Source organism: Labeo rohita, chromosome 10 (genome assembly GCF_022985175.1).
Source record: "Labeo rohita strain BAU-BD-2019 chromosome 10, IGBB_LRoh.1.0, whole genome shotgun sequence".
Taxonomy (NCBI): Eukaryota; Metazoa; Chordata; class Actinopteri; order Cypriniformes; family Cyprinidae; genus Labeo; species Labeo rohita.
Genome location: NC_066878.1, coordinates 17,040,840 through 17,096,643, shown reverse-complemented (window position 1 = coordinate 17,096,643; position 55,804 = coordinate 17,040,840). Strand labels below are relative to the sequence as shown.

The 55,804-nt window shown below is 39.7% G+C and overlaps 2 protein-coding genes across 3 annotated transcripts; one reads left to right on the top strand and one right to left on the bottom strand.

Annotated features, from left to right (window-relative positions):
- The first annotated feature begins 965 nt into the window (after window positions 1-965).
- On the top strand, window positions 966-10,844 carry ppwd1 (peptidylprolyl isomerase domain and WD repeat containing 1). Its single transcript, XM_051120277.1, is given in 12 exon segments — window positions 966-1,130; window positions 1,446-1,548; window positions 1,798-1,901; window positions 2,088-2,208; window positions 3,572-4,019; window positions 4,128-4,318; window positions 6,810-6,999; window positions 8,389-8,570; window positions 8,658-8,739; window positions 8,832-8,990; window positions 8,992-9,015; window positions 10,641-10,844. Coding segments are annotated over 12 exon segments (1,869 nt in total). The 5' UTR covers window positions 966-1,009; the 3' UTR covers window positions 10,785-10,844.
- A 2,173-nt stretch (window positions 10,845-13,017) lies between these two features.
- Window positions 13,018-21,498, bottom strand: trim23 (tripartite motif containing 23). Of its 2 annotated transcripts, XM_051120279.1 has the most exons (11): window positions 21,351-21,498; window positions 20,246-20,408; window positions 20,013-20,134; window positions 19,371-19,649; window positions 17,600-17,782; window positions 17,297-17,512; window positions 17,085-17,219; window positions 16,122-16,251; window positions 15,925-16,035; window positions 15,700-15,824; window positions 13,018-13,619 (listed from the first exon to the last, which is right to left on the bottom strand). In XM_051120279.1, the coding sequence occupies exons 1-11, from the start codon at window positions 21,444-21,446 to the stop codon at window positions 13,440-13,442; spliced, it is 1,740 nt and encodes a 579-aa protein (XP_050976236.1). In that variant the 5' UTR covers window positions 21,447-21,498; the 3' UTR covers window positions 13,018-13,439. The 2 variants fall into 2 exon arrangements, with proteins under 2 accessions (XP_050976236.1, XP_050976237.1); XM_051120280.1 differs by lacking the exons at window positions 20,013-20,134; window positions 20,246-20,408; window positions 21,351-21,498 and having other exon boundaries at window positions 19,371-19,454; window positions 19,523-19,633.
- Between the last annotated feature and the right edge of the window lie 34,306 nt (window positions 21,499-55,804).

Genomic DNA, 55,804 nt, shown 5'->3' with positions numbered 1-55,804 from the left:
AAAATCTGAATCACCTTCACTGGTTAGTAAAGAAGTATTTTCAAAAACTTTTTGTAATATATCATCAAATATATCATAAGAAATTACAAAAACCTGCATGTTGTCTCAAGGCAACATTGTACTGTAATGGAATCACATATGGCCACACCAGGCATACAGCATAGCATACGTGTATATGATATTTGTAAGAAAAAAGTTTGAATTATCTAAATGTATTTGCATTTTTGCATGATATTGCAATGCATTTATAAGAATTGTAATTCATATACAATATTTGCACATATTCTGTTGAGAGGAAGTGCTTCCTCAGCTTTCACAAGCAGTGAGGAGTCATTAGTGAGGAAGGAGATTTGACATGCATGTGCTTGTGTGTGTATGTGCATGCTTGTAAGGATAAGTTATATATTAGCATAAGGTTATGATAATTTAATTTTTTTTTTTTTTTTTTTGAAACAACTCTAATTATAATGTTTTGATATAATAACAGATATGATAGTTTGGTTATACTTGTGATCCACGATGGTACAGTGTTGCCTGAAAGCAACATGTGGGTATGAAATCTTACTTTTTGTTAAATATGAGATGTGCAAAACATCAAAAGTGTGATAAATCTGTTTGTTCAAATGTTTGATTAAAGAAATTGATGTTTTAAATAAATTTATTATTTTTTTCTGCATGAAAATATCAAATGTTTCATTTTGTCCGTTGTGGTACAATGTTGCCTTGTGGCAACAAACTTTTAAAAAAAATAATAAAAATGTTTATTGACATTGTTATAGTGTCCAATTTCAAGCAGGAAAAACATCACAAATATTTTTTTCCTCATTGATATCATATTGCGTACCATAGAGGGTTAACTTTGGATGTACAGTTACCTCACAATGAACTGTGTGCGGTGCTCAAGTCTGGTCTATTCATCTCCCATCCTGTAGTCGGCAGTGTGTGGCGGGAGAGCCGTTGGCTACGTTAAAACCACCATCGAAGAAGAAATATAAACTTTAGTTTGAAAATGGCGTCCGACGTGAGCCGTGATGGTTCTGAAAATAAACGCAAACTAGACGAAGATGAGGATGAAGGCGGATGGGTCGGGCCGCTGCCCAGTGAAGCCACACAAACGAAAAAGAAGAAAGGTACGTTAGCTTGATTTATGTTGCAAAAACCCGGAAGAGACTGCTATTGTGTGTCTAAACCTAATGAGCTGCCTAACTGGAATCCTAGACAGCGTTTGTGGGCATGATAGTTGCTAGTAATATGCCTAGTTTGTTAGTTAGTAAAGTTCTGAGACAAAACCTCTACTAGATGTTTTTGTTTGTTTGTTTGTTTGTTTGTTTTTGTTTTGTTTTGTTTCTGTTAGCAGCATGCATGTCTTCATAGCAACTAAATGACAATTTTACTGTTTGGTTCAGACTATGTGTTTTATTAATGGATCATGTGTTCTGCTGCAGTTCTTGAATTTGAAAGATTCTACCTGGACAATTTACCCTCTGCCTCCATGTATGAAAGAAGTTACATGCACAGGGATGTTATAACACACATTGTTTGCAGCAAGTAAGTTCACTACTTGCCACCTCTGGATCTTTGACTAGATTAATAATATATATGAGTATTAATTATATTGTTATATAGTAGTTTTGTAAGCTTGCAAAGGCATAAAACGCATTTATACAATTTAACAAACCTGCCAGGCCAAGTGACCCCTGTCTTGCACTGGATTCCTTATTGTTGAACTCTGAAGCTTGTATGTGTATTAACAAAAGGGCCTTTATGTGACCTGATTGTAATTTTCTACCATCCCAGAACAGATTTTATCATAACAGCGAGTCAAGATGGGCATGTGAAATTCTGGAAGAAGAAGGAGGATGAAGGAGTAGAGTTTGTCAAGCACTTTCGCAGCCATTTGGGTAGGTGTCCTGTTATCTGGTGAGGAAAACACTAACAACCGTTTAGCGACCCATCTAGAACACCCTACCAACAACTTTTTATCAACTTACAACAAGGCTAACATTGTGGAAGTGAGTTTTACCTTCAGAAAATATCTAAAAGTAGTATTTGTAAATAATCTGTCTATATTTGTCCCTCGTGTGTAGGTGTGATTGAGTGTATCTCCGTTAGTGCGGAGGGAGCGCTTTTCTGCTCTGTGGGCGATGATCAGGCCATGAAAGTTTTTGATGTCGTCAACTTTGACATGATCAACATGCTCAAACTTGGGTAAAAACTTGCTCTTCTGTGTGTAAATTTGGTGTATGTTGTTTTTTTCACATTGCCGTTCAAAAGTTTGGGATCAGTAGAATTTTTAATGTTTTTTCTGCTCATCAAGGCTGCATTTATTTGAATAAAAATATAGAAAAAAAACAGTAATATTGTAAAATTTTATAGTGATTTTAAAAAGTGTTTTTTTTTATTTTAGTATACTAAAAAAAAAAAAAAAAAAATATTCCTGTGATGCAAAGCTGAATTTTCAACATCATTACTTCAGTATTGAGTGTCACATGATCCTTCAGAAATCATTCTAATATGCTGATTTATTATCGGTGTTGGAAACAAGTATGCTGCTTATTTATTTATTTTTTATTTTTTGGAATCTGTGATTTTTTTTTTTTTTTGGAAAATGAATAAAACATTAAAAAGAATAGCATTTGTTTGAAATAGAAATCTTTTGTACCAACATACACTGTTGTTCAAAGGATCAGTGTTTTTTTTTTTTTTTTTTCTTTTTCTTTCTTTGAAAGAAATTAATACTTTTATTCAGCAAGGAGGTGTTGAACTGATAAAAAGTGATAGTAAAAACTTACATTGTTAGAAAAGATGTCTGTTTTGAATAAATGCTGTTCTTTTTAACTTTTTGTTCGTCAAAGAATTGTGAAAAAAGCATGACAGGTTCCAAAAAAATATTAAGCAGAACAACTCTTTCCAACATTAATAAAATAGTAATAAATCAGTATATTAGAATGATTTCTGAAGGATCATGTGACACTGAAGACTGGAGTAATGGCTGATGAAAGTTCATCTTTGCATCGCAGAAATAAATTATATTTAGAAATATATTAAAATAGACATCTGTTATTTTAAATTGCAATATTGCTTTTTTTCTGTATTTTTTTTCTGTAACTTTGAGCAGAAGAGACTTCTTTAAAAAAAAAAATTAAAAATCTTACTGAACCCAACTTTTTGAACGGCAGTGTATATGTATATTTGTTTTTTTGTTTGTTTTTTTTTGTTTTGTTTTGTTTTTTATTAGTAAAATATATTTAATGATCATAGACACTACACTACACTATTTAGTTCTATATAAAATAATCCAAGTAATAAACCAAATACCTTAATACAGTTCTAAGCAAAACATTGCAAAGGTATTGAAAATGCAATGGCTGTTTGTCATCTGGTGGGAGAAATTTTTGTATTTCCCACTAAATTCTAAAGATCAAGACCATTTTGCCTTTTATAATCATGTCCATTTTTGTGTGTGTGTTCATATAGCAAGTAACACAAAAATGACCAGGTTTTGTATTGTTGTACTGCAAATTGGCCAAAGACCATCTGACGGTTAAGCAAGTTTCTTTTTTTTTTCCAGCTTCCATCCAGGCCAGTGTGAATGGATCTATAATCCAGGAGACGCCATCTCCACTGTAGCCTGTTCTGAGAAATCAACTGGGAAGATTTTTGTGTACGATGGACGTGGAAGTAATCAGCCACTGCACACATTTGAAAAGATGCACACCACGCCACTGTCTCAGATCCGCCTCAATCCCAAATATCGCGTAATAGTGTCGGCTGATAAAGCAGGAATGTTGGAATACTGGACGGGGCTCCCGAGCGAATTCAAATTTCCACGGCAGGTGGAGTGGGAGTTCAAGACAGACACGGACTTGTATGAGTTTGCCAAATGCAAAACGTATCCCACCAGCCTGGCGTTCTCCCAAGATGGCAAGAGAATGGCCACTATCGCCACTGATCGCAAAGTCAGGATTTTCCGTTTCCTGACTGGGAAGCTGATGAGGGTGTTTGACGAATCATTAACTGTACGTTAGCATTTTATTATTTATAATAATAATATATTTAAGATTTCAAAGGTTTACAAATACATAAGGAAGAGTTTCAAGTAATTTGTAGTTTCTGTGCAATGGCAGATGTTCACGGAGCTTCAGCAGATGAGGCAGCAGTTGCCTGATATGGAGTTTGGACGCAGAATGGCGGTGGAGCGAGAGCTGGAGAAGGTGGACGGCATCCGACTGACCAACATCATCTTCGATGAGACCGGACACTTTGTGCTTTACGGCACCATGCTGGGAATTAAAGTCATAAATGTGGAAACTAACAGGTATAGAATACATAGCACACATTGAAATACACCTCTACTGTGATTTGTCATTTTGAATTTATTTTTTGGGGGGAGCATAATGTAAAATCTGTCAAGGTGGCACAACTGTTCCATAGTGAAAAAGCCTCTTTTAAAGGGGTCATTGGATGCAAAGTTCACTTTTACATGCTGTTTGAACATTAATGTGTGTTGGCAGTGTATGTACAAATCTACCCTATAATGATCAAAATCCATGCAGTGGTTTTTAATTAATCTGTAAAAATAATATCCCCTCTTTCAAATCGAGACATTCTCAGATGCCTGTCGGTGTGGCGTCGCACCAACAGAGGCCGCTCCCATGATAGTTGATTGACATGAGCGTCTTACCTCAGATCAGCTGTAACAGTCCAACCTCCACTGTTTCGATGCTGGAGCAGGGATGTAAGTTAGACAAGAATATCTCCGAGTGAGCGATTGAGATGTTGTGTTGCTGGATGTAATAATGAACATAGTGGTCGTCATTTACTCCGACATCTGAGCCGCTGAAGATGCAGTGGATTAAGTTTGTTTGTAAAGCAAATGCGCCTCCCAATCTATGTTAGCACGAATCATTCGTGATCCAGCTTCACTTACAGCAGAAGTAAGTATAAGGGTTTTTTTTATGAATCTCTGCAATCACCTTTCCTAATAACGTGCTAGTTAACAAGTTTAGCGGTTAAAGTAAACAGGCTCGTCACTCCACAGAGAGAAGAGAGGGGCGGGGCGAGCAGAGCTCATTAATATTTAAAGCAGCCTCGACCAGAACAGGATGATTTTTGCAGAGCTCATTTTGATAATGTAAAAAGGGTGTGGTTTTACACAACCATTGAGAATTTTTAACCGAAGCATGTTATAGACTTTTCATTAAGACCCTAAAGGATCATACCAACTTGTGGAAAATGGGCATCCGATGACCCCTTTAAAAGAAGGATTATTAATTAGTAAAATGAAATATCATAATGAGGACCTCTGCTGACCCTCATGACTCTGTCAAGGTCAACAGGTCAATCTCTTAAAATAACAGATGACTTGAATAACATTGCAAAATCAGTTTAGGTTGTGAGTTGTCATGTGGTATAACTTATCAAAAACTGAATATTTGAATTAGGGCTGTCAGTTTGACGTGGTAACACTGTTATTTAACGCAGTTAACATGCTGGCCCTGCCCCCAGACCTGTACATCGTCAGATCAGTCAACAGTTGAAAAATATGATTCAGGGCAACCACTCCATAAATGCAATACTCCTGAAATTCAAGATATTGGTGTAAAAAATTGCCCCTGTATGTGTTTTGTCTCATATTTATATACATCACATATAACACAATATCACACGGGCAGCAAGAGCAATATGACAATATGACGAGTGCTGATTATGTCCTGATCTATCACAAGCTTAAATGTGATTTTATACAACAGTTCAGTAAATAAGAAGTTGATATTGTTATATTTAAAACACAATATTATGTGTTTTTGCTCATATATTACTTTTGAAGCCATAGCAGAATTGTTGCATGTCTCCAAGCAAAACACAGCGGTGTTTAGTTTCAGAATGAAACTGCATTTTGAATGAATCATGTGAATCAATGATTTAAAGGGAAATTCATAAAGAGAGTCATTTACTTAATTTCTGAATGAATGAATAGAATCGAATTGAATGAGTGAATGACTCATAAAGACATTTACCGCCACCTGCTGGCAGATTTAGTTTCTTATTTAGAGTATCATTTCATAAAAAACAAAATAATAGTAATAATACAAATAAAAAAATTAAAGGGATAGTTCACCCAAAATTCAAAATTTAATTGTCATCATTTACTCATCCTCATATCGTTTCAAACCTTTCTTTCTGGAACATAAAAGAAAGTAATTTGAAGTCTGTTGGTAACAAAGCTATTTTGGTCACATGACTTTGATTATACGAACAAACAATTCTGAAATGTTACTGAAAAATCCTGAAAATTATCTTCTTGTATGTTCCATAGTTTACATTATACTGATACAACCTAAATGTTTGTGTAATAAATTTTGTTGAATCAAATAAAATATTTCTTTCTAAAGCTACAAGTTGTAACGTCTACTTGATATTTTCTTATTTAACACAAAAATAGCTTGAAATAATTTTTTGTGGGTGTTTTCACAGACAAATTCATTTTGCGATTTGACACATAATGTAATTAATTAGATTAAAAATATTAATTGTCTGACAGCCCTAATATGAATGCATAAATTGAGATTTGTGAAGTACTTTTATTCTAAAACACATTTTGAACTTTTTATAAATATTATATTAAAAACTGTCATATATTCAACACTTTTTTTTTTTTTTCTTAGTGTAAAGAACATTTAACGGTATCATGTTAACGGTTCGTCATGGCAAATGTTATTACGTTATAGTTCCACCACGAGTCATTAAGTCAGCCGTTCTGAAAGTATCTCTTTTTTACCGTGTCTGAACTGTTTTTTGCTGTCAAGGTGTGTGCGGATCCTGGGCAAACAAGAGAACATCCGTGTGGTGCAGCTGAGTCTGTTTCAGGGAGTTGCGAAGGCCATGCAGGCCGCACCAACCATTGAGATGAAGGCGTCCGACAACCCAGCTCTGCAGAGCTCTGATCCAGACCCCACCATCTTCTGCACCGCCTTCAAGAAGAACCGCTTTTACATGGTGGGTTTCCAGAAACTCACAGCATTTCGAGGGTTGTCTTGAAAACTTTTTTTCCCCCTCTTATAGTCCAGAAGAATCTGACACGCTAGACCAGGGGTGCCCAAACTCGGTCCTAGAGGGCCACTGTCCTGCAGAGTTTAGCTCCAACCCCAATTAGACACACCTTAACCAGCTACTCATGCTCTTACTAGGCTTACTAGAAACTTCCCGACTGGTGTGTAGAGGCAAGTTGGAGTTGATCTCTGCGGGAGATCGCCCTCCAGGACAGAGTTTGGGAACCCCTGCTCTAGACTCTAAAGCAGGGGTGCCCAAACTCAGTCCTGAAGGACCGGTGTCCTGCAGAGTTTATTTCCAACCCCAATTAGACACACATGAACCATCTAATCAAGTTTTTACTACGCATGCTAGAAACTTCCAGGCAGCTGTGTCGAGGTAAGTTGGAGCTAAACTCTGCAGGACGTCAGCCCTCCAGGACTGAGATTGGTCACCCTGCTCTAAAAAGGTATTCACATTAAGGATAACGTTCTGTTGAAAGAATTGTGGAAAATCATTCTGAAGGTGATTCAAATGATATCGTTCTTGTTTTTTTTTGTTTGTTTTTTTTTATATTGTTACAGCTGTGTTGTGAACTTCCATTTTCTCAATGATTCAGAACAGTTTTTAAAGGAATAATTCACCCTGAAATTACAATTTGCTGAAAACTTATTGAACCTTAAGCCATCCAAGATGTAGATGAGTTTGTTTCTTCATCAGATTTAGAGAAATGTAGCATTAAATGTATCACTTGCTCACCAGTGGATCTTCTACAGTGAATGTCAGAATGAGAGTTCAGAAGAGCTGATAAAAAGATCACGATAATCCACACTACCCCAGACCATCAATTGACATCAAAAACTGTGTGTTTATAAGAAAAAAATCCATCATTTAAGACGTGTTAAACCTTTTCTAGCTAAAATAAAAAAGTCCACCCCTGTTGTCCTATCACATTAAAATCCACCCATAAATTTGTTTAAAACAGTTTATTCCTATAAATGGTGCTTGATCTGTGCATATTTCTCACCTGATTCAGACGATTTCACTGGAGAGAGCAATACTATGGACTTGCATTATAGCTAGAAGCAATGGTTTGAAGAGAAAACTTCAACAAACACAGCATTAATTGATGGGCTGGAGTGGTGTGAATTACTTGTGGAATACTGTGATGTTTTTATCAGCTGTTTGGACTCTCATTCTGACGGCACCCATTCACTGCAGAGGATTTGTTGGTGAGAAAGTGATGTAATGGTACATTTCTCCAAATCCGTTCCCGTGAAGAAACAAACTACATCTACTGAAACACATTGTTCCTAGTGTGAACAGGCCTTAATACTGCATTTTTATTTTAAACAGTTCACAAAGAGAGAGCCGGAAGACACCAAGAGTGCCGACTCTGACCGTGACATCTTTAATGAGAAGCCGTCTAAAGAGGAAGTGATGGCAGCCACACAGGCAGAAGGGCCGAAAAGAGTGTCCGACAGCGCCATCATTCACACCACAATGGGCGACATCCATATAAAGCTCTTTCCTGTGGAGTATGTTTTTTGTAATTTCATTGTATTTTGCCCTTGGGAAGGCAGTTGTTGTTTGTTTTTGTGTATTTATTTATTTTTGTTCTTTAGATGCCCTAAAACTGTGGAGAACTTCTGCGTCCACAGCAGGAACAGTTATTATAACGGCCACATATTTCATCGTGTCATCAAGGTATGAGCTCCTATTGAATGTTTAGACGTTTAGCATTTAGGATTGGTGGATTATTGTGGATGAGAGTTAAACAGGTGTCTTGTCATGTGTAGGGATTCATGATCCAGACCGGAGATCCGACGGGCACAGGGATGGGTGGAGAAAGCATCTGGGGTGGAGAATTTGAGGACGAGTTTCATGCCACACTGAGGCACGACAGACCCTACACTCTCAGTATGGCCAATGCAGGCCCGGGAACCAACGGATCGCAGTTTTTTTATCACTGTCGTCCCAACTGTAAGTCATCCATCATGTTTGTTTTTCTTTTTCTTTCTTTGCCCTCCCATTTTTGTGTTGTTGACAACCCAAATGGTTTTAAAGTCAGATTGACGGTTTAGTATGTACACTACTACTGAAAATTTTGAGGTCAGTAAGGTTTTTTTTGTTTTTTTTTTTAAAAAGATGTCTCATATCAGCAAGGCTGAATTTACTTGAATAAAAAGACAAATTATTACAATAAAAAAAATTCTATTTTAATACATTTTAAAATGTAATTTCTTTGTGATGCAAAGCTGAGCTTTCAGTATCACTACTCCAGTCTTCATGATCCATCATGAAGAATCATTCTAATATGCTGATTTGATGATCAAGAAACATTTATTTTTTTATCAGTGTTGGAAATGGTTGTGCAAATTCATATTTTTGTAGAAACTGATAGATTTTTTTTTTTTTTTGCTTTAAATAGTTTAAAAAAAAGTGTTTATTTGGAGTAGAAATCTGTTGTAACATTATAAATATTTTCATTACTTTAGATCAGTTTAGTGCATCTTAATTTCTTAAAAGTTTGGATTCAGATGTGTTTTTTCTGAAGAGAATGTAAATATTCTAGTTTTTTTTTTTTTTTTTTTTTTTTAAATAGGGCTTGGTATCCGTGCACATTTCCTCATTTCATTCATGCTTTTGATTAAATCATTTGTGTGTTTCAGTTACAGTGTCTGTGTTGCTTATAAAACAATTTAAATTCACTGCTATTGCTGTAAATTATATAACATTATACACAATTCTGTTTCTGTATATTTAACAGACACAATCAACTACAAAAAATGTTTTTTAACTGTTAAAACAATGTGTAAAATCATTACAGAATTAAATTAATGAGAATTTTATACTTACTTGCACTTTTTTTTTTAAAGGAGAAGTTCACTTCCAAGACAAAGATTTACAGATAATTTACTCAACCCCTTGTCATCCAAGATGTTCATGTCTTTCAATATTTTCTTTTTTTTTTAGTTAAACTTTTCAGGATTTTTCTTCATATAATGGACTTCAATGGTGCCCCTGAGTTTGAATAACCAAAATGCAGTTTAAATGCAGCTTTAAATGCTCTTTAAAAAAAAAAAAAAAGAAGCAGAAGTACCGACCCAGTGTTTACAAAGTGAATGTGCAAAGAAGGTCAAACGCCCTTTACAAAAAAAAAAAAAAGGAGGAGAAAGTGAGATGGAGTTTTTTTGACATACCCTAACTGTATTGACCCGGAGTGCACAGAGTGCGCATCGCAGAGCTAGCTATAAATTGTACTTGTTTTGTTTTTTTTTGTTTTTAATAAGAAAATAACCAATCGTTTCGCTACATAAGACCCTTCCTCCTCCGCTGGGATCGTTTGAAGCCCTTTGAAGCTGGATTTAAACTACATTTTAGAAGTTCAAACTCTGGGCACCATTAAAGTCCACTATATGGAGAGAAATCCTCAATTTCCTCAGAAAACATAATTTCTGTACATAATTTCTGAAGTAAATGTCACACAATTGTCACTTTTTTAAATATCTTGTACCTTGATTTTTGGAAAATCACCTCAAGTTATTCATTTAGAGTCAATTCAATTAACTTTTTTTTGTGTGTGTGTCATTTTTCTCTCCAATTAGCCCTGGCTGGACAACAAGCACACAGTCTTTGGGAGGACCACTAAAGGTATGGAGGTGGTCCAGAGGATCTCCAACTTAAAAGTCAACCCCAAAACCGACAAACCGTATGAAGACATCAGCATCATAAACATCACCGTCAAATAGATGTGCAGTCGGAGCTGTTAACATCTGATTTTGTAAAATAAAGTACCTTTTTTTAAAATACTCATGTCATTACTGATGCATCATTCAAAGTGTGGTTTTAGCTTTGTTTTTAATAGCATAACATTATGAATGGTTATACAAAAAAAGCTGTCAACAAATGTGGGTGTGTACTGTGCTTCTTGAGAGGTCTCCAAAACTCACATTAACAACAAAGTCTTTCACAACTTCAGATCCTCCTGCTAAAGGAGACACAGAAAGGCTTCACACATGCGTTTCACCTAAGTACAGTTAGTCAACATTACACAGCAATGAGGATCAATGTTTCAAACCAGAGGATGGTTCCTAAAACCGACTAATGCAGATAACCTGTCAAATAATGGAGCGTTTACATACAGCCTGTGTTATAGCTGAAGTACATCAGTGAATCTAAATTCATATAATGTAACGGTTTACTTTAGTTAAGATGCTAAGAAATACTTGTTCTAACAAATAAAGAGAGCCAAATATTAAGCAGTGGACTAATGAACTGGGAGCAAGTTTATACATTTTTTCCATTGACAACTACAATCCTCCTTTAAAATATAAATAATCAGTAACATGTTTTTTTTGTTTGTTTTTTTTGCCACAGACACATCCATCTCTTCATACATGGTGAAAATACACCTACACCCATGCACCAGTCTTAAGACCACAAAGTACGTTTCAATAAATATTTACAGGCTCGTTTAAAGCCCAAAAATTCACAATAACCATAAAAAAAGAAGAAGAATGGTATGCTTCTGGTGTGAATCTCACAAAAATGCACGTGGGTCACATTTTACCGCCAAAATCAATTTCATTTTGCCTAACTGAGAAAAAAATATATATATATACTGTATTTTTAGCATTGACATTTTCATAACGATTAAGCACATTATACTGCATACAAATGTGTTGAAATTCTCATTCCCAGTGATGATTTTTACTATACTATGGTTTAATTTTTTTTTTTAACATTACTGTAATGAGAATATGAGTGTAAAAATGTGCTTGATTGTAATGAACAATGTTTTTACATAAAAACTCTTTGCACTTTCTTAACGCAAAGTCGATATATTTTTTTCTTTGATATTAAAGGAAAACATGACCTATTCATGTTATTGACACGTTTTGTGAAATTCACCCCATTACTTACATGTAACTTTTGAACAATGGCAATGGATTTGATCACATGTCCTTTCTTACTAGTTCAGTAGCTAATGTGACACATTAACAGGCACTTCACATTGCAGAAACCATGAATCTGGTGTTTGATGCCTTGTTTCATCCTTACCTACGATTAAAACATTTAATAGATCTATTTAAACCTTGTGCTGTTTGCACACAACACTATAAGGATTTCATAGTGTGTCTGTACAAAAATGACCAGTATATATGCTTAAGAACATCAACTATATATGCACAAATTATCTCCAGGCATTAGTTACTATTAGGCGAATGACCAAAATGAGTGAACTGACCATGAAAAGAAGAGTAACAAAGTCAATGTTAGGAATAGTTTAGACAAAAGTGAAAAAATTGCTTAAAATTTACTCAGGCTGTCCAAGATGTACACAAATTTGTTTCTTCATAGGAACAGATTTGGAAAAATTGAGCATTACATCATTTGCTCACCAATGGATCCTCTGCAGTGAATGGGTGCCATCAGAATGAGAGTCCAAACATCTGAAGAAAACATCAAAGTCCACACCACTCCAGTCCATCAGTTAATGTCTTGTGAAGTAATAAACTGTTTGCAAGAAACAAATTTATCAAGACGTTCTAAATTCAAACCATTGCTTCGAGTCCATACTCGAAAATTGAGGTCTTGTCTGAATCAGGAGGGAAATATTCACAGATCAAGCACCATTTACAAGCAAAGACAGTCCAAAAGATTTCTAAACAAATATGTTAGTGGATTTTAATTACAAACACGTAGCTTTTCATTTCACTAAGTCATTAATTGATGGACTTGAGTATTGTAGATTATTTGTGGATTATTTTGATATTTTTATCAGCTGTTTGGATTCTCATTCTGACGGCACCCATTTACTGCAGAGGATCCATTGTTGAGCAAGTGATGTAATGCTGCATTTCTCCAAATGAAGAAACAGACTTATCTCCGTATTGGATGGCCTGAGAGTAAGTACATTTTCAGCAAATTTGTCTGTTTTGACAGAAGGGACAGTAAGTTTAGTTAGTAATGTTCATCAACTTGTTTTTAAAGGAATAGTCCAGGTTAAATACACATTTATGAACAGCATCTGTCAATGTTTTTGAATACCACAGGGACCCAAGCAGGGACTTTTGTAAAAACCAACAAAAATAATTTTTACAGTAAAGCATGTACAATGGACGTCTATGCGGCAACCAAAGCAACAACAACCACTGGCGAGTCTAAATGATGTTCGGTGGTTACCAACAGCAGCATCTTGCCTTGTATTTAACCTTATATCACTCCTATTTAAGCTCCACTAATGTACACCATTGAGCCACGAGCGCACACAGCAGCAAGTCTACTAATGTATGATGGGATGACGTGGTGCAGTGGGTAAACATAAGGAGGGTGAGTGTGCAAATGGCATGGACCGGCTTGAGTTTTAAGTCGTAAGTCTGTTCAGTGTGGGTAAGCGTCCTTCAGGCCACATCCAGAACTCCTGCAGCCACCAGCTGGCGTGAGAGCCAGTCTAACCCCTCATGTAGACCCATGCCGCTGCGGGCGTCACAGCCCTGGATGTGCCAGCTGCGGCCGCAGCACAGTTTGTGTAAGCTCAGGAGCTCCGTCATCTCCTCCACAGACACTGCACCAGGAACGTCCTACAGAGAGACAAATCCCGTTTATGAGTTGAAGGTCAAGGATTTGATTCGCAAAGAACGTATTGACAAAATGCAATAACCTGCCAAATACATAATACATGTAACGTAAAACAAATACATAAAGGGATAGTTCACCCACAAATGAAAATTCTGTCATTAATTATTCACCCTTCGTACATCTTTGAAACACAAATTAAGAAATTTTTGATGCAATCTGAGAGCTCTCTGACCCTGCATAGACAGCACCACAACTGACGCGTTCAAGGCCCAGAAAGGTAGTAAGGATGTCAGTAAAACAGTCCATGTGGCATCACTGGTTTAAGCTTAATGTTATGAAACTACAAGAATACTTTCTGTGTGCAAAGACACAAAAATAACGACTTTATTCAACAACTTCTTCACTTCTGTGTCAGTCTTCGATGAGTGTTCATGATGCCTTAAACGTGTCAGTTGTTTTAATTTGAGTTCCACCAGCTTGGAACGACATGATAATGATAGAATTTTCATTTTTGGGTGAACTATCATTATATAATATAATGATTCCAAAGATATTTGTGGAATATCCAGTTGAAAAAAAAAAAAAAAAAAAAGAGAGATTTTAATGCCATATCAGAAAAGGCAATATTCACAAAAAAAAACAACAACATTCTTTTAGGTATATAATTGGATAATAGGATCTTCCCCTACTGACAAATATAAACATAATCTTAAGTGTTAGAAAAGATGCTTTCAATTTACATATTCAGTTCCTGAAAGCATATTGCCATTTAAGATTTTACAGTTTTATCATCTACATTAAAAAATCTAAAATAAAAGTTTCTGCATTATTTAAGACAAAATACCTTCATTAAACACACAGTAAAAAATGTCATCAGCTATTGATTTTTAAAATCTTTTTCTACACATACGTATAAGTAGGGCCCTATGAAATATGTTTTATTTTTTCTGTTTTAATTTTCCTGGATTCTGTTTTTTTTCCCATTTTAATTTTGATGAACTCATTTTTAAGGGCTGAATTAAATTTTATTAATCAAAAAGCATGTCTGATTAAAATCATGAAACATATTAATTTAACATCAATTTATTAAAAGTTTAACAAAAATTACATGTTTAGAGCTCAATGAGATGTTATATTTTTTCTCAACTTATGTTTTATTGTTATTGTTTTAGCATGTCTAATTATTTTAATGCATAAAAACAACTTTTATTTATTCTTACAATAGCCTTCTGAAATGTTTTTTTTACCCCCTCTGTTGTGTATTTACATTTTTCTGGTTATCAAGTGAAGTCATAAAACGTTGATATAACTTATCTTTAATTAATGAAAATTAAACACTTTTTTGGCAAATAAATGGGATTTACTAATACAATTTAAACATGGAAGAAATATTGTCTAATTATTTTATTTGTATTATTTTTATTGTTTTCAACAGTAGTAGTAGTAGTATCATGTACGTTCTACTAAATAATAGTAATATATGCCTATTTCTGCCACAATGTCTACAAGTTAAACCAAACTTTTATTTTGACAGGCTGTCGTGAATTCCTTTAGATTTCTATGTATGTGATATGACGCTAGTTTCACTCAAATGAAATGGCAAAATGTTCATGAAGTGACTCAGCAGTTCTGGTATTGTTAATAAATATAAATATTGTTCAAGTATTTATGTCCTCATTTAATCAGATGGCAGCTGCTGAAATCACCGCAAGCGTCAAGCACGCTTCAGTACGAGTAGTAAACAAAACTGAGCCTCTGTGCAGTTCATTCATTCATTCAGATTAGGAGACATGCAGAACATGCAGGAATCATATTTAATTAGTCTTTTTGCAGCTGAATATTTAAAGATACTAGTCCATAATCGCAATTTGATTTAAGTGTACTTTTGATTAATTAGTCCAAACTTTGACAAATTCAGTGACATTAAACTGTAAATTCCTGGATTCCACTATTCCTGTCCGCGTTTTCTGCATCACGGAAATCATGGGGCCCTATATAAGGCACATACATTACAAGCATTTTGTATGAATCTCTCTCTACTCAGAATTTCTAACTGAAATAAACATTTGTCAAATCTCTCACTTGTTTGTTGGCAAAGATGAGCAGCAGAGCATCTCTGAGCTCTTTCTCTGTCAGCAGTTTGGCCAGTTCACTGTGAGACTCCATCAGCCTGTCTCTGTGACAGCTGTCAATCACAAACACCACCGCTGGGAGACAACAGAAGACCAGTTTCAGTCATACTCATTAATGTGCAAGTAATGTGACTAATTGTATCATGAACAAAGCCGCACTGAAGTGAACTGTTACCTTGTGTGTTCAGATAGTAGTGTTTCCACAGTGGACGGAGTTTATGCTTGCCACCCACATCCCAAATGGTAAATTTCAGGTTTTTGTATTCAACAGTTTCTACATTAAAACCTAAAACAGAAAGAAAACCTTTGATTATCTGAAAAAAAGAGGCATGTTTGGATTTGTGTACACATATTGCAGTTTTATGTATATACCTATAGTCGGTATGGGCTGCATAAACTCATCTTGCTTCAGTTTGAAGAGAATAGTAGTTTTGCCAGCTCCATCTAAGCCCAAAGTCACAACCCGGATCTCCATCTTTGGACCAATGTGCACGCGGTTGTCCTGGGGAAAAGATGAACTCATCATTTTAATTAAGATGACCATACATTCTCTTTCATTTTCAGACTGGGATTTCTAAAATGTGACCCTGGACCACAAAGCCAGTCATAAGGGTTTTTAAATTGATACTGAATAAATAAGCTTTCCATTGATGTATTGTTTGTTTGGATAGGACAATATTTGGCTGAGATACAACTATTTGAAAATCTGGAATCTGAGGGTGCAAAAAAAAAAAAAAAAAAAAAAAAAAAAAAAATCAAAATATTGGGAAAATTTATTTTAGAGTTGTCCACATGAAATTCTTAGCAATGCATATTACTAATCAAAAATTAAGTTTTGATATATTTACAGTAGGAAATTTACAAAATATCTTCATGGAATATGGTCTTTACTTAATATCCTAATGATTTTTAGCATAAAAGAAAAATCGATAATTTTGACCCATACAATGCATTTTTGGCTATTGCTACAAATATATACTCTCGCTAGTTAAGCTTTGAAACCAGTGGCCAAAAACCAGGCATTTCAGGCAATTTAGAAATGCCCATCAGGAAGTAAAATTACCTTAGTTCAATATATATCCAAAAATGTTTCAAATAAAAATACTTAAAATAAATAATAAATAAATAAATAAATAAATACATACATACATACATACATACATATTATATTATATTATATTATAATTAAACATAGTACACACACATATATTAGACAAACTCAAAGTTCTATTTTGTAAACATGATTAATCGTTTGACAACCCTAATATATATCAAGAATTACTGCACCACATGATATTTTACAAGCTGAACTAACCTTGCCATGTCATGAATTACCTTAGTGAAAGTAACAGGGATGCCTGCATCCAGTTGAATGTGGTCGGCCAGTTCTGTAAACTGCTGCTGCTGTTTCTGCAGTGTCTCTAGTAGTCGGTTGATCTCCTGTTTCGCCAAAACCACCCTGCAATCATCCTAGAGAAAAAACAAACCAACTCAAATGGCTAAACTGCTTCTGATCAACTGATTGTGTCACAAGATCGAGTCTGTACCTGCTGCAGTGTTTTCTCGCAGTGCAGACAGGCAGTGGACACCTGTGACAACAGTATGGTCATGTCCTCCTGCTGCTGTCGAAGCCAGATCAGCCTCTCTCGGACGTGTGCGTCCACCACGCTCAGAGCCATCTCCTCTTGACGGCACAGAGTCTCGTGTAGATCCGCAAAATAGGCACGCACGCAAGATCGGGCACTCTCTGCTGTTCCTGGGACCTGAGAAGAAACCAAAGTAGAGTTCACTGGAAACGTATTCAGATGCAAATGCATTAGGATCAGGAACAACCAAAAACACGCTCATACATGTTCAGTGTGAGCCATGCCCATGCTATCCTCCACGATCTGCTCTCCTCCTTCGATCTGCTGCACGATGCCCACTAGTTTTCTGGAGTACTCCGACACTTCCTCTGTGAATGTACGGATGCAGTGTGCCATATCCAGGATGGATGCTCGGATCTGGTTGGCTTCAGCCTCTAGTACAGCATGCTGGTAAACATATTCATGAAAAAAAGAAAATGTCAATCGAGCTGGGTACGAAATGTCCTATTTGCAATAAAACAGAAATATGTAATTGATCTCAGGATGGGTAACAATTGTTTGATTGACAGTGAACTGATTTGATTCTAGATTCACTGGCATTGTATTTGATTCGACCTAACTAAATTTAAGAATAACTGAATTTAATTCAATACAATGATTAGCAAATTGATTAAGTGAAATAAATAAATAAATAAATGACCAGTTTTTTTTTACTATTTTATTTTACTATACTTGATACACTATTATATATTTCGTTAATACTGAAAAACCGAAACTAAAATTACAGCCATTAAAAACATTTTCGTTACTTGAAATAAAATTAACATTAACAGAAAAAAAATATATAAAAATTCAATTTCAGCTAGTTCTCAAACTGAAATAAAAATGTATTTAAAAAAAAAATATATAGACATAAAAAAAATAAATAAATAAATACTAAAAATGACAAAAGCCAAATCCAGTTTTAAGTAACAACAGAAATATTTACAAAAATACATTGTATGGGTCATAATGACCAATTTTTCTTTTATGCCAAGGATCATTAGGATATTAAGTAAAGATCATGTTCCATGAAGATATTTTGTAAATTTCCTACAGTAAAAATATAAAAACTTAGTAATAAGCATTAGTAATAAGCATTGTTAAGAACTTCATTTGGACACTTCAAAGGCGATTTTCTCAATACTTTGATGTTTTTGCACCCTCAGGCTCCAGATTTTCAAATAGTTGTATCTCAGCCAAATATTGTCCTATCCTAACAAACCATACATCAATGGAAAACTTATCAGTGTATATATATTTGTATAATTAGAATGTATTTATTATAATTTATGTATAATTAAAAATTATTAATAATTATTATTAAAATTATAAATAAAAATAAATAAAAAAGACCCTTATGACTGGTTTTGTGGTCCAGGGTCACATATATAAAATATTAATAGAAACTACAATAGTATTTCAATGATGCTAATATAACACACTGAGTTAATGTTTTTAATATATACTTAATATATTTAATATATTTCTGCATTTTCATTTTAGTTTAAGTTAATTATTTTATAATTTAAAATTAATTATAATTAAGTTTATTAATTTGTGTGGTTTTTTTTATTTTTTTTAAAATAAGTCTCTACAGCTTTTATCATTCTTTATTTCACTTTTATTTTGGTTATTTTAGTACTTCAGGTTCAACTACATTTTTTATAATTTATTAATATTTTAATTAATGTTTTATTTTATTGCACCAGAAATAACACCAGTGCAAATGATTATATAATCTACATTTCAAGATATTTCTTTAATACTTCAATGCAGTTGCATCAGCAACTTAAAGCAACTTTAAACAATACATCTAAAAACAACTGCATTGTTACATTCCTAACAATTTTAATGAAATCAGAAAATTTCAGGATTGAAACTGAATCAAAACTTTGTGAATGAGAAAAAAACCGAATTGTGAAAACCAAAGCCAGTATTCTAAGCCTAAGGACTAATAAGTGTTTTTAAATTATGTTGCATTAAAGTTCTGCACCTTATGCCCTTGATGTTTCCCGTATTCCTTGCACACGCAGCACATGAGCGGCCCAGGCTGGCAGCCGTCTTCCAGGCAGACAAACTCAATGGCGTGCACCTGGTGCTGTGGACAGAGCATCTTCTCATGGGGCTTGTCTGCCAGCGGCACACGCCGGTGTTTGGCCAGTGTTCGGGTGGAGTGGGTGAGCTGGGAGCACTCGGCACACAGGTGGGTGGCACAAACCGTGCAGTACATGGACGCAGTGTGAGTCTCATCCTCATCACAGCGGATTATGCACTAATGGAGACATGGCAAAAAAAAAAAAAACTTCTTAACCATTACGCAATTTGACACAACCATGACACAGCCTAATTTACTGCTTTCATAAAAGAACCCATAAAAGTGTGCGCTATATAAAAATAAATCATAAAATGTATAGTTTATATATACTTTATAAACAAAGCCACAGCAATAAGACAATGGTTTAAAAAAGTAAATAAATGTATCGTATAATTAAATATTATAAGAGTAAAAGTTGGTATAATCATTTTGTGGTATGCTGATTTATAATATATGGTTATTATTATCATTATTATTATTAACAATATCATAATTATTATTATTATTTAGAAATACCCATTGTAGAATAGAAAATCTAACCTCTCCCATCTCACGAAGCGCATCCTCTGACATGCCTGACTGATTGCTGGCCCCATTCTGCAGCCGTTCAAGCAATTCTAGCAGGGCAAAGTTCTTCTTCAGGCCCCACACACCCGAGTCCCCTGGAAAGCAAAATGAAACAGAGTGAGACATTACTTTCCACTATGTACATAAATCTAAAGTTTAGAATTATACTGTTAAAATAAAGAATAAAAAGGCAATGTTAAACTCACCCAGCTCAGTGACCTGTCTGTCAAAGGGGCAGCGAACTGCCCTGCCGTGAAGAGGCAAACGGGTCAAGCAGTCGTGACACACCGTATGGCCGCATAGCAGCAGCCGTGGCACCTTGTCGCCTTGAAGTGAAAACACATCCTCGCACACACCGCACTCCAACACCTTGAGAGTAACACAAATATATGCAAATAAAAACATTTTCTGAAATGTTTTGCTTGAAAAGTGTGTGTTTGTGCTGTCTTTCTTTAAAATTACTCGCATAGAGTGATATTTGTTATGTAATGAAATAATATTTACATATATTTACACAACTTGAGTGTCTACATTCTTTTTTTTTTTTTTTTTTTTTTTTTTGGAATTAAACAAAATATGCATATTTTATTAAATATTACATTTAAATTTTAAATAACCAAGATTTAAATTCATATTTACAAATCGTTTGGCAAACAAAATATGCATATTTTATTAAATATTACATTTAAATTTTAAATAACCAAGATTTAAATTCATATTTACAAATCGTTTGGCAAACAAAATATGAAGACTTTAAATTTTAAATAACCAAGATTTAAATTCATATTTACAAATCGTTTGGCACGAAGACTGCACATATACTTCAGTAAATTACACTCATATCCAGTCCAACGTTATTATGCATGATATTAGACATGAATACGCCTTGACCACAACTTGTTCATCCATAATTTCATAACAACAGCTTTGCAATTTCTCAAATAATTCTAATTTCAGCCTAAACAGGCACTTTTGGTTTTAAGACAACCTCACTTTTAGTGCTCTGACCAGTTGATCATTTAGCTAGCCAGCTAACTCACTGAGTGAAATTGCTGTCAAACCTATACATTTATCAGTACAACACAATATTTCATAACAATTTGATATTTAAAGTGTCATGAGTTTATAAATGAGTCCGTAACAGTGTTTAACATAAAGAACGCAGTGACAGTTTTGAATGTTGCTATCATTAGCGTGCTAACGTCCTGCAGCAGCTCATTGAACTCCAGCAGGATAAAAATAACATCGACCACATGATTTTCATAAGCTAAACCTCTAGAGTAGTGGTTATTTATGTCATATGCGTCATACCTTCACCGCATTGGCAGCTGTACCACGACCATGTCTCACACACGGCTCCATCGATGCTGCGCTCGCCTGTTTATTTACACCGACAGCAGCGGCCATCCTCGGACTGAACCATCTGATGACACATCGGTGTGAACTTGACACACTTCTGTTTGACACGCTCAGTCTGTCAAATAGTAAATGAAAGATATCAGAAGGACAAGTTCATTTCGTAATTTTTTCCTGTTATAAAGTGGAATTAAAGATATTTATTGAATGTCTGATAGAAGTTATATCAATCGTTTCACATAGCCACCCCTATTTGACAGTGTATCTGTCCGTCAGCTGTTTCCGTTGTTTGTTGATGCTGTGCAGAGATGCTCAGCAAATGTGTCAGAAGTGGTGACAGTTTCCTGATTTTTTAATAAAGCGTTTGATTCAGCTTTTGAATTTCCTTTTATTTTCAAGTCCTTCAATATTTTTGATTTTGGCCCCACTTTTATTAATGTCATTCAAATTTTGTATAATAATGTCAATGCTTCAATCAAATTACAACATGGGACTACTCATATATTTTTTCTGCTTCCTATGCAATTATTAGCCATCCACATTCCAAATAGTAATTTAAAAAGTATCTCCGTGGCAAACTGATCAATATTAAAAAACAGCTGGCTGATGACAACTGTTTTTTTTTTTTTTTTTTTGTTTTGTTTTGTTTTTTTGAAAAATACAGTTCAAGTTACTTAAATGTAATGTGTTTTTTCTTCTACCTCTGGTTTAATTCCTAATATTCACAAATGTGAACTTTGATTTGTAAATGGAAAACTTTATAGCTCATTTGTAATTCTAAAACTTACTTAATAATAATAATAATAATAAAAAGTGTGGGTGACTATGGGGTGTATAGAGTTAGTGGACTTTTCCACTCTTAATAACTCCTTCAAAGTGAAATGGATAAAGCCATTTTTAAATAACCTTTTAAAATATCCTTTTGAAACTTCATTCCAAATCATATTTTCATATCAGATAGAGGTTTAAATTTTTGTTTGACATTTCTAAACTATGACATTTCTAAAATGCCTTTAACTTGATCTGTTTTTCATAAACAGGCTTTAATATCGTAACATGTTCAGAACATGTCCTGATCATCACCTGAACAAACAGAAAAGCCCACTATGAGCAGCAGAACAAGTGAACAATGGGTGTTGGTAGTGGGAAGAACAGCCATATTGGATTTTTGCCATATTCCCGTTTGCACTGAGGGAGTTAAATGCAGTGACTGATTTGTTCTGAGGTGGTGCCAGAGGGAACACAGCTAGAGAACACAGCAGTTTAGCTCTGCACAGTGACTGGGGAGTTGGCACTAACGAAGTGGAAGGGGCTGTTGACACTGACTGGCAGGCAGGAACATGCAGCATCCAGTTAATGTGTAGAACAGCTGTATTCTGAGTTTGGACTTTTTGAGGGCCCGTGGCTTTCAGTTGGACCTGTCCAAGGCCATGTTGAGACTCGGCAATGGTCAGGTGGTGAAGATGGGGCCACCAGGAGCTCGTTACACAAATGGACAGTCAGTTGGGTCCTGGGCATGTCACTTAGATGACGGGAACAACTTAAGCTGCGCAGCGCCACCCAGTGCATCCTAGCAAGAGCCCCTGCTACTGCACACATGGCCTGGGTCTGCTTCCGGGAGAGAGAGGGAAATAATTAGGGAGCTGTGGGAGATAATGCAGAGGAGTTCTGGAGATTTGGACATGCAGCAATGAGAACAGATGTGGTAGCTGTTAGTGGAGTTTCGGGACTGTTTTGCCTGTAATGAAGGGGACCTGGGTCAGACTTCCCTGGTGCAACACAGGGGATGCAGCGTCCATACATCAGCGGCCTAGACGCATATCCTTAGAACAGCAGGAGGTTTCAGAACAGGCACTGTTGAAGATGCAGCATGCTGGCATAATAGAACTGTCTGAGAGCCCCTGGGCATCCCCAGTAGTTATGGGCCCGAAGAAAGCACTTTTGCATTGATTACAGGATGCTCAAGGCAGATTCGGATGAATGTTTGGACCTGGTTTCTGGCTCTCGCTGGTTTTCATCATTGGACTTGAGGAGTGGATACTGGCAAGTGCCGCTGACACCAGAATCTCACTCCAAGGCCCACGTAGAGGTCTTTGTCAGTTTAAAGTCCTCTGTTTCGGTCTTTGCAATGCTCCAGCCACATTTGAGTGCTTAATGGAGAGGGTACTGGAAAGCATTCCGCCGCAGCAATGTCTGGTATTTTGGAATGATATGCTGGCACATGGAAACTTGTTCGATTCAGCTATCACAGCTTTGAGAGCTGGCTCAGAGCACCATATCATCAGAATCAGTTAGACTAAAGCGACAGTCATCGATTTGCGTGCAGCTTATGGCATGGCAAGTCACGCAGTGCTCATTTCCTGATCTCAGGAAACCAGAGCATTCCCTATCGAACGTTATGGGGAGCACATCCAACAGTGCCATGCCTATGCACAGATGCAGAGCAAAGCTTGCTTACAAGCCCAACTTGACAGCACTCTATTGAGGGCTCCATAACCTGAGCTTTAGGAGACCCAAGCTAGCAATCTGAGGTCTAATTACTACTGTCATTACACATAAAGAGGGGAAAAAGGTAGATTAAGCAAATAGAATTCATATGGAATATGCCCAAATCTACTAAAAGTGGATGATGACAACCATACGGTGGCCAAACAAATCTCACCAATAGAAATTCTGCTGGACCATGCCATGAGGAGACCATTCCTCATCTGAGGATGTAGTCTCTATTACCCTGGAGCTACATTGCCTCTGGACAGCATGTCCATCCTGTTTCAGTCTGCCCGGCACATGAACCACTTGTAGTAAGAGGAGTCTGTTTTGTGCCCAACACAGGAGATGTTGAGTCATACTGTAAAGGGGGCGTGACCTCAGGCCACCTTGGTGAGTGATAAATGCTACCAACATCATACTGTCCGATCGGACTAAGACATGTTGTCCTATTTAGGCAGACAGGAAGGTTTTCAGGGCTAGGAAGACTGCCATCATCTCAAGGCAGTTGATATGTAGGCAATGCTCTTGGTTTGACCAGGATCCAAACGCAGGATGGCCCTCAAACAGCGCGCCCCAGCCCGAGCTGGAAGTGTTTGTTGTGACCACCTTCCTTCTGGAGGTTAGTCCCAGTTGGATGCCTGATTGAAACAGGCGGGGAGTTGTCCAAGGGGCCACAGCTCTGATACCGCAATGGGTTACCCTGACATAACAACGACCTAGGCGCCAGGTGTGGGACGTGATGTGAATCTTGAGCCAGTTTTGAAGGCACAAAGGGCCACATGTTAAGCAGGCACAAAGGAATCACCGAGGAGGCAGCCAATATGAGGATCAGCATCTTCTGAAAGGCCCTGAGGGGATGTGAAGTCCCCAGTTTAAATGACGCCGCCAATCACTGAATGCTCAGGGAACGTTCTGGCATAATCCATGCTCATGTAATCCAGGCTTGCAGTCTATAATTTTTTTTTAAGTCTCTTAGTTGGATTGATTCTCAATCCAAGATGCTCCAGGTGGCTGAGTAACAACGACCTGTAAGCGATAAGTTCCAGTTCCAAACTGGCCAGTATCAGCCAATCGTCGAGGTGGTGTTTCAAAGAGGAGAGAGCCGTCTATGCACTTTGTAAAAGTGAAAGGGGTCAGGGACAGTCCAAAATCGTTATCTCTTGAATATGTTATTAATTTCATTTTATGTGCGAAATTGTCACAAATCCTATCCGTGGCCTTCCGTCCACTCGCCACCAGAGGTTGCCTTCCCATTATATTGACTCTCACTCTCACGCACAGACAGTTAAATGTCATCCCGGAATACATTTCCCATGTTCCATTTCACTGATAACATTCCCACCTGAGGCCAATCACACACACTATAAATACGAGACTCTAACCACCATTCAGGGCAGAGTATTGTTTGTGTTTATCGCTCTTTTGTGTTAGCAGCATTACAGAGCCAGTTCCCTGTCCTAGTTCTGTTCTAGACTTGTCTGGTTTTTTCCTGATTGCCCGTGTCCTGATCATCTGCCTGTCTTGTTTCTCTCTTGTCTTGCGGTTTCAGACTTTGTTTGCAATTTGTGGATTACCCATTTACCTCACCCTCTGAAGTACGTTTGCTGTCGATTGACCCACGCCTGTCTTTTGTTTTTTACTGAAAATGACGTTTATGACATTTTAGTAAAACAAGCAAAATGTCATTTGTTTTGTCATATGACAAAGCTATGCATGAATACAGCATATACTAGTTAGACAAACGCAGCTGATGTGAATACACCGATTTTCAGTCAAGCTGTAACGGATGAACATGCAACGAAGTGGGGATCTACGTGCAGGCTTAATTTAAGAGCGTAGTCAAAACAGGCAAGTTCAAAATACCAGCAAACAGAAACATCCAAAGCAAGACAAAAGAGTATTCCAAAATACAGGCAAGGTCACGACAGGCAGTAAACAATCACAAAACACATGAATACAGTCCAGGGTCAAACACAGGCAAGGCAAGGCAAGGCAAGGCAAGGCAAGACAAGACGAGACGAGACAAGACGAGACGAGACAAGACAAGACAGAAAACAAGGCAAGGAAATGCTCAGTAAGTCAAAACAATACTTTGCAATGTGAGTGTGAGAGAGTGCAGCTTAAATAGTCCTCCTGATTGGAAATGGGGTGTATCTGTAAATTGGTTCCTAGGCAGAGGATTATGGGAAATGGAGTCCAGGGGTGAGGGGGAAGGGTCTGGGGTGGAGTGCGCTCTGGTGGGGCTCATGGGCACTCCAGCTACACTCTTAAAGGTACTTCACGATGCTATTGAGGAAACTTTTTTGTCTAAATGGTTCCATAAAGAACCTTTAACATCTGAAGAACCTTCCTGTTTCACAAAAGGTTCTTTGTGGCGAAAGACGGTTCTTCAAATTATAAAAAGGTAAGAAAGCATCTTTATTTTTAAGAGTGTAGTGATTGTGACACAAGCAAAAAAATTTTGAAATATAAATATTTTATTTACTGACAGCACTAGAAAACATGAATACATGAGTAAAATAATCAATAAAAACATTACAATAAATACACACATATACAAGTCAACAATAGATGAAACAAAGCTTTTTCAAACTTATTTTTCTAACAATCATGTATTTACAGATCCAACTGCCATCTCAACACAGCTGTGCCAATTCTGCTGCTGCACTGTGCTTCACAGTCTCACAGTTCTCACTCTTCTAGAACATTGTTGAGCCAGAGGATGAGGAAGACCATGAAGACAGCACCCCTGAACCCCACAACCTTGAGGTAAGAGTGGGACAATCTGGCTGATGCTGTGTCTGCTCCAAACATTATGCCTGTTCTCCATGAGCACGAATACCTGTAAAACATTTAAACAGAGTAAAACATTTTACAATTCATGTTGTCAGCATTCCATTGCCAAATTTATTCATGTTTACAATTACATGCTAACTTTTGTTGTAGTTTTATTACTTTTGTAGTGGGCTAAACCACTGAACTGGTAAACAGAAGTATGCTGGTTCGCAAACACCAGTGTGCCCTTCAACAAAGCTCTTTTCTCTAGGTTGCTCCAAGGGAATGGGCGTCCCTGTAATAGTCCCTGAGTGAGGTCGAAATAGATTGTAAGTTATGTCCTTATAGATAAGTGGACGAATACTGTGGCGTCATGATAAGACCGTGCTGGCGGTCATCATTTAGTCTCATAGATCCATAACTTACGATCTGTGCATAAAGGACTATTTAGGTTAATTTGTTTTATGTTAACACTACCTTCAGGCATGAGGAAGAGGAAAACAGCTGATCATATGGCTGTAGATATGTGTTGGAACACTTGTTTGGTGTCATATTCAAGAGACACAAAAAACTCATTGTAAAATTATGTAGCTCAGTGCTTCTCAAAGTGTGTAGCAATTTCAGGTGATATGTTTGGGAAGAGAGTAATCAATCAAAATTGAAACTGTTGGAGGATATAGATATTCTTAATTCTTTCTGAAAAATAGCAAACGAAACTGTGAGTTAGTATGTAGAATTCATTTATACATACTTAAACTGCAATGTACAATTTTTATTAAAATGGGGGTTGAATCTTCAGCGCAGTACTCATTACTCATCAGTACTTTTAAATAAGCTACTTCTTTACTCTTACTCTTACTATGCACCCTGCTCATCTCTAACTTACCTGTGACCACACAAGACACAACATAAAATTAAACATCCATCCATCTGTCACACCGTCACACTCACCTGACCCTGGACCAGTCTCCACCGAACGCACGCAATCACCCGCACCTGATTCAGCACCAATCACTCGCTCGCAATCACCGGACTACTAGCACCTGGTCACAATCAGCAGCTCCCTTTAAAAGGATCGCTCAGCCATTCATTCGATGGCTGAGCTCAAGGTTGATACGTTCTGTCATTCCTGGATCATCTGCCTGCATGTCTACTCGCGTGCCCTTTTGAAGAACGAACTTTGTCTGCCTTGCTTCTCGAATGAATGCCTTACAGATTGAGTATACTTCTATTATCTGCACTAATACTTACCTGGACATTTACCTACAGAGAACCTGTGTGATTTGTGATCCTGTTGACATCTACCAGCACTAATACTCACCTGAACACTTACCTGCGGAATCCTGTTTTATTTGTGATCCTGTTGACGTTTACTTGCTTTAATACTTACCTGGATATTTACCTGCAGAGAACCTGTTTATGTTGAGTACATTAAATAAACTCACTTGTTATACTTTACCCCTTTTGTCTGTTGTGACTGAGCGTGACACCATCCATCCATCCATGCCTCCTCCTAAGAGGGAGCTCTTAATTTACGAAACATCAACATATTTATCTAGTATGTTCCAACCGCAGGAAAAGGACATGTGGGTGGACCTACTTATTCAGTTTCTGTAGTATTTCTTTTTTCTGTTAGATAAACCTACCTGGAAAAGTATTCATTGAATTTGTATATTTTTTCCTTTGTATTTATTTGTTGCATTAATTATGTAATTGATTGATTTCTTTTTTTAACTGACTGTTTACTTGTCTTCAATAAACTCTAACCTTTTAGCCATAGATCTCTGAAAAGATAAAATTCATTAGTAATATACACTCAAAAAAATGATTTGTTGGACTTACTTCAAAAAAACTGTCAAGTGGTTCCACGCAACTATATTGAGTAATTTGTACAAGTAACAATTTAGTTGTTTGAACAAAAAAAAATTCAAGTAAAGCTGACAAAATTTCTTCAAGTAAATCCAAATCATGATTATGCAAATTCCAATGACTGTATTAGTCAGGTCTCTTTCCGCATTCACAAAGTCCTAAAAGGCATGAAAACAGTAAAGCTGTTCAATAATTTTCATTACACCAACACATGCAGGTTGCAAATTTAACATCACTTAGCAATACATCCAGTAAAAGCAAAGATTCTGAGAATTATGTATCCACAGACCTTAGTTGGGTCATATTAATTTCAGACAGGAATAAATTAGGCTGTAAGTAATAGGTTACAGTGCATTCAATGAATTGTACTGTTGGTTAACAACATACATTTTCAAGCTGAAAAAAAAACTTTCTGGGGACACAAACTCCATGCATTTAGATTACATAGTTTTAATATAAACAAATCAGTTAAACTTAATGTGATTCATATGCATCAGTTTTACGTGAATGAAACAGGCAACGTTTATGTAATAGTTCCCAGTGTTAAACAAACCCTGCTCAGTGTTCATGTGTTTCCACACTACAGAGTGTTCAAGTAGCATTGACACAGTGTTGGAGTTAAGGAGATCATTATGTCATGATTGACCAATAATGTTGTTTACAAGCAGAATCACCGAAGGAAAGAGAAACACAGGAATCAGCCACAGCCAAAGATAAAATGAACTTAAATAAATGAGGACATTAAATCTCTGATTAAACAACTCATCAACAACATTACAGTTTGACTTGATTTCTGACATATATCTACAAATATTTTTTGAGAACATCTAAACAGAGGATTAGATGTTTTATTTTTAAAAAAATTTCATTTGACCTTACCATCATGGCGATCAGGGTTTACTGTAGTTGGACTCTTGACCTTTGACTTTATTTTTATGTTAGTTTTTTTTTTTTTTTTTTGGCTGTTGTAATTGTGTGTGTGAAACACATTTGTTACAGCAAAAAAGCCAAGAAAAGAAATCTGATTAAGTGTTCTTGGTTAGTTATTACTGGTGGTGTAATCATCATCGTCTAGTAGCCTGATTCACTGATCTCACCCAGTAATTAACCTATTAGTTTCATGATTTTTATAATAGCTGTATGGATGTTCATCTTATGCACTAAACCTTAAAATCTACGGCATCACTTTGACACACACAGACATCAAGAATCAGCATATGAATCTCAACAGTGGTGACATTCAACAGCTGCATGCTGGGAGTCATGGGTGAGTTTTGTACTCTGCTGCTACCCAGCATGCAGCTGTTGAATGTCACCACTGTTGAGATTCATATGCTGATTCTTGATGTCTGTGTGTGTCTAAGTAATGCTGGAGATTATAAGGTAGTAATACTAATAGTTCATACAGGTATTGTAAATATCATAGACAAAACTAATAGACAAATCACTGAAAAAGATCAGTGAATCAGGCCACTGGATATATATATATATATATATATATATATATATATTTTTTTTTTTTTGCTATAACAAATGTGCTCTAGAAACACAATTACAGCAATGGAAAAAAACAATCAAGGGTCAAGAGCCCAACTAAAGTAAACCCTGATCGCCATGATGATAAGGTCAAATTAATTTTTTTTTTAATAAAACATCTAAACCTCTGTTAAATTTGCAACCTGCATGTGTTGGTGTAATGAAAATTATTGAACAGCTTTACTGTTTTCATGCCTTTTAGGACTTTGTGAATGCTGAAAGAGACCTAATACAGTCATTGGAATTTGCACCATCATGATTTGTATTTACTTGAAGAAATTTTGTCAGCTTTTTTTTTTTGTTCAAACAACTAAATTGTTACTTGTACAAATTACTCAATATAGTTGCGTGGAACCACTTGACAGTCTTTTTTTAAGTGAGTCCAACAAATCATTGTTAGGTTACTATAAACAATACCCTATGCTTTTATTCTTATTTCCTTATTCTTTGGATGACAGATGCCATGTAAGCAATGTGAAAACTTTTCTGATACCTAGAGCAAATGCTACACACTAAACCTGTTGTTTCAATTCCTCAAAAGCTATTGTAGCCTGAAGTCGCTCTACCACCATTGTCATCTTATCTGAGCGCAAAACGCTCAGATAAATCAAAATACTACAAACAGTAAATACGTACAATTATGAACACGTTAATGTGTGTTCATTTCTGTTTACAGAATTTTAATAGTATTTATGTCACGGAGTCAGACGAGAAATGAATGATCAAAATATGTCCCTGTGTAGCGCAGCGGAAAACTCAAACGCGGATACACACGAGTGAGTAGGTAAACCACACAGTTTGATCTGAGAACGCTCCAAAACGGAGTTGAGATTTCCACCAAGAAATCCGCGTTCTCACACGCACACAAACAGGTAAATAAAGCGCTCCGAGGAGCAGAGAGTTTACTCACGTGAGTTGGAGAAGAGATAGGACCTGATGATGAGCCTCGCATGAGCTCAATGTCTGGTGCTGGATCGTCACCTACTTCCTGCTTAAATACCTGCGTGAAGTTACTTCCGGGTCCTCGTGACCTCACGTGATTCGGTGCGTGTGACAGTACCCCCCCCTCCAGGACCGGCACCAGACGGTCCCGGGATGGAGGATACCCGACGACGGTAGTCCTGGATGAGAGCTGGATCCAAGATGAACCGCCCGGGAACCCAAGACCGCTCCTCCGGACCGTAACCCTCCCAGTCGACGAGATACTGGGTGCCACGGCCCCAAGGACGCGAATCAAGGATTCGCCGGACGGTATACGCAGGACCACCGTCAATGATCCGGGGCGGAGGTGGAGCAGGAACCTGGGGAGACAGAGGAGAGAAGAAGACATGTTTGAGTTGTGACTGGTGGAAAACAGGATGGATCCGGAGAGATGTGGGCAGCTGGAGCCTGAAGGTGACAGGGTTTAACCGATGAGTGATCTTGAAGGGTCCGATGAAGCGAGCAGTGAGTTTTTTTGAGTCTGTCTTAAGGTTGATGTTGCGGGTGGATAAATAAACCCTGTCACCAACATGGAACAATCGTCCCGGAGGGTGCCGGCGGCGATGTTGAGTGGTGTAGCAGGTATTGGCCTTTCGGATGGCGGTGCGTGCATGGTTCTAGAGCCGCCGGCACCGACGGACCAACTCTTGGGCGGACGGGACCTCAACCTCCGGCTCTTGATGTTCGAACACCGGAGGTTGATACCCGTAGCATACCTCGAATGGGCTCAGGTTAGTGGCAGAGGATGTGTGGATGTTGTTCGAGAGTTCAGCCCAGACGAGGTAGCGTGCCCAGGAACGCTGATGCTCGCCGGCAAAGCATCGGAGGAAGCGTTCCAGCTGTTGGTTGGCCCGCTCCGTCTGACCGTTAGTCTGTGGATGAAATCCGGACGACAGACTAGAGGTGGTCCCGATCAGACGGCAGAAGGCCTGCCAGAACTTGGCCGTGAACTGGGGCCCTCTGTCCGAGACGATGTCCTTGGGGAACCCATGCAGGCGGACTACGTGTTCGAGTATGAGCTCCGCAGTGGTCTTGGCAGAGGGAGTCCGGTGAGAGCCACCAGATGCACAGCTTTGGAGAAACGGTCCACAATGGTCAGGATGGTGTTCTTCCCTAGAGATTCGGGAGTCCAGTGACGAAGTCGATGGAGATGTGAGACCAGGGTCGTTTGGGGATGGGGAGGGGCTGCAGCTCGCCGGTAGATGGGGTGTTGTTGGTCTTGGAGCGAGCGCAGGTGTTGCATGCCTGGACGTACAGCTGTACGTCTCTCCTCAACGTCCTCCACCAAAACGCCCTGGCGATGAAGGTAATGGTCCTCTGGACTCCCGGGTGTCCTGCCAGAGTGGAGTCGTGCCCCCACTGGAGTACTTCCTGGCGTAAGGTGTCGGGTACGAAGAGACGTCCAGTAGGGGTGTCCGGAGGTGGAGGATTTTGGCTGTGACTCTGGCGGACTCTCTCTTCTAACCCCCACCGGAGGGGAGCCAAGATGACGTGAGGTGGCAGGACAGGCGCGGTCTCCGAGGTGGTGGAGTCTCGCTGATGTTGGCGGGAGATGGCGTCCGCTTTGCTGTTCTTAGAACCGGGCCGGTAGGATAGTTGGAAATTGAAGTGTTCGAAGAACAGAGCCCACCGCGCCTGCCTGGGGTTAAGCTGTTTGGTCTGGCGGATGACGGTGAGGTTCTGGTGGTCGGTCCAGACGGTGAATGGGTCGCCGCCGCCCTGGAGCCAGTGACGCCATTCCTCCAATGCCCACTTGATGGCCAACAGTTCACGGTCCCCTACCCCGTAACGCTGTTGAGTGGAATTGAATTTTCTAGAGAAAAAACTACATGGGTGTAGTTTACCGTCTGGACCACGTTGTGAGAGGACGGCTCCTACGCCCACATCGGAGGCGTCCACCTCAACAACGAAGGGTTTGCCCGGGTTGGGGTGGGTGAGGACTGGAGCGGTGGTGAACAGGTTGCACAAGGTCTTGAAGGCTTGTATGGCTTCGGGTGTGAGGTGAAAGGCTCCATGCGATGGTTTGGTGAGAGCAGTGAGAGGTGCTGCAGTTGCGCTGAAGCCCTGGATAAATCGCCTGTAGAAGTTGGCGGCGACCCCAGAAAACGCTGCAGCTGTTTAAGCGACGAGGGTAGGGGCCACGAGCGCACAGCTTCCAGCTTCTGGGGATCCATGGCCACACCCTGGGGGGAGATGACGAAACCGAGGAATGTGGTGGAGTGCTGGTGAAAAGCACATTTCTCCAACTTGCAGTACAACTGATGGGCCAGCAACCTACGTAGCACTGCTCGGACATGCTGGGTGTGTTCCTCCAGGGTCTTGGAATATATGAGGATGTCGTCCAGATAGGCGTAGCACCAACGACCCAGCATGTCCCGGAGGACGTCATTTATGAACTGTTGAAATACAGACGGACTGTTGCACAGACCAAACGGCATAACGAGGGTCTCGTAGTGACCGGTGGGGGTTATGAAGGCCGTCTTCCACTCATCGCCCTCCCTGATGCGGACCAAGTTGTAGGCGCTCCGTAAGTCCAGCTTCGTGAAGAAGCGGGCACCAGAGAGGGCATCCAGGGCGGTGTTGGTAAGAGGAAGTGGATGACGGTTCTTGATGGTGATCTGATTCAGCCCCCGATAGTCCACACAGGGACGAAGGCCCCCGTCCTTCTTCTTAACGAAGAAAAACCCCGCGGCCGCCGGGGAGCTGGAAGGGCGGATAGTACCGGCCCGGAGCCCTTCCGCTACGTACTCCTCCATCGCTTGATGTTCGGTGGCAGACAGGGAGTACAGGTGGCCGCGAGGGAGCACTGCGCCCGGCACGAGGTCAATGGCGAGATCGTAGGGACGATGAGGTGGGAGCTGCGCAGCGCTGCGCTTGCTAAAGACCTCGGCCAGGTCGCGGTACGGGACAGGGACCTCCTCCAGGTTGATATCGGAGGCCTCGGACTCCCCTGAACACGTCCCAACCGGCGCCCGGAGGCAGAGCTCCTGACAGGTCGCCCCCCAGTGGACGATCTTGTGGTTGGTCCAAGAGATGAAGGGGTCGTGTGTGATGAGCCAGGGATGTCCCAGGATGACGGGTGGTGAGGTGATCTTGGTGATGTACAGTTGGATTTTTTCGGTGTGGTTGCCAATGATGAGGTGGATCTCTTTGGTGCGACGGCTGACAGGGCTGAAGTTGAGGGGGCGACCGTCGATGGCTGTGATCGTTAACGGTTGGGATAACACCTCAGTCTCAATCCCCAACTGGGCAGCAAATTCCTGATCGATAAAGTTACCAGCCGCACCTGAATCAACAAATGCGGTGGTCACGATCCGTTGGTGGCCCACGAGGATTGATACCTGAAGGAGCATCCGGGATTCGGCGGGACAGGATTTGTTCATCACCGGACCAGGCAAAGACCTCCCCCTCTTTACCTGGTCTGGCCGTTTCCCGGCCGGAGAGGGCAGATTGCTCGATGGTGATCTGGGGAGGCGCAATAGGCACATAAACCTTCGCGGTAGCGTCTAGCCCTCTCTGCTGCCGACAGGGAGGTGCGTCCTATTTGCATGGGCTCCCCGGCTCCGGTTGAGTGGGCCTCTGAGGCGATAGGTGGAGGAGGAGAGGGCGCAGCGACAGCGTAGGTGACGGGTGAATCCAGGGTCCTTGTGCGGGGAATGGTGCCTGCGAAGGAACGAGAGACAGAGTTAGTGCGGTGTGGGTGGTGACGCATCCTCTGATCGACCCGGAGGGCCAGCTGGATCATGCCCTCCTGGGTGTCAGGGAGCTCCCGCACAGCCAACTCGTCCTTGAGCCTGATGGAAAGTCCCTCGTAGTAGGCTGTGCGGAGAGCGGCGTCGCTCCAGGTGGTCTGTACTGACAGGGTGCGAAACTCTGTGGTGTAACGGCTGACGCTGCGTTCTCCTTGTCTCAGATGGTACAGACGTGAATCTACCTCCACCTCGCTCTCAGGGTGTTGGAAGGCGGCCCTGAGCTGGGTGGTGAAAGCTGGGTACGAGTGGGCAGAGTCGCCGTCGGCCTTCAGGACCGCCGTAGCCCACTCGGCTGCCTGCCCGGTGAGAAGTGAGACGAGCAGAGCGATCCGGCTGCGGTCTGTGGGATAACGTGATGGCTGGAAATCTTGGGTTGGTGGGCGGGGCGGATTGGTTCCGCGGGGGCGATCTGTGCAGCAGCCAGGTCATCATAGTCTGCTTGCAGAGTGGTGAGATCCGATTGGAGAGCCCCGCACTCCGCCCGAAGACCCGCGGTCTCGGCACGAAGCGCGGTAACCTCCGCTCGAAGTCCCCCCCATCTCCTGCTTTAGACTCATGATTTCCATGGTCTGCTGCTGGATCACACCCCACAGTTGTTCCAAATCCGCCGGGACCATTTCGGGACCAGACATTCTGTCACGGAGTCAGACGAGAAATGAATGATCGAAATATGTCCCTGTGTAGTGCAGCGGAAAACTCAAACGCGGATACACACGAGTGAGTAGGTAAACCACGCAGTTTGATCTGAGAACGCTCCAAAACGGAGTTGAGATTTCCACCAAGAAATCCGCGTTCTCACACGCACACAAACAGGTAAATAAAGCGCTCCGAGGAGCAGAGAGTTTACTCACGTGAGTTGGAGAAGAGATAGGACCTGATGATGAGCCTCGCATGAGCTCAATGTCTGGTGCTGGATGGTCACCTACTTCCTGCTTAAATACCTGCGTGAAGTTACTTCCGGGTCCTCGTGACCTCACGTGATTCGGTGCGTGTGACAATTTAATAATCATGAACAAGTCAAGTCGAGCTTTATTGTCATTCGGCTACATGTGTGGACATACTGTGGAATGAAATGTTGTGTCTCGCAGGACCACGGTGCTACATAACTAAACATAAATACTGAACATACATACACTAGACGTGGAAACAGTTTTTTAAACCTATACATCTAACTATACATATACTATAAATAATTGACTAAACATACACATAACCTAAGACAGACTATACAAGTACTTTACATAATAAATGTGCATGATAATGTGCAGAAGAGGTATTTAAAGTAAACATTTGTTAAGTCCTTATTAGGTCCTTGTAACATGGAGTGTATAGAGAGAAAAGAGTGTGTTTCTACAGGTGGTTTGTCTAGCCAACTCACCTGCATGTAGCACACTCAGAGGTGCACAATGTTTTCTGTGTAACATGTAGTGTTTATATTAAAATGTCTTATGCATATAGAGATGAAAGAATGCGTTATAACAGGTGGTTTGTCCAGCCCACCTGTGTGTAGCATACTCAGAATTGCGCCGTGTTTTGAGTTTTTCAAGAGTTACATTGTGGATAAGGTTTCAGAGGGCGGTGGGGTGGTTGGAATTGAGGGCTCTGATGCTTCTGTAACGTTTTCCTAATGGCAGGAGCTGGAGGAAATGATGGGAGGGATGGGTGGGGCCCTTCACGATACTGGTGGCTTTACCGGAGCATCGTGCAAGGAATATTTTTAACAAAGCATTACAAAAAAATTATACCATCAATGAAACCACAAACGAAGCAATAAATCTGAATGTCATTATAGGGTAGATGTGCACACACACTGCCAACACACATTTATGTTCAAACAACATGTAAAAGTGAACTTTGCATCCGGTGACCCCTTTAAAGTCAGTGGAGGTTGCAATGGTCTTGCAAAAGAAAAAAATGTAATGGAACCAAATTAATAATTAAAGGCATGTTTGAATAATTCTCACAGTGTTATACTGACTAATTAAATGTTTTTTTTTTCTGTAATTTTTTGTCATTTGTATTACATGCTTCGATTAGCTTATTATAATTTCTTATTTGATATCTATAGAAATGATCGTAATTAACTTGTTGGGGGACGTGAAAATGACACATGTAATGTATGCAGAGAAGGTTTTTGTCTTATATATCATAAAGCAGGGCAATGTTACAGCGTACATGCTTAAACTGTGTTAGCCATTCACAAACAAACACATTTATAATCAACAAGGACCCTACTTAGATTAGCATCCTGATTTGTAGATGTCTGGTACAACAGACGCCATAAAAAAGTTACCTTGATGACAGATATCAGTTAATATATACTATATATATATATATATATATATATATATATATATATAAAAAATGTTAAATCAGATTTAATGAAAGTTACGTGTGGTGTTCCGCAAGGTTTGGTGCTAGGCCCTAAATTATTTGTACTTTATATAAATGATATTTGTAAAGTGTCTAAAGTATTAAAAATGGTTTTGTTTGCTGATGATACTAATTTATATTGTTTAGGAAAAAAATTGGAAAAGCTTCTGAATACTGTGGAAAACGAACTGATGTTTTTTTTTTGTTTGTTTGTTTTTTAATGGTTTGATGATAACAGACTTTCACTGAATTTAAGTAAAACAAAGTTTATAATATTTAGTCATCAACAAAGTAATAATAAAGTTAAATTAACGATTACCAATGAGGACATAGAAAGTATATGAATATGAGTACTGAGTATATGAGTTTTTTTTTGTAGTAAATAAATTTTGGGGTTTTATAATTGATCATAAATTATGTTGGAAACCACATCATGTAAAAAAAAAAAAAAAAAAAAAAGTCCAAATCTATTGCAATATTAAATAGAATTAATCATATACTGAATGAAAACTCTTTATATATATTGTATTATGCACTCATAGTTCCATACATTATGTATTGTGTGGAGGTGTGGGGTCTTACATATAAAAATAATTTAAATGCAATATATATTATAACAAAAGAAAGCTATAAGGATTATCAAAAGGGCTGATTATTACCAACCAACAAACAAAATGTTTATCAAACTACATGTTTTAAAATTTGTAGATTTAGTAGATTTATATACAGCGCAGATAATGTACAAAGTTTATAATAATTTACTTCCAAATTGTATTCAGAGGCTGTTCAAAATAAGAGAAAGTCAGCATAATCTAAGAGGAATGTATATGTTTAAAAAAGTAAGAGTAAGAACTAATGTAAAAAAATAGGTGTATATCTGTCAAAGGGGTAAATCTATGGAATAAATGTGGTAAGGAATTAAAATTCACTTTGCAAATTTAAGAAAATGTATGAATACAAGCTAATAATTATATGGCTCAGTATTACAAAAATGTGAATGTATTAGTTAAAATATTTAAGTAATAGTTGGAATGTGTATTTCTGTTATCATGTATGAATTATGTATGTACATTTTGGGAAATGTTTTATGTAATTTTGTTTATCTTGTATGATAAAATTTAGTAAAAAGTGTTGTTTATTAGTTATTATGTATAAAGAGTAGGGATAATAGGCAAGGCTTTGGCCTACACCTTTTTTGGTAACCTTGTTTATTTATTTATTTTTGTGAAAAGTTGTCTGTGAGGACTGAAATAAAATTATTGATTGATTGATAATTAAAAAAAAAAAAGGATTGCTTACTGTAATAGCTACAACACTCCCACCTTGTGGGCTATTACATTATTACCATGAGTTAACCTGCACTGACACAGAAGGAACAATCCAAATACACCATGTAACTTGTAATCTTTATAAAATAAGACTTCATCTTTTAGACTGGGTCTGCCTTAATTTTGAAGCATTACATTTGTCCGTTTATTTGCACTATTAATTTATGATTGTTGTTATTTGCTTTTGTCTTTTTAAAATGTATAATGAATTAAATCAGATGACTACTTGTAAAAGTGCTAAATACATTAAATACTATGACTATTTACCATAATATGAATGCATCCAGATGTTTTTTTTTTTTTTTAATGGGTTGACTTCCTGATAATTTTAGCGAAGGAAATCCAAGATGTTCATCTCTTCAGTTGAAAATAAATTAATGTTTTTGAGGAAAACATTCCAGGATTTTTCTCCATATTTGACTTCAATGGGCATCAGTGGGTTGAAGGTCCAAACTGCAGTTTCAGTGCAGCTTCAAAGGACTCTACACATTCCCAGCCGAGAAATAAGGGTCTTATATACTTTTTAACCACAAATTTCGTTTTGCACTAGCTCAACTTCACACATTACATCCTTGTGTGTGCTTATCTACACAAGGAATCTGTCTTGGTGACAGACGCTTTGTAACTTGTCATAAGTGACAAGACACAGATAACAAAAATAAACAAGTGATTAAAAATAAAAATGTCAAAAGACGTGTTGTCCATGATGATGAGTCGGGGGAGTGCAGTGGGGTTCCTCCTGAAGTCCACGATCATCTCCACTGTTTTGAGCGTGTTGAGCTCCAGGTTGTTAGGACTGCACCAGACAGCCATCTCTTTAACCCTCTGTCGGTAGGCAGACTCATCACCATCCTGAATAAATTCATTCAACCAAAGCCAAAAGCCCAGTTCCCAACTAAAAGGTCACTAAAACACCAATCACCATAATGGTGTATTCAAACAGACTTCAACAACCTTTGTGCTGTGTGCCATATGAAAGAAATAAAGCCGTACTGGTCTGTAATAAGTGAATGTGGTAATGCTGTTTTTGGAGTTGTTTAACCATCCTCTGACGAGATGTTGATTTTATTTGCAGTTGATTTCATCAAGGCTTTGTGACTGTATATCAGTTGTAGTTGTGTTTCTGCTGTTTACTTTTTTCTGTCCTCTTCAGTGATTCTGCTTTTTAACCACATATGTCATCACTAATGCTCAGTCATCACTTGTAGACCAAATCTGCTTTATTTCACTAACTGCAATATTGCTTCAGTGTTACTTTTACCCTCTATAGATTGGGACAATATGAAAACTGAGCAGTGTTTGTTCAACACTGAGTATTTTACTATGTAGCAGTAAACATTTAACAAGCAACATTTTTCTTTGTTAAATAATTTAATAAAATTAATTTGGAAAATTGTCTTGTTCTTTAACTAAGAACACACACTAAGAAACGTGACATGTAACAGCAAGCTTTGTTGTGGTCTTGTTGGGATCATGTCAGCATCTAAAAGACAACATATGCTATGTATATGACAACATATACACACACCAGGATCCCATGTTGGTCCCAGCATGCAAAACATACCTTATGCTGGTCCACCAGCACACCAGCATCCCAATCTGGGGACTAGCAAAGCAGCAATCAGCATGCTGGTCCCAGCGTGCCAAACATACATTATGCTGATGACCAGCAATGCTGGAATTTTCAGCAGAGTAGTCCTGCAAGTACAGTAATTGAGAAACCAGACGTCAGAGATGAAGATCTATAAACATCTTATGGCATGACATGGTTATGCTCATGAGTTCAACACACAGTTAAGCCACATCCTCATAATAAGAGTAGAATTAACTAAAATACTCCTTTTGGCAAACAGTACGTTTTGTATGTTTAAATAAGTGCAAAAATTTTTTAACTCTATGAACTGGGAACAGTGAACATTGTATTCTGTGGCAGTTTCAAGTTTCATCAAGCTCTTCATCAAAATTTTAAATATTGTCTTACAAAATTACTGAATAAAACTTGTATACCAGTTATATGCCAATAAATAATATTATGTTTAAACATTATTTTTAATTCAAAACTGAATTAAACCAATTTGAACAAAATTTGTTACCCATAGACCATAAAATGTTGGACACAAAACTGAATGAGAGAAATCAAAGTTGTCAATAAAAGTTTAACAAACTGTCCATCTTTCTTTAGTTATTAAAAATGAGCTATTCCAAAATTCTATGTACTGCATGTCAGAGGACCACCATCTTTCTTTCTTTTTTTTTTTTTTTGCTTCCCAGTTCTTCGTCCAAGAGTGGCATTTGGAGTTTCTCTGAAAAATGTTTGCATCTCTGCTGTGCTATGCGTATTTTTAGTTCCATGGTCAATGAAAATTATTTTTGGCAACTGTTATTCTAAGCAACAGTATTTATGAAATTATCTGCAGTTACTTGTGGGTCATTCTTTGTTTTAAATGCTTCAAGCCTATAATTCTTCTGGAAAAACCATTAATGCATTTGTTGGCCAATGATTGTGTTATACTTGTGTCACTGTAGACGACTGTTTGCATGCAGATCAATTACTCAGTTGCAATATCTGTAATAATCCCGGAAATATGTCAATGTATATCTCTTAATAATGAGTTTATTTTATTTTTTATTTTAGAGTTAAGTTTAAAGATGTTTTATCTCACAAAAAAAAATTTATTTCGAAATTCTGAGTTCATATATCGAAATTCATCTGAAAAATATTAGTACTACTTCAAATATTTTAGCAATCTACTAAAGCTATTTAAATAATACCTTTAAGTAGCCTACAGTGATGTAGATTAATATGGTTTAGTCCTTGGATCAGTTTATGAGATTAGAGATAAAGGTCTGTAATATCATAAACATCATCTGGCATGACATGGTTATGCTCATGAGTTCATCACATCCTCATCACCAAGGTAGTTTTTAAATAAACGCTCCTCTTGGCAAATACTCAGTTTTGTTTGTTTAAGGTGCAAAAGATTCTGAACATATAGACTAAACTAGACATTTGTCACGGTCCCGTGGTATGAGATCAAGCATACGACAAAGGAGACAGGTCAAACAGACAGTTCCTTTTAATTGTACAGTAAAACAGGTATTCAAACACAGCATCCACAACCAAACAGCAATGTAAGCAACATTAATAAGTGGCATGGATTGAATAGAAATAGGGAATACTTGTACAAACACAAGAAAGGCGTTAATGACTTAATTAACTCAACTTACATATGTAACCATGGTTCCCTGAGGGAACGAGACGCTGCATCGGAAAAGGCTTTGAGGACACCTTCAGCGTAACCACGCTCTAAACACATGTGAGCACATGTCCAATAGAGAAGCAAGATGTCATAGGCGTGGTGACCTAGAGAACCAGGAAGCATAAAAGCACATGCGGCTAAAGCAGCCGGCAGTTCTCTTTCAAGCATACGTTTCGGTGTCTCATTATGGGATACGCCCCTTCCGCGTATTCCTCAGAAGCCCTATTACATTACGCCAGCCCCAATTGGCTGGCAGGCGTGACGTTGCGTCTGGGAATGACCTCCCCACCCCTCGTATAAAGGGAGCAACGCAACGTCACTTCGACATTCAAAAACCTCTTCTCGCTTCACACCAGAAGCCTACCTTCGAACTCCTGGACGAACAACTGGCCACCACGCTGTTTTTCTCCTGGCTCCTTCAATTTGCACTCCAGCGATTGCGAGGATTGTTCGATTTCAAGATGGCTGCAGCAACGCAGACTGTCCAAGCTAGGGAAGGAGAAGCTGTGCGACTTTGTTCATGTGGGAACAAAATTTCGGGCAAAGACACACACCAGGTCTGCTCGGCGTGTCTCGGGCTGAAACATGCCCAACTGGCGATCGACAACCCCGGTTCCTGTGAACATTGCGCACGGTTTACTAATAAGAGCCTTCGTCGCAGGCTAGCACGCCAAGCTAGCCTGTCGGGCCTCGACCCACTCCTGTCACCTAGCCCCACTCCAGCTGCCACTCCACAGGTACCCATCCCTGTAGAGCTGCCCACCACGGCAGCTCTGTCCTGGGGTGAACAGCTCGACGCCTGCGTCCCTCTGCCCAATGTGCTCAGCACAGACGAGGAAGAGGACGCGCTTGACTTCGAGGAAGAGGGACAATCTGACTTTCTTCTCTCTGAGGAAGAGGAAGATTTTGAGGACTCCCCTTTCCTCCCACCCCAGCACTCGGCACAACCCCTCGCCGCAGCGGGATCCATTGAAGATGTGGACGGGGCACCATCCCCGCTTCTCAGTGTTGATCTGCAGGATGTGTGCAAACGCGCTGCAGAGAAACTGAACATCCCGTGGCCAACCGTGGTGGCAGAGACTGCAAAGTCTCGCTATGAGGGTAAGAGGCTGCCGAGAGCGAAACGGGCGGCACGGCAGCTCCTTCCTGTTTTTCCGGAGCTCCTGGAGGAGCTCGCGGTGACTTGGAAGGACAAACCGTTCACCAGCAAGGTGCCAGTGCAAGGGGGCTCTGCGCTTGACGTGGAGGGGATGGAGAAAGAAGGACTTCTCCGGATGCCCCCCATGGAACAGTTAGTGGCCGCGCACTTGCACCCGAGACACACGGCGGCTGCAAACCCGTCGTTGCCATCCAAAGCGGACCGTTTCCAGTCAAACATGACGGAACGCGCCTATAAAGCAGTCGCTCTCTGTGTCAGGGCTCTGAACGCGACCTCTTTGCTGACCGCGTACCAAGCAGAATTGCAAGACGAAGCGTCGACCACACCAGGTCAGACGCACTGGGAGGAGATCTGTGTCGTTACAGATCTTTCTTTGCGTCTTCAGAGGTGCGCGGTGCAAGCCGCGGGTAAGGCCATGGCCACAATGGTCATCCAAGAGAGGGGACGTTGGCTCAATTTGGCGAATCTCTCTGACAGGGAAAAAGAAGCCATTCTGGACGCACCAGTGGTCGCAGAGGGCATTTTTGGCTCGGCTCTAACACTGATGCAAAAGAGGTGCGAGGAGAAGAAGAGGGATGACGAGGCTCTACAGCTCTGTATGCCTAGGAAGGCACAGGCTGCACCCCCTCCGCCACCCCGGCAGACCTTCGCACAAGTCACGGCCCGCCCACCCCCCAGTTATCGCATTCCCAGACGGCAGAGAACGAACGTGAATGCGGCGGGACAAAGCGGAGTCACGGAGCAGAGAACTGCCTGGCCAAGAAAGAACTATCCTCCTGCGACAGCTCAAACGGCCCAGCCAGCTTCTCAACCTCATCCTCACCCCCACCCTCAAGGAGCGAGGAGAAAGAAGAAGGTCTTTTGATGGGGTCTTCCCTGGGGAAGGGAGCCAACAGCCCCCCCGTTCGCTAGCTCCCGACCCTCAGACGTTCAACGTTCAACAAGGGACGAGTTCCGATGTTCCCAGGTGTTCTGTGTGGAAGAGAGAGCCCGGTTGGGTCAGGGGAAGCAGAGCAGTGAAGAGGTCGAGAAACGGTGCAGTGCTGCACACCCATCAATGTGTCACAAGCACTTTTCATGTTCAAACCTCAATAAAGTTTTCACTGTACCCCCAAAAAATGTTGCAAAACACAAGTCCCCAAAAAATGTTGCAAAACATATTGACAGAACACAATATAACATCTCCTCGGGGAGCTATCGCTCCCACAGAGGCGATGGGACACTTAAACTCTGTCAAAGCGATAAGTGCCCACGCATGCGCAGTACAGACTATGGACTCGTTCGCGATTCAACCACACGATGGCGCCAGAACGCTGCAAATAAACAGTTGGCGAGAATGCACGCAGTCCCGATGGGTATTAAGAACGATACAATTCGGGTACAGACTGCAGTTTGCCGCTTCCCCTCCGCATTTCAAAGGGATAATTCATTCCCAGGTGCGGGGGGAACTAAAGCATGTCCTTCAAGAGGAGATTTCCTCTCTGCTAAACAAAAGGGCGATAAGAGTGGTCCCACCCGAGGAGAGCCGCAGCGGGTTTTACTCGAGATACTTTCTCGTCCCAAAGAAAGGGACTCAAGCCCTTCGTCCCATATTAGATCTGCGTGCACTGAACAAATACTTAAGAAAGTACAAGTTCAGAATGCTCACCCATTCTACACTCCTGCAATTAGTGCGCCAGGGAGATTGGTTTACATCGATCGACCTGAAGGACGCATATTTTCACATAAAGATATATCCACCCCACAGGAAGTTCCTGAGGTTCGCTTTCCTTGGCGTGGCATACGAATATCTAGTTCTACCATTCGGCTTGTCTCTCAGCCCCAGGGTGTTTATAAAATGTACAGAAGTGGCACTGACTCCGCTCAGGGAGAAAGGCATTCGTCTCGCTACTTACATAGACGACTGGCTTGTGACAGCCCGGTCGGAGCAAGAAGCGAAAGAACACACGGTCATGCTTCTGGAGCACATACAGAGACTGGGGTTAAGACTAAACATCGCAAAGAGTGTTTTAATTCCCACACAGTCTATAACATATCTGGGGCTGTCACTGGACTCCGTGATGTTCAGAGCGCGACTATCGGAAGACAGGGTGAGAAGATTCACCCGCTGCATGACCGACTTTCGGAGGGGAAACAATGTTTCCTTTCGCGCATGCCTCAGACTATTAGGACTAATGGCCTCAGCCCTGATAGTTATTCCCTTAGGCAGACTGTTTATGAGGGAATTTCAACGCTGGGTAGCGTCTCAAGGGCTGGACCCAGTACGTCACTCCCGGAGGAGAGTGAGAGTGACGTCAGAGGCAGTTTTGGCACTGCGCCAGTGGAGACACCCGACCTTTCTGGTTCAAGGGGTACCCATGGGTGTAGTTCGAGCCAGACAAGTCATAACGACGGACGCGTCGTTGTCCGGTTGGGGGGGCATTCACGAGGGCAGAATAGTGAATGGAAGATGGGGTCAACATCTGATCAATCTTCACATAAACTATCTAGAAATGCTGGCTGTTCTTCTGAAAGCATTTTCTTCCTTTTCTGAGAGGGCAACATGTTCTCGTGAGAACGGACAATACTAAACGGTCTCAGGTCAGCCTGCACATAAACCGGAGCAGTGTCAGGGAGGTCTCAGGTCACTTCCTCTGCACACGCTAGCACGCAGACTGATCCTATGGAGCAGTGTCAATCTCTGTTTTTCTCACTGAAGGATCGGAGCGCACCTTTGGGGATAGATGCGCTAGCGCACGAATGGCCTCGTACTCTCCTATACGCGTTTCCACCGATAGCGTTGATATCTCCAACTCTTTGCAGAGTGAGGGAGGAGGGACTGAAATTAATATTAATAGCTCCGAGATGGCCGGGGAAATATTGGCTAGCGGAGATCATACATATGCTGTACAAAGACCCGTGGTCTCTCCCGCTCCGCAGAGACCTTTTGTCACAAGCGGAAGGGGAGATTTTTCATCCTCATCCAGAACGCCTGGCACTATGGGCCTGGCCTGTGAGTGGTTCAATTTAAGTACAACTGGTCTGTCTGACAGTGTCATTAGAACCATACAGAATGCTAGAGCCGCATCGACTAGGTCTCTTTACGAATGCAAATGGGGTGTGTTTGAGCGTTGGTGCGCAACTAAACACGAGATTCCCTTTCAGTGTTCAGTGGCAGTGGTTCTGTCATTCCTTCAGGATCTGATAGACCAAGGGAAAGCGTTCTCAACCATAAAAGTGTTTCTGGCCGCTATTTCTGCTTGTCACATTGGTTTTGATAATAAAACAGTGGGGCAGCATCCTTTGATATGCAGATTTATGAAGGGCGCGCGCCGCGCTTTGCCAGTTTCAAAACCGCTTTCCCCCTCATGGGATTTGGGATTGGTGCTCGATGCCTTGTCTATGTCCCCATTTGAGCCACTGGACAAGGTTGATTTCAAAGTATTGTCGTTCAAGACGGCACTCCTGATAGCTTTGGTTTCAGCAAAGCGCGTAAGTGAAATTCATGCGTTTTCAGTGCATTCAGCATGCTTACAGTTCATGTCTGGGGATGCAGGTGTAGTTCTGAAACCTAATCCTGCGTTCATGCCCAAAGTAGTTAATGCTATAAATCCTCTCGAGCTAAGAGCCTTCTATCCACCGCCTTTTGCCTCATCAGAGCAGCAAAAGTTAAATACATTGTGCCCAGTGCGGGCTTTACGCATTTATACAGAACGAACCAGAGGATTCAGGGACAGCGATCAGCTGTTCGTTTCTTGGATGAAACCTCGTACGGGGAAGCCGATCACTAAGCAGCGTCTATCGCATTGGATAGTGGAGGCGATTTCGTTGGCATATTCCAGTAAGGGTCTTGTGCCCCCATCTGGCTTACGTGCACACTCAACAAGGGGAATGTCAACTTCCTGGGCTCTATTTAAAGGAGTCACATTACAGGATATTTGTGAAGCGGCGGAGTTGGTCCTCACCGCACACATTTGCTAGATTTTATAAACTGGACGTTACAGCTCGGACTTTAGCGCATGCAGTACTGAGCGTAGGAATGTGATTCACGAGTCGGACTCGTTCAGCCCTGGATGTGCTGGTTATGGTTGGCAGGAGACTTTGAGACAGGCTATCTGGCAATACGGGAGTTAGGATATCCCATAGTGAGACACCGAAACGTATGCTTGAAAGAGAACAATAGGTTACTAGCGTAACCCCGGTTCTCTGATAGCATTAAGTGAGGTGTCTCACCAGATCACCCTCCTTGCTGTGTGAAGCGAGGAAGAGGTGTGCTTGTTTTGAATGTCGAAGTGACGTTGCGTTGCTCCCTTTATACGAGGGGTGGGGAGGTCATTCCCAGACGCAACGTCACGCCTGCCAGCCAATTGGGGCTGGCGTAATGTAATAGGGCTTCTGAGGAATACGCGGAAGGGGCGTATCCCATAGTGAGACACCTCACTTAATGCTATCAGAGAACCGGGGTTACGCTAGTAACCTATTGTTTCTGCCAATACGAGCGCTGCAGGGATGCTGGAAGTATAGCTCAGATACTTAGCGTCTCGTTCTCTCTGGGAACCGTAAGCCGCTTTTCCACTGTCGGGCCGAACGGTTCTTAGAACGATCAGGTACGGTTTCAGTTGTGTTTCCACCTGAGCCTGGTATGGCACGGCACGATTACAAACCGTTCTCGGCACGGTTAGACCAGAGCCGTATAGAGAGAGAGTTGCGACAACTCCATTGACTCCAATGGACCAGTTTTTTACAGCAATGGCGAATCGTGGAGGCGCGCAATAGTTCCCGGAAGTTAGCGCTAATACTATCAGCGCCATAGAGATGCAGCAGAAGAGACCGCTGTGATCCACTTTTACAAGGTAAGACATTTATAGAAGAAAACTATATATTATCAGAGCAGCTAATTAAATTACCTTATGCATTAAAACAGATTGTTATTAGATTATTCCTCACTAAATTAGTAGATTTAGGGGGTATTATTTGTTCTCTTAAAGCAGTTTAATTCATCGTTGTGTAATTGAGGCTTTTAAACGTGATTTTTGCTGGTGGAAAGTTAAATATTAGAATTAAATTTATTGCAAAGGATGCTGATGGACCTAAGTGAGAATGAAATAGAGGCAGGCAATTTTCATTTGAGAATCATACCAGGCTAAATTACCAGAAATATATTAAATACCACTACTGTATACAGTTGAAGTCAAAAGCTTACATACACCTTGCAGATACTGCAAAATGTTAATTAAAATAATTTATATTACCAAAATAAATACGTTTACACATTGTTTATTTAGTACTGACCTGAATGAGATATTTCACATAAAAGATGTTGTTTACATATAGTCCATAAGAGAAAATAATAGTTACATTTATAAAAATGACCCAGTTCAAAAGTTTACATACAGTTCATTCTTAATACTGTGTTAATATTGGTAAATTAATTCAAATTTTGCAGATTCTGGAAGCTGTATGTAAACTTTTGACTTCAACTTTAATAAATGTAATCACAGTAAACCTGTACTTTATTACTGTGTTTTATATTTATTGTACTTTTGTACTTCTTATCTACTATAGAAACACTGTGTGGAGGAGCAGCGATGCCACAGGACTGATATGTGATAGAGCATCACTTTACCATTTCTCCCATGTTTTTCTCCTTCTCTATTTTGCTCTCAGAACAAGAACCACCTGAAGACTCCCTGTAATGAGAACACCTTTGAAGACATGACGCCAAGCCTTGAGAGGACTTCAGATGACGCCAACTCTGAATAAACACACCAAACTACCACATTTTCTTTGTATTATAATCAACATGATCAAATCATGTGATCATTGCTTTAATGTATTAATTGTTTCTGCTGAATACATGATGTTAACTAACTGCATGATTTGTATAGCCTAATTTTAGAACATTTCTGCCAGATGAACATTACTTTAACAGTTACACCTGTTAACAGAACTCTTATTTGTAACGTAGAAACATTAATTTTCCTGTAAAGCTGCTTTGAAACACTGTATAATAAAAAGTGCTATACAAATAAATGTGAATAAAATAAAACTTGATGCATCTTTTTTCTCCTCTCCATGTCAGTAGGAAAACCATACATTCATTCTGCTTTCTGTGAGTGACTCTGGAGCATTCCCATTTAGCACAGGAAACTACAAGGACAACATGCTTTTCCGTTTATTATAAATGAATAAATCAGTTGCTGTAAATAAGTGTATAACATATCAACATACGTAAAATATATGATTAAATGTGTAAAAACAATGTTTTAAGTTGAATATACTATGAAAATATTTATATATTAATAATTATGGGGTGATCAAGAATCAAAAACATTAAACAAGATGAATTTTCCTTAATTTAATTTTATAATTCACTTATTTGGTATTAAGACAACATACCAACAAGACAATACCATTTCAAAACAGCAAATACAGTCTTTAACCAAAGTTACTTTAGCCTAAAATATGTTAACAAGGCAAGTAGCGATAGTTGACCACATTAATCCTCAAATATTAGCGTATTTTATATTTTAAATACAACACCGATATAACTACATATACATACTACATATGCATATCGATGTATTTTATAAATGATGTAAATACATTCTTTTATTTTCTACTAATTAACCAAAATCGCAGTTCTGCCTCTCCAACTCCATGTATTCCAATTGCCCGCTATGAACTTCCTGGAACTATTTGAAGTCTCCACGAATCACGTGACGATCGAGCGTTTTGAACTTCCGTTGTCGCAACTCTCTCTCTATACGGCTCTGGGTTAGACAACCGTGCTGAACCGTGCTGATAGAGTGTGTGTGCTAAGCGGAAGCGTGCCATTTTTTCAAACAGCCAAGTAAACTGCTACGCTGCGTCCATAGCTCATGCATTAATACTGTCAATAAATGTGTTATTTTTTTTAGAAAGGTTTTACCTTCTGTGTCTGTCTCCATTGGCATGCTCCTCAACATTTGTTGGTAACATGATACCTATGGTCGCCTTATGTTTATTTTATTTTTTGTCTATTTTTTCTCTGTTATTTAACAAAGTAAATATCAGATTTAAAAAAAAGGAGTCCCAAAAACAGAAATATCTGATCATTGTCCATATGGCTGTTTACATTACAATTGCGTTACCAAGGCAACGACGGACGCATTTGTATTTACATTCCAAAGAGTTCCGTTATCAGCACCACAGTGGAAAATGAAACCCTATCCGTACTGACTGGCCCGGCTCTGCACGGAACGGAACGGTTAAGCAAAGAGAACGGTTCGGCTCGATAGTGGAAAAGCAGCTATGGTTACATACGTAACCTGGAGACGTTCCCCTTCGGTAACTTGAGCTGCCCACTGAGTTCCCGCTGTGAAAGGCAAGCTAAGAAGAGAGGACAGTGGAGCCCGGAGTGGCTTAAAGATCAAGGCCGTAGAACCTCACAAAGGTGAGTGGCGTGGACCAGCTCTTGCAGACCAATGTCCTGCAAGAGCACACCTGACAGAAAGGCCTTGGAGGCCACCATACCACGAGTGGAGTGAGCCTTGACATCCATAATCCACCGACTTAGGGGCTGCTTAGAAGCAGGAAGTCCCTTCTTGAAGGGACCAAAGCACACAAACCACTGTTTAGACTTCCTCCACAGGGCAGCTCTGTGGACGTACACATCCAGTGCTCGCACTGGACACATACGGTTAAGCTTGCATGGTCTGGTTCTTGAAAAGGAGGAGGACAGAAGGCCTGGAGTACGACAGACCGTAGTACAGAGAAGGGCACCTTAGGAACATAACCCGGCCTAGGGTGCAGAAAAGCTTTGGCCATGCCAGGTGCAAAGTCAAGATAAGAGAGGGCCACTGAGAGAGCCTATAACTCACTAAATCCCAATTATGGGATGAGATGGTGAGAAGGAGGGCAGTCTAAAGGGTCAGAACCCTGTCTGAAACCACCTTCACCTCAGCACACCGCAAAGGAAACATGTAACTAGGTGCTGTCTACTCAGTGATATGCCACCGAGAGGGGCGTGGAAGGGAGCTAGGGCCGCCACAAAAACCTATAATGTGGAGCGGGTTAACCTTGTGGCAAGCTGGGCCTGCAGAATCTCCAGCACTGAACCAACTGGGCAGTGGACTGGGTCGAGCTGGTGGTCTCCACACCAAGAAGTGAATAAGTTCCACTTCAAGGTGTACAGTATCCTCGTGGAAGGGGCTCTGGAATGGAGTATGGTCTCAACAGGAACCCCGGGGAGCAGAGCAATTGGGGGGAACGGCGTATAGACGAAGCCTCTGCCAGGTCTGTACCATGGCATCCAGTCCCAGGGGAGCTGGATGACTCAGAGAGGACCAAAGGGGACAGTGCAACATCTCCTGAGTCGCAAACAGATTCACCTGAGCTCGACCAAATAGTCTCTAAATGAGCCGCTTGCTTGCGGGCCTCCTGGTACCTGTTGACGACAGAACTGAGAGAGTTGCTGAACAGACCAGAAGGCACTAGCAGGGCATCTAGGAGGAAGACCCAGTCCTTCTCCTTCATATCAGACAGGACCAACCAGAGGAGCCCGATGGCACAGGCGGACTCCTTGGTGGCGTGGAGGGAGAGATCGGCAGCACGACGAAGCTCTTAAATGTTCACTGACTTGCCTTCTTTCCCTCATCTAGCTCCTTCAGTAGGTTAGCTTGATAGGCCTGCAACATTCCCATAGTGTGCAGACAAGTGCCAACCTGACCTGCTGCCGAGTACCCTTTACCCAACAAAGCCGAGGTGGTTCTCAGTGGCTTGGAGGGTAGTGCCGTGCCCTTTAGGGATGATGCCGCATCGGGAGACAGATAGCTCGCTTTTTGCAAAACACAACACACAATTCTCTATGTAACAAACAATAATCTAATAGGAAGTATGTTGATTTCCTTTTTTAAACAACCAATAAAAATGCCACACTAATTCATCAGGGCCTCACACTAACTCCTTATTTGTGCAAACACTCATTGCTTTACTTAACACCAACCAATCATGGCTTTAGAATAGGCCATGGAATAGGCTTTGGAATAATCACCTTTTTCAAAATTATGTTTGGTTTCTGTCCAACTACGCATGGTTGATGTACACTTACCAGTCGAAGGTTTTTGAACAGTATGATACGTTTTTTTTGTTTGTTTGTTTTTTTAAATTCTCTTCTGCTCACCAAGCCTGCATCTATGTGATCCAAAATACAGAAAAGCAGTAATATTGAAAGTTAATTTACAGTTTTTTCTGAATCGATTTGGCACATTTCTCAGGTCACTGTTCTCAAAACAGTTAACACAGTGAGCTGAACACTTTGTAATTGACCATATGCACAGAGCGTTCTTTAGAACTTCCACATAATGATAAGCCAGATCATAAACTTCCCGTGAAGCTCATTTTATATGTACTATATATAGGTGGAGACTCTTGAGACTCCTCTTCTGCCTCGTTCTTATCAAAAAACTGAGAAAAATAATAATTGCAAGATTGTACATAGTGATAGTGGCACGAACCTTTAGTTTCATATTATTTAACAACTTTTAATTTGAATGCTGAGCCTGGTAAACCCAGGAGAGTACCTAGACATGTAGTTGTACATTTAAATGCTAACAGCTAAACACTATCATAACTGTTTAGGCTAACATTAGCTAGCTAGCGATGCTTCTCTTTAAGGATATCTTATTCCTGATAATTAATAACTTGCCTTCATAGTCATGAACACATTTTTAAAATCTTGTAATATTTTAAAGCCTTTATTATTTTTCAACTCTACAGCTGTGCAGTAAAATTCACTTCAAAAAGACGACATTAAAAAAACTATTTTTCATTAAAAAAAAAAATACATAACATAAAAATACATGACATAAAATTACCCTTATAACCAGAAGATGGCAGCAGAGGATCACTCATTGGCTGCAACTGCCATTTCAACTCCCTAGTTTTTTCATGTCTTGCTTCTCGATTTATTACAAAATTACTAGAATACATTTTTTTAGTACTTTTACCACACTGAAGTATATTCCATAGCAAGTGCAGAAAGTCATTAAAATAAATATATAAATAAATAAGCTCAGACACAAACATCCTGTAAGGGTGAATTATTTAAATACTTATATATAGTTCACTACAAATATAAGAATTATAAGGTATAAGAATTAAATAATGCATTCAATATGACTTTGAAATATTTTAGATTTAATTTAATAACTACATCTTTTAACAGTTAGTAAAAGCTATTAAATAGCCTATATTCAACCAGTAGTTTTGTCACTCTGAATTTAGTCTGAATCATTTAATGCACAGCTCTATTTTTGACATTGGGTTGTCAGATGTTTCCTTCGGTTATTACTGTCACTAATCTGGCCCGTGGATTTCCGTTCACTCGCCACCAGATGTCGCACTGTCAGTACACTGATTCTACACACTACACTGTTGCATGTCACCCCAGACTACATTTCCCATCATCCATTGCTCTGATTACACACACAGCTGTAACCAATCAAACACTCTATATAAGCCTATATTATACTCTATATAAGACTTCCTTTTCCTATTTGCTGAGTACTGTTTGCATTTATCTCTGTGTGTAGTGACAGCAACGTTACAGAGCCTTTCCGTGTTTTCCAAGTCTTAGTTATTTGAGCCTAGTCTTGATTTCCCTGCCTGGTTTTCCTCATTCTGTTTGTTTGTCTGCTTGCCCTGGACCCCATGCCTGTCTTGTGCCGTTTGCCTAGCCCTTTGGACTATGTTCGCCGTCGTTTGACCCACGCCTGTTCCTGGAGTACTCTTATGTCTAGCCCGTGTCATATCTGATTGCCAATGTCTGATTCTTGCCTGTTTATGAACACGTCTCTGAATAAAAGCATGCATATGGATCTGCACGCCTCTCTCAGTCACTCTGTTACAATTACTGTCAATCATAGCAATGACACATATTTAGCGAATTTACTTGCATGATTTTTTACACTTGCGTTTGTCATTCTTGAAACGTATAGACCAATTTCGAGTAGACGTCACAGTGACGTCAGTTGCAGCTGCGGGCGCATAGTGGTTGCAGAAAAATACTGGTAGGAAGTGGAGGTAAACAGGTAAACTCCATGGAATAAGAGAAAAAAAATATATTTTTGTGCCTTTTGATATCAAAATCGGAATGCAAATAATTTTGATACAATACTGTAGTCAAAGACGCCATTTGAAGCTAAACGCAGATGTTTAAACGGACATACTATGGATGAAAACTGCTACGATAACTCTACTTTTAAAGCATAAATTTAATTTAAACAATAGGTCTACATAATATTCACATATATTTGCTGTTCATAGGGGATGTACTGTACCTACAGTTACAGCATGAAATATTATTTAAACCTATTACTATTAACATTTTTAAATAACATTTTTTTATTTTATCTCACAATTCTGATTTTTGTTTCTCACAAATGCAAGTTTATATCTCCTAATTCAGACTTTATAACTCGATTTAACAAAACTAGTGAGTTTGTTCATTCTGAGGGAAAAAGCAGTAGTGTAGGATATAAACTCTGAGCCGAGGGGAAAAGAGAAAATGACGAGTTGTTTTTCCTCTAGAGTTGTGGGATATAATCTCGGAATTGCGAAAATAAAGTCAGAATTTTTAAATATAAAATCAAATTTACCTTTTTTATTCTTTTATTCCATGGCTCCATAGACTGCCACTTGAACCTTAAAAATGCATCCCTGTTTCGGTTCTGTAAGACTATCCCACTATCTAACATCAATTTTGTTGAATAACATTGCTTATGGCTGGGTGACAAGCTGTTGTAATATTGTGAATAACATTTTGAAAATGACAAATGAACAATATAATCTATACTCTTTTTAAATCTAAGTATTTTGTGCCATATGCTTGTAATTCTCTAGCTGTAAAGGCGATCTTCTCTGGGTTTTCTGCAACCATGCTGTGCACGCATCCCAAATGTTTACAAACATAGTCTATACATGAACGTTTGGACCTCTTGGACCTCCTAAAGGACACTCCTATTACCGAGCAGATAGCACTAGGGACAGGGGGGACATGACCCCCCCCAGATTTATAGTGACCCAATCCGTCCCCCTCACTGTCCCTGCCACAGCTCCTTAATTATTGCCGCCACTGCTTCAGAATCAGTCGCAGACTGACCAAAGCTCTAGACTCATTTTTTCTAGGGTCGCTCATTTGCAGCTAAAGCTGGGCTCACACTACAGGATTTTTTAAATCCTAACCGATTATGAAATCTGGTTGCAGCGCACACATAAGGAGAATCTTTGCAGATTAAACATGCACAAACTACAAGATTTGAAAATTGTGGCACATCACACACTACAAGATATTATTTTATTTTTCCACAAGAATATCTGTTCACCTTCTCTGTTTAAGAAACTTTTTTTTTTTTAACTTTACTTTAGCTTGAAAACCAAATTACTCCATCCGCCATCATTTCCTTAATATTCGCATCATACTTGGGCATTAGTTAAAGCCCAAATTATCCAAAATAATAAGAGATAAAGAGATGACTAGAGAGGAGGGCATTGGTGTAGTGGAAAGAGCATTAGGAGAAACTGTGAGAAGACATACCCTAATTGACCATGTAAAAAAAATCTTTGCCTGTTCTTCAGTGGTGGCCAAAATTATTAGAACACTAGTATTTTCACCAGCTAAAAAAGTCACACACACACACACACATATATATATATATATATATATGTATATATATATACATGTGATACCAAAACTGGGTTTTGTTAAATTATTGTGAAGTTTTGAAAGAAGTGTTTCCTTTTGCAAACCCTGGTGAAAAAAACAGCATATGCTGGTTAGGTATGTTTTGATGCTGATTTAAGATGGTCATTTGCTGGTTTATGCTGGTCCTTGTCCAGCAACATGACCAGCAAAAACCAGCATATT

What these genes read in the sequence shown, in the direction of transcription:
- trim23 (XM_051120279.1), bottom strand. Translation starts at nt 21,446, where the DNA reads ATGGCCGCTGCTGTCGGTGTAAATAAACAGGCGAGCGCAGCATCGATG. An exon ending in GGAAACATCAAGGGCATAAG is followed by an intron (nt 17,783 to 19,370) that starts GTGCAGAACTTT and finishes TATGTTTACCAG; the next exon opens with CATGCTGTACTAGAGGCTGA. An exon ending in GCATGGCTCACACTGAACAT is followed by an intron (nt 17,513 to 17,599) that starts GTATGAGCGTGT and finishes GTTTCTTCTCAG; the next exon opens with GTCCCAGGAACAGCAGAGAG.